The sequence below is a fragment of the Pocillopora verrucosa genome, chromosome 6 (assembly GCF_036669915.1).
Source record: "Pocillopora verrucosa isolate sample1 chromosome 6, ASM3666991v2, whole genome shotgun sequence".
In the NCBI taxonomy this organism is placed as follows: domain Eukaryota; kingdom Metazoa; phylum Cnidaria; class Anthozoa; order Scleractinia; family Pocilloporidae; genus Pocillopora; species Pocillopora verrucosa.
In genome coordinates this window covers 24726175-24786620 of record NC_089317.1, presented here as the reverse complement: position 1 = coordinate 24786620, position 60446 = coordinate 24726175, and the positions used below count along the sequence as shown (strand labels likewise).

Here is a 60446-nt window from a genome sequence, read left to right as displayed (position 1 = left end):
CTGTTTCTTAAATTCTCTGTTTTCCGTGTATGTTCAGAATAGACACGTCTTTTAATGGAGTTGATTGCCGGAGCGGAAAGAAAAGCTTCACGAAGAATGTTTCCATTGCATAAATCTGCCAATTATTTCAGCTCCTCCTAAACCGATCTCTTACTTATTGATGAAACCTATGATGTTGATTTGACGTTATCAACTGAGTTAATAATGTAAATTCGCCACCGAAGAGGATTTCTAGAAGCTCTCTGCGGTGGCTTACTGAATTAACATTATCAACTCAGTTCATAAAACTAATTAAATTATCTCGTTTTCCCCCTTTCTATGCAGCGACACAACTTTTTTCAGAAAGCTACCCTCTTTATTCATATGATGTTAAGCTGGTAATTCAATGGTTTTAGAGAACTGGCCGATGTGAACGGATGGCCGATGTGAATTTTTCTCGCGTAGCGGCGATCGACTGTGTGTAAAGGGTACAAAGGAAAAGCCGGTAATAGAAATATCAGTCAATTATTGATAAAATTATTGTTTGGAGATGAGGAAGGAAGGAAGGCCTAAACGCATCTAGGTGGCCCAAATGAGTTTTATAATTGTTTTCATCTTTGCAGGCACTCTTTAAGATTATTTGATTACCCTTTTTTATTTGTTTCCTGAAAAAACAGGACAAATCCATAGTTTCAAACTTGAATATTGCTCAAAACCTATGACACATATTTTCAAGGAAAAAAGAATTATAGAAGTATGACTTTTTATGCTTTGCTGAAAAAAAATAGATTTTTTTCGGGGAAACATAATTTTATTTGGAGGTATGGACTTGAAAAGCCAAAAATGATTTAAGTGCGTTTCTAAGAGACTGTAGTGTCGCTATGGTAACTCATCGCATTAAGGAAAAGGCATCTCTGTAACTGAAGATGAAAGGAAATTTGTGCTAGGCTATTACCAAAGTAAGACGCGGTAATTCCATTGTTGTATTGTTTCATCAAACATTGGCTGCTAGAAAAGGAAATTTTTCTATGCCTCTCTTAACTAAAACCGAAGTTTGTTGGCATTCAGCGCTCTCAGTAACTTTTTTTTAGAGGAGTAAAAAAGTTATCCTCTGAATGACAACTCTGTTTTTTTACAGAAATTAAAAATATAACAGGAAACCAGGTTCTGGTTTTATAATCTGTTTCAAACATAAAAGTGGTAAAAGGGTATTGATATTTGACCTTATTTGTTCCAGTTTTGTTCCGCTAAATACTATAAATTATAATGTTGCTCCACGTAAATATGATCAGCAGAAGTTTATTCACCTCTTTATTAGGTCAGCTCTTGATCGCAACACGAAGAAAAGAAACGTTTATGTCAAATACTGGATCAGACAAGCACAGATCAGGTACTTTTCTTCCAATTAGATCAGTTACATTGAGATTAATCGATGGGGTTTATTTAATATAGGATTGGAATGATCTGTTATTGATAAAGGTTCGGGGGATGTAAAAAAAAAAAAAAAAAAATTTACTGTTAATAATTCTTGGTCATGACCACTATCAAATCTAAATAAAAAAAAATGAAAGCAATGTATTGGATATCTGCATGACTGCACGACTCTGTACTTCTGAAGTAAGTTAAAAAAAAAAAAAAGACTCGAGCTGCTGTCGTGGGTAAAAGATGTGTGCGTGTTTTTCCCCTTTTTTAAGACTTGATTAACGAATTTATACAACGATAGATATTTTTAAACCAGTGAGTATCTGAAATAATATTGAACGTACACAGTGGTAGACAGTTAAGATTTCATTGTCAAATGCAGTCAGTCAAATCTTGAAGGAAGTGGATCCTAGATTCGAGTATAAGCGCATTGCTTCAGTGTTGTCTTCTTTCCGGCTAAGAATGACTGTTTAGAAACACCATGAGTTGAAAAAAGAGGTAAATTCTATTAAGTGCTCTAGATTCTCTTCATTAGATGTGTGTGGTTGGCTAAACTGGCGAGAAAAAAGATTCAAAACAATCAATCGCTGTTTTAATTTAGTGAAATGCATGCCATTAAGAAAAGTAAGATCAACGAGTTCTTTGATTCGATTCTTGAAATTTTCGTCTTCCGTGAATTTGTTACGAAAAAAAGAACTTTCGTGACGAGGAAAGTTTTAACACCTTAATCTAGTAAAGCAAGTGTCAGAGAGGGAAATGATAAAAATAATCACAACTAAAAGTGATCAGAAATGTTTCAAGCAAACCGAATTGGACCAGAACAAAACATGTTTCCAAAACGGATTGTATAAAACCTTTTTTGTCCTAATTAATGGCTGCAGCTGGCTGATATTTTCAAAAAGTGATAAACAAAAATAGCATGAAGTGTTATCGAAAAAATTGTTTTCGATGATTAACTTAGTTTCCTAATTTCAATTGGTTGTATTGGCTTCAAAATTATGTTTCCACCGGTCACTTTGTATCATGTAAAATCGACCCTTTTAAGTTGCTTCGAAATTATCACTTACGATGGTCTCAAAGATATCCAGTGAAGGTAAGGAAATTCATCAAGGAATTAAGTTATAATATATTAATTTATGTAATTTATTCAACCAAAATAATTTATTAAAAAAAAAACTGGAGAATGTTAATGACAAGACAGTAGCCAATTCATTGTCAATAAACTATGAACCATTATGAAGCGGTGAGCAGGTACTCGTTATCCCTACTTTATGGGGTTTTTTTTGTGACGTTAATAACGTAGAAATCGTATTTTCCCCTTTTCCCGGGATGGGAAGTTAATCCATTGCAAGGTTACCAGTCAGCATTTTGTCAGATTTATCTGAAGTTCACGGGAATCCATTTATAATTCTGGATAGTGAGAAGTACTACCAGAGTTGAGTCTTTTCCGAAAAAATCTCAATGACCCGTCCAGGGCTTCATCTGGGACCTTGTGATCTAGAGTCCATTCCAGAAGCAACTATTCCTATATGTAAGATACATAATACATCAGATTTGTTAGACTTTCTAATGGGCCACACTTACCCAATTTTATCATCCAGGATCTTGTGATCTAGAGTCCATTTCAGTAGCAATCACTCTCCTTCGTAAGATTTATCAGATTTGTGAGACTTTCTGATAAACCACACTCACCAAATTTTTATTGAAACAATTTTAAGGAAACAAGAAAAATGGTGAACATGACTGAAAGTGAACACCGCCAGCCAACTACGACACTTTATTGCTCCAATGTACATGGGACGTACAATGTTGTATTTCTCGTAGCATTCAACATCATTCTGTCCGTCGTTGCATCACTGGGAAACTTCGTTATCCTCGTTGCCCTCCACAAAGAGTCTTCCCTTCATCCGCCATCAAAACTGTTGTATCGTTGCCTTGCCATCACTGATCTCATTGTTGGCTTCGTTTCTCAGCCTCTGTTTGCCACCCAGTTGCTTTTGGATATAAACGAACGGCCACATCTGTGCACCCGCCTTGGCAAGTGGGTGGATGAGATAAGTTTGGTTTTTAGCTTAGTATCTGGCGTGATAGTAACCGCCATAAGTGTGGACAGACTTCTCGCTCTGTTGCTGGGCCTGCGGTACAGACATGTTGTAACACTGATGCGAGTTGGTATAGCTGTAAGCTCTATTTGGCTATTGGGTGTAATTTGTGCATTTATTGATGCCTTCTGGCCTATTTTGGGTTCCATAATTATTGGATATGTCATTACTATAGTCACTCTGACTTGCTTGATAATTTCAGCTTATTGTTACACGAGGATCTTACTTCGTCTCCGCCATAATCAAGCTCAAATACAAGGCCACGTAGAGCAGCCAGCTGGACCCGGAATTCCACTGAATGTAGCCAGATATCGTAGGACTGTTTCTGCAGGGGTCTGGGTCCAGATAACGTTAGTCGCTTGTTATCTTCCCCGATCATTAGTGGGTCTTTTTGGGGCTCTTTTCTCTCTCAGTGCAGTGTCTATAACACTTGGTATAAGATGTACGACATCTCTTGTGTTCTTAAATTCGAGTCTGAACCCGTTCCTATATTGCTGGAAGATGAACGGAATAAGACAAGCAGTGAAGGATTTAATGAAACAGTATTGTTGTAAGTCAGATTAATTGGCGAAGCCACAAAGGTGAAGTTACAGTTTGCTGTCATAAATGGGAATTCAGTTTTCAGCGTTATAAGCCAGTCGACACTGGCTCGTTCGTCAACAGAAAATAATGGTACACAGTAGTCAAACAATAGCCTTCACTTGACAGACCTTACGCCTCTTAAATGCACCCATCCAATTCAGAGCAGAATACTTTGATGAATTTTAAACAGAGAGCTTTGTAACAGAAATTAAAGTTCTGAGTTTGAGCACAGAGAGAAGAGGTGGATAGTGTGTCGACTTACATGGTGTATTGTTTAGGTGATGAAAAAAAAAATTATATCATCATATAATTCAAGCTTTACTTGAAAAGAGGATAAGACTTAAAACTGAATAGAGAATATTAATATTATTTGTTTAGTTTAAACCAGTTGTAGAATAATATATGCAGGACACTAGTGATGGATGCAATAGTCTGTATTCAGTCTACAAATTACTAAGCGAGTAGTGTGCCGGTTAGTATTGATTATATATAAAATAAAACGTTCCCCGAGAATGTGATGTACTTTTTGAGTCATTTGTGCTACCCCAGGTCGTCACTCAGCACACTTCCTTGGTGCACCCTGTTTTGGCTGTCGCATGAAGTTGACTCAACTACCAATCATAAAAAAGGTTTGCACCATTACTAATTAATAAGGAATCGAAGTAAAAACAGGAAACCGGCTTGAAGCGCGGGAAAACGCGAGTGAGCAGGTTGGAAATGGTTTTAGTTTTGCATTTGATTGGTTGAGTTGGTGGCACGAGTTTTTTCGACCAATCACAGAGCGAAGTAAAGCAAGATAACTAACAATATTGTAACTTAGTGAATACTGAAAGATTAGAGAGGAGAAGAGTAGAAAGGAAAAATGCTAATTAATTTGGCAACATGCCCGAAATCATCTTAAAAAGTAAAGATTTGAAAAGTATTTCAGAACGCACTCAAAGACTTTTGAGTGCGTTCAAAGACAAAGTTTTCTGAAAACAGTATCTAGTTTCGAATCGGCTAGATGAAAAGGAAGATGCTTGCATGCAGTATTTTCAATGTAATTAAAGTTCGTTGTGATGTATATTGTTTAGCTTAATTTCAAAACTGGGTTGGTAATTCTAAGGGAAGACTGACAGGTGGCAGCCGCACTGGAGTTGCAGATAAGCTCTGACTAATTCACGTCTAATCTGCTCTCAATTCATCAGCAGCAGGTGAGTAAGTTAAAAGTTACTCAATTTGAGTTGAAAGCAGATTCTAGTGGAGAATAATTGCGCGCTGAATTCACGGTATTCTTACCAAAAGAATGTGAAGATTTACGCTATAAAAGTACCCGAAAATGAAACTTCGGATTTTCTAAACGTTTCAACAATTCTCCATAACATAATTCAGTATTAGCAGTGCTAAATGACAGCTGTTTCATTTTCATCAGCACGATCTTAATTATAAAGGGCATAGACACAAAGCGCGAGGGCACCGTGCTGACAAAATCTGTTTGGTTCTTCCAACAATTTCGATAAAATTTGTTTACGCCAAATTTTCAAATTGTCACTTTAAGGTGTATTGAAAGACGGGAAAATAGTTGTTAACCACAAAGTGTCAATCACATGGATGCTCAAATTTAAAAGTACTAAGATCCGGAGATGCAGCCGAACGAACACTTGGGAGCTGTATTCTGACTAACCTCATTACTGATCATCGTGCGTGTAGCATCCCGAGGTAGGTATCTTTTACCTTCATCGTTTGATTCCCGCGTAAAATGAAACATTTTGGCGGGCCTCTTCCTAGAAGATTCACATTTTAATAGCGAGATCGAATTTCATGATTGACGTTTTTATTCAAATCGTGGCTTGTAAATTGCAAAATCTGTTCTCAGTAATTTATGACCTGCTTCCAGGCAAGAAGACGGCGCCTTTGAAAATAAAAATTAGCTGGGAAAAAAATAACCGGTTGCGTTTGTCTCACGGAAATGAAGTTTTTTCGCAACTTCGCTTACCGTAAAGTCTCCATGGCTCAGTGGTTAGAGCATCGGAGCGCGGAATCCGAAGGTCTAAGTTTCGACTCCATGGGGACTCAGACTTTTTTCTTTGTCCCACGTTCGTGACAAGACCTAAAAAAAAACACCTTTCTCGATACTGAAAAAATTTTCCAGAGCGCCCGGGCCCATACTTCTTTCTTTTCCCTTTTTGATTTTTTCCAAATCTTTTCCAGGAGCCGAATACATTCTTAGAAGAACAAAAGTAAGTAGAGGCAATGTTATTAGGTGAACGTTCGAAGTTGTCCCTCAGTGGAACGTTAATGGATAATTACAGTGCAAAATTTAGGGCTAGAGCGAATGTATTTCTTCTTTATTCCGAGTCTTTGAATGCTCAAGGCCTCAATCTATTTTCTTCACATTGGGCCGCTTTTCATTGTTAATGAGACTTGAGTTTGCAACATGTCACTCGAATCAACAAACTCCTCTTAAAGGGTCTCAATGAGGTGATGACCTTTACGGCTAACGATTAGAATTTTATTGCGAACGGTCAGTTTATTCCCGATTTTAAAAAAGAAAAATTTTTGCGGTTTACGTTTTTTTAACGACTTGCGACCAACTACAGTTTATGGCTAATTATGGCCATTTTATTTCTGACCGAAACTTTTTTTCCGTTACGATTAAAAGAAATTTTTTTACGGTTTACTTTTTTAACGACTTGCGGTTAAATTTTTTTAATTTTAAGGCTTAACGGCTAATTTTTTGGCCGTTTTACGGTTAACCCCATTGAAACCCTCGTCTTTATTTATTTGTGTGGAATTGCTGAAAATTATAGCCACTAATTACAAGATCACACAGCTTATTTTCACGGGCCCACGTTTTGCTTTAACTGAGAAAATGCAATTACAAATTTGAAAATTTTACATACAGTTGAATCGGTAATTATAAATGTGTCAACCCTTAGTCTGGCTACTGTCCTTAATTAAGATTATACAGACTGTCAATTCTCTCATGACTAGAATTTTTCACTGCGTACATTTTAGAACACTCACTTTTTAGCTATTGAACAAGATATTTTTTTTTCTGAATAAAACATACATTTCTCTTTTATGAAAACAGACAGTTGCCAATATCTAATGCCCCATTCACACCAAAGCTTAAACATGTTTAAAAGTTGTTTTGTTAAACACAGTTTAATTTTTTCTTTCTTCATAGAAACTATTTAACCGAATATTTTTGACTTGAATGTAGCACATTGGAAATACAAGTTAGCTAGTACTTGAATCCAAAGGAAAATCAAGTTTTTCAGTTCTCTGTTTATAATTTTCATTCAATGAAAACCAGTTTAACAAAACATGTTTTGCTGGTGTGAATGGGGTATAAGTTATCTTCGGTAACCTAATTACTCAATCTAAATACACGTTTTTAGTTGTGGCGTATTACATTGAGCACTCAGAATTCTTCCCATCGCCGCAGAATGTCACCACCTGCCTTGGATTGATTCCCGGAAATAAATAAAACATTCTTTATGATAATTGTGAAATAAATAAGAAGTCGGGACATGGTCGATGTAAATTCGTTGGTTTTCACCGGAGTGGAACTCCGAGAAGGCAGTATGATACTAAAATTTCAGAAATCAGAACAGACCCCAGTAGTAACCTACGGTAAATGAGGTTGAAGATAACATGAAAACAAGGTGATTACAGTTTATTCAAGAAATGATTATTTACAACTTAAATTGATTTTAATGCATTGAATATCATTCATTCAAACAATCTCCTGGAAAAAGAGAACTTATCTTTCTGACCATCTTCAAGCGAGGCTTTGCGACTATGTAAAAAATGTTTATACTTATCTTTTTCAGTATTTCAAGCTTAATTCACAGAAGTAGAATGGAGATTCCTCGATGGTTTAAGTTTATTTTACTACTCTCCATATTAAGACAAGAATTCGTTTCTGCTGATAACATTTGCCGAACATTCAGTTTCCATATAAGACAGAACCTCGTCGCCGACCACGCCCTAGAGGGTCACGTGTTTAAAGTTGCAACAGTTACCACGATTCCTGAATGTCACATCCTGTGCATAAATGACTGTCGTTGTGTCTCCATGAACTACGAACATAAAACTGCACAAGGAAACTGTCAAATGAATGATGCGAACAGGTACATGAAACCAGCTGCACTGAGATACAAATATGGAGCATTGTATTACGATCTTGTGAGGGAGTACTCCGTGTCTGATGTAAGTGCAAGCTAACTAAAAGAACCTCCCTTACTCCTTGGGGATTTATTTTTTAAAACCTCTTTCATTATTATTTATTGTATTTTCGCGTAAGTTTTGATGGGCCACATCGGAGTTCCAAAAACCTCATTCTCAACCTATTGTCACTGTTAAAGGGCCTTCTCCTTAGAGTGGGTTTCAGCTCCATGAAAATAGACAAAAAAATTTCATAGTAAAGGTAACTAACTAACTATTGTACAGAAAGACAGGCTATGCGTTGATCTCGTGCGATTCTTAATTAAACTTAGAAGTTCTGTTCTTAATCGTCGTGATCTATCAGTATTTAATAGGGATTCTGAATCAAAAAAAATTTAATTGTTCAACGAACGCGGTACAATACTCGTGCGAACCTTATCATTGATATCTCCTTTCTCATTTGTTTTCATCAGAAAGGAAGACCTTTGTCCAGTAAAACTGGCCAGTGTGTTAACAGATGTTGCAAGGACAATCCTTGTCTCCAGGGAGGGACCTGTCAGGAGATTTGTGACCCTGCCACAGTGAGGTACAACTGCACTTGTCCTGCCAATTACACTGGTCAGCGGTGCGAGAAAATAAAGCATCCTCGCAATTGCATGGAAGTTGCAAAGAATGGCCATAACGTGTCTGGAATGTTTGATGTGTACGATGCCCAGAAAAATATTTTTAAAGTCTACTGCGACTTGAACTCTGAGGTTGGGTATGTTTGGACGCTGATACAGTCCTATTCGCTTGCAAACAACGACCAGTTTAAGGGAAGCGGCTTTAGTGTGGACCGCCCTGTAAACGAAGAGGGGAGCACCATAAACTGGAATGCCTATCGCTTATCTTTGGCTCATATGAAGTCAATCGCTGATGTTTCAACCCATCTCAGAGCCACTTGCAACTTTCCAGCCGATGGTCTCGTTCATACTGACTACGCACGCGCAAAACTGGAAGGACATGATCTGTTTGGTGTATGGATAGCCAAGTGTCGCACATATGAACTTATAAACATTCGTAACATTACTTGTCAGGGATGCACAGCAGGTACTTGGCAAGCACCGAACGAGATATGGCACATTAACAGTGCAGTTAGCGCCAAAAGTGCTGGATGCCAATTCAACGGCGAAGCAGGTGCAAGTCCCCATGAACAAAACTTTGGCCTTTACAACGCCGTCAGTCCAAACTTCCGATGTACTTCCAGTCAAAGTTCCACAACACAACACTGGATTGGGAATATTCACATTTACCCCTAACAAACATTGTACGTTTTAATTACAAACTAAAGCCTTCTTATGACCTTCAGCAAAACAGGATGAAACCAAAGAAGAGACACATGGTCTCTCTCTCCGGTCTCATTTTTTTTCACGCTGCCAATACTTTTTATTTCTTAATTTTGCGCTCCTTCGACGGTCAAGGCTGGAAGACAGCCTTTCGTAGCTTAAGTACGGAGGCAGAATTGAAAAAGTCGGGCTCTCTGCCAACATTGATATATTTAACTTGTTTATCTCGATGGCTGTAAAAGGTTATTATACTGATCAAACAAAAAAGCAAAGAGATTTGGATATTGCATAGTTTGAAGCTTTTTAGTTTAACTTGTCATTTCACACGGTCAAATCCAAACAATAAAAAACAAATAAATTTAGAAGGTACTTTGAAATGATCGATTCCGGTCAAAATTTGCTACCAATGCTGTATTCCACCCACCGAAATTACGAGGATAATTAAAACTGAACACCCAGAAAGTTTATCACTGTAGTAAAATCGACGAAAATTAACCTGCTGCAGTGTAACCGGTTGCACATCATCGCAAAACACAGATAACCCCATCCCCAAATGCACTATGAGTTAAAAATTGCTAAAAAAATTTAGGCATGAATAAAACGCACCTGCTGACTAACTATCTACATCACACAAAACCGTACAGATGTCAGAATGCTAGCTATAGGTTGTCAAAAGATTCATCGATACTAATTCCATTCAAAACCGACCGCTGCTAATAGGTTAGAGGTCGTGCCAATACGGGTGCTTTAATGCGGGTTAATTGTAATAGCTAGAAAGGCGAAGCTAGGTCGATAGTGACCAAGATACAGTGCTTTTTAATGCATTCCAGAATATCTTGATAAGCGATACACCGCCTGGTTTACAAGGAGCATTAAGTCAGGATTTATAAGGTAAGTCAGCTTGTAGTTTCACTCGGAGGCAGAAATTCTCAGTAATCATGTGGAAGCTACTAGGTTGTTGACGACGCGAGTGAGGTAATCTGTCACAGAATTGAATGATTCAGTAACTTATGCGATGCAAATGTTTAGGAGTATTGCTTTAAAATGAAGGACTGAAACACAACATTAGAACTTTGAATGTGAAATTTTGCATTTCTTTGTACATCTCTCACGCAAGATTTCTTATCTAAAACTGTCCACTTAAAGCGGGAAAAATGAGGAACGGAAGGGAAGGGTTTGCTAGGCTGTTGCTTGCTGTTGCTAGAAGATGTTTACCAAATAGCATCGGTACTGCCACCCACTAAATGTTTCAGCGGCTGCTTTATTATTAACATTAAATAATTTTCTTTACTAGGAAGGTATAATCGGTCCCAGAAACGAACTTTTTAATGTCATTCTTGCTCAAGCAATATCTTTCATACATTATTGGCATACATCTCACACCGGATCTAGAAACACATTAACATTGTCGTCTTCTTACTAAAAACGCAATTATCATCAGCGCAACGTTTAGGAACATGATATTATTCAAAACGAAGGTTATACATATTTAGAAGTTTTTGAGCGAACAAAAATTAAAAATATGCCAATTTTCAAAGTGGCCGAAGGGGATTTTAAACATCTGCCGTTTCGAGGGTTAGCCCTTTACAAAGATAAACATTAGCAAATAACGCGTTGGAGGGTAATTGTCTGAAAAATCGTAATGTCACACATAGATGTTAAATAAATAAGAATTTCACACCTTTCCCAGGATAATGTTTGACAGTATTACTTGGAAAATTGAAGGAAGGTGGGCGAAATCTACATTAGAACGTTACGTAATTTTGATGAGCGAATGAACAACATTACCTTGCAGGAGGAGAATGTCCAACATCACTGAAAATGGACCCAAAATGGCAGCTGGTGCCCTTTATTGCGAAAATGTGCTTGGATTACATCATAGCATATTTCTTGCTATATTAAACTTCATTTTTTCTATTACTGCATGCCTGGGTAATGTCTTGATACTCATTGCCCTTCAGAAAAAGTCTTCCCTTCATCCGCCATCAAAGCTGATGTTTCGCTGTCTTGCCCTCACTGATCTTTGCGTTGGTGTCATCACTCAGCCAATGTTTGCCGCTGAATTGATTACCGAAGTAAACGAATTGCGACAAATTTGCAACCACATTGGAACAGTAGTAGGCATTTCAGGCATTGTTTTCAGTGGAGTTTCGTTGATGACATTGACAGCAATAAGTGTAGACAGACTTCTTGCTCTGTCTCTGAGCATGCGATACAGACAGGTTGTTAAACTGAGGCGAGTTGGTGGAATCTTGGCTTTTTTTTGGTTCCTCTGTATAAGCGTCCCTCTGATGAAGCAACTTACTGGCCTTCTATTTTTTTCAAACGTAACATCAGCAATAATCTTGTTATGTTTAATGATCTCAGTTTACTGCTACATGAGAATTTATTTTCGCCTTCGAATCAATCGAACCCAAATAGAACATAATGATAATGAAATCGGACAACGGAACAGGGAAGGAATCCCAACATGGAACATTGAAAAATACCAAAAAACTGTTTCAGCTGCAATGTGGGTCCAAATAACATTACTTACATGCTATCTTCCATATGCGATGTTATCTTTTGAAACTCTTTTTCCATATAGTGCCGTATCTTATGTTATTGTCATGAGATACGCAGGATCTCTTGCGCTCTTGAATTCAAGTTTAAACCCGTTTCTCTACTGCTGGAAGATGACAGAAATGAGACAAGCAGTCAAGGACATAATTGATCGGAATCGTTGTAATTATAGGAAGCAAGCCTAAAACGATCTGTACATGTTTACCTCTTGGTATGTCGTGGTCGTCATTATACTTTGTGAGCTATTTCGCTACTGATTCGGCCGCGAGAATTTTATTAGAAGCAAGCAATTACTTGCTTGGGTACAAAGAGAATTCTCAACATCAAAATAGCTATCATTCTCCGAAATTTTTTTAACTGTCTGGCCGTCAGTCTATCTGAGTTTTAAATAAACATTGTCTTGAAACCTCATCTTGTGTCTGTTGTTATTGTGCATATTGTAACGTTCCTCAGGGCTTAGTCTTAAGGAAGACAGATAGAATAAGGGGGCAATAATGAACGCCTAGCAGAACGTGAGTTGATTCAACTCTATTGAAATCAAAAGTGAACAGACTCCTAAAGGCGGGTTGGATTATAGCTACCTTGAGTAACATAATTGTTGACTAAACGATATAGGATATTGTCAAACATATGGTTACTTTAAATGCTCCGGTTAACGCTTTCAAAGATGATAATCAAAACCATAACCATTACAATTTCCTCAAATGTGATTGCTGCATTAGCTGCTTTATTTCTCACTTATCATTTTGAACAGTTGTAATCGGGAAGTTGGCTGTAATCGGACACCTGTAATCGGACAGTTGAAGCAGCCAATCATAGTAAGTCCACTCAGCCAAATCCACCAATCGCAGAATTGATCACAATGACCATAGCAACAACCATCGAAAAACTGAGGAATTTCCAAAACAGATAAATTTTTTTACTTCGGACATTGTCTCTACCGGAGATGTTTGTCCTTAATGTAAGCCTTTTTTTCCGGAAATTGAAGCGGCTATTTTTAATTGGTAACAGGAATTCGTGTCGCCCAATTCTGTCTGTAATCACACTCGTGATCGACAAATCGGACTCCCGCCTCGCTGTCATCCAATTTTGTTAATCACACGTATGATTACAGACCGAATCGGACTCCACTCGATCCTATTACCGTTATCAATCAACTGGTCATTCGCGCGTACATCACGTTGCCTTGGGAAGAGATAGCAAACGGTGAAAGCTCCCACCACGTAATCTAGTAGACATGCTATGAGGTAGCCTTAGGGAGCTTTTGATATGATATATACATATCAGGGGATTTTAAAATCCCCTTATGAGTGAGTAATCACGAAATAGGCTTATAGGGATGAAAGTATAGTCTCTGTTTTTTCCCCTATATATATATATACACATACATGCCTCTTTTAATGAGACAAGAAACGATGTATATATTATATATGTATTTTCAAATTGCAACGTTCTTGAAAACGGGTGTATAGATAGAACAACATCCTTTTTTATTCGGTGTATCGATAAAAACATCATAGATGTTTCAGTCGGTACTAAATAAATAAAAGAAGTTTTCTGATACAAAAGTCATAATAGCAAAACTACGATGTCTTTTAAAAAAAATCTTAATAGTAACTTTTTGTGTTTGTATGAAGCTCAAAACCCAAAATTCGTAATCTCGCCCTTCTTATTTCATTGCATTCAACATAACAAGATTAATGTTCGTGCAAAATGTTTGTTTAGGCAAGAAATCATCATTAGACAAATTAAGGTGGTTTTTCTGTAGGAGGCCTCCACGGCAATTCTATGGTATTTTCAAACACCCTTTATTTAATATTTCTGCTAAATGCCTGATAATTGAAAGCATTGACCCATCATCGAATTGATTTTTAAAATATATCATACAATGCCTTGTTAAGGAATATGGCCTACATATTCTGCACGTCATTGATTCTTCGTTCAAAAGTCAGTACAGGTCTTCTGCATCTTAAATCCTTCACTGTTCCGATTCATATTTCTCCCCTCTAGTTACCAAGAACTTCCCTGTACATTTAAGTCTTATCACGAGTGACATCTGTCAGCTACACACTTGTAGAATGTCTCATTCATAATTACATTGTTTATTGCTCTTGAATCAGATTATTAGACTATTCTGATATGTCTAAAAAAATTGGCGTATAATTTTGCAGTTTTTCGCATAATATAATTCTGATAATTCTACTATTTGTTTACAAGCTCAAGTTGGCTTTTAGAGAAACATTTAACCCTGATTACCACGGAAAGAAGGGATGAATACTTTTTAAATCTGTTTATATCTACAGTTGGTCTATCACCTTTTTTACAGTGTTATGCATACGCATCTCTCCCTACATATCTACCCTCAAATTTATAGATATGCAAAGATTATAATTACATAATTTTGTACCCTCCTTCAGCATTTATTTTCATATCTATGTCTATAAAACAATTCAATTTTAAAAAGATAAATTTTTCTTCACACACCAATTTTAACATTTAAGGTTTCGTCAGTGCTTTGTTCCTGGTAACTTTGATTGCAAATTTTCAGCCCGGTTAGATAAAGGCGGACGGTAAAAAAGTTTCTCAATTAACGCTTCTACTAGAATAAAAGAATTGAATCAAAACGTTACGACTTCGCCGCCCAGAAGCTCAAAGATACATCTCCTTCAGAGTATTATACTAAAGAACAGCTGTGTTTTCCTTCAAATTACATTTACAGCCAGATTGAACCTAGTTTTAACACTACCTTTATTTGTTCATAACAATACGTTTTGGCAGTTATCATAAAGCAAAATAAAAGTTGCTAGTCGTAACAAATCAAGCCTCCCGCCTTTTCATAAATTACTATTCAAGGCTAATTCAATGACTAATCTCAAGAACAAATAAAACCACAGTTGATGCTAACGTGTACAAGCAAAGAGGCAGGAAAGTGCAAAAGAAGGTCCTGTAAATCTAATACTGTCCTCGAATGGAGAAATGTCAAACATAGAAATCTTTCGGTATCGTGTATTTTCCTTTTTTTTTAATCTGTACAAAAAGGTTCCTGTAGACCTTTAACACCTGTTTTTAATTCTTCGTCCACCCACGTAAAGAGGGCGAATTTCGGTTCTTTTGAAATTTTATGCGCATTTATACATCTAGACTAAACGAATGAAATATCTCGCTAGATATGATGCCTAGGTAAGCAACTTTTATTTGCGAAACTTGTAAAGCTTCATTCGGAAGTTTTCTAAGACGAGTACATATAACATTTCAAACACACACCCACATACACATATATAAATTCTATTATTTTTCCTTGAACAATGAATGTACATAGGTTGTTTTCCCGTGCGCTATGATGTCTATGCATAGCAAAATATAGATTTCAAAAACGGAGAGTTGTAACTCGAATTTACGCACTAAGCAATCATCAAACGAAATTTTTTTCTAGCAAGCAGAAGTTAACGTTTAAGTTTCAAATTTACAATGTGAGAACGGTGGAATCGTGTTTTCTGCTATCGGTTTCGAAATATTTGCTCTCGTGGCGACATTTGGTGACCAGTTCGAGTCTTTAGCACAGCAAGTTGACATTAAGATGTGTACCGGCATAAATTGCAGCGGAATAGGTTCCATTTAATTAGAGGCGTTTGGCCCGCCGCTCATCAGTTTTTGATTTCTCAAGTTGCAATTGTCCCAGCACGATTGCCGAGCTTATGAAGCCTATGGAGCAACAGTGAACAATGACCACCAGTAAAACTGATCTTCATGCTCATACCCTTCTTCAAGAAATTTACAATTCTCTACCAAGGTCCTAAAATTTGAAACTCTCTTCCTGTTTCACTCACTCGTTCGTCAAACCTTCTAAGCTTGAAGACGAAAATGTAAGAGTTTTTACTTAAATAATCAGTAAATTGGCTGAGCCGCACATTCGCAGCCCTTTTCCTTTAATTGATTTATTATTGTAAGTGAGGTGGCTCTCCCATAAGCCTGGTGGCTTCCTGGGTCTCCTCGCCTTCTAGTTGTTAATGCTGTGAATAAATTTTTGTATTGTTAAAATAAAGGAAATAAAGATGATGATGATGATGATGATGAGGTAACTTTTGTCGCAAAAGCCGTATTTTCGGTCCACGTAAATGTTGTATTACTTGATCCATTTTCATGCTGATCAAGAAGAAGGTTCAAATTTGGAAGTGGCTTCAATCATTTTCTTTTTAAGCTGAAAAATCTGTAGGGCATACCCCTACGGTTGTCTTTGAGTCGCCTTTACTTCCCAAAGTAGAAATATCTGTAGCTTGGCTCATTCTGTGAGCAGTGGATCGCCTCCTTTCTAGCGCCAAGCCTCCATTACTTGAATGTGTTATGTTGGGTGTCCTTCGTAAGACTCTCCATGCAAGTCTTTTCAATGTGCCTCTCATCTCTCGGTTGGTAAAACAGAATAGACATGGGTTCACAGCCGAGCAACTGTATTGTAGGGACAAAGTGATTGGGTACACAAAAAGTGGTATGTTGCGTGCCCCTATAATAAGCCCCATTACCAGCACCACCATATGAGGGACCCAGCAAAGGAGATACGCACCCACAATGAGAGAAATGCGCTTCGCTGCTCGGAAATTTTTACGGAGTTTTTCAGCGCTTGGACCCATTACTGGAACGATGCGAAAAACCCGCTTCGCCTGGCTCGTGGCGATGCGATAAACAATTGTGTTTGTACTTAACATAATGAACGCAGGAATGAAGAAACTTCCTATGGCCATGAAGAGAGTGTAGCTTTCAACGTTGTCATTGAGGCAGACATTGTTTCGAAGCGCTGCAGGCCGAGCTCTCCAACCCATCATCGGTAACAGAGCGGCAACTAATGAATACGCCCAAACAGCGCCTATTACTCCCGCGGTGGTTTTGGTCGTCGTGAATGCCTCGTATTTGAAGGGAAAGGCAATAGCGAAGTATCTCTCCATACTTACAGTGCAAAGATTCAAAGACACGGCTGAGAGGCTGACTAAGTTCACTGTAGACAAAAATACGCATTGTTCGGCTGACTTGAAGCGGAATGTTCCCTGAATCAAGCCAATGCCTATTGGAATAACCATGGAAACGATCATTAAATCCGCTATTCCAAGACTGACGATGAAATAATTGCACGTCGTTCTCAAACGCCGATTGACGCAAACAGTTGCGATGACGATTCCGTATGCTGTTAGAGATGTGGCGATGATTAAAATATAGAAAAATGTCATCCCGTTTACATAAGGAGTGCTGTAATTGCTTCGCTTTGTTCCCAGATCTGTACAGTTTGAGGTCATCTGCGTGTTGGTTGAGCAATTAATGTTGGACATAATGACGTGTTGTTTGTTTGCTGCTCCTGAAATGAAATCGAAATAAAACATAAAAAAACCTGTCAAATCTTCCGACTTTGAGAAATATTATTGCCTCCACTTTGACAGCTTGAAACACGTATCGTTCAATTACTTAGGTACAAAGAAACTCGATTACCCTCCGATGGCCATCACGATTCGCTTTGATGCTGAATATAAATTGATCTTTTTGCAAGATGGGAGTTAGAGATGGTTCAGAAATATCAGAGGTAAGCTACATAAAAAATGGTTCATGTTCGGTATTCGTACATCGAGGTATGTTTACGGGCAGGAGAGTTTAGAGGGAACGAATAAGAGCTGCTCGAGGTACAGCCCGGACCGACTAACGTTTCGTGGGTGCTCATCAAATTTTCCTAGCAAAACTACAACTGAGCATGAACAAATTAATTTTTCGATCCAGTGGATACAAAGGTCTCTGTGGTTCGTGTTCAAATTTGCCTTTAAAAATGGTTTCTTCGAACAAGTTGTCGATGGAAAATTTGCCGATTTGAATAACCTGAAGAAAGTTTTCGATTTGGCATTTCCGTTCACTTTTTCTGAAGACGGACCTTAAGAAACTTGCAGTTTCATCCTGCGCGACTACCTTAATGTTATTTTGACGAACACTAACATCAGTAGAAGACAAAGCATGCAGGTGTAGGATCTCGCCGTTAACGTGGACGGGAACTTTACGGAAAAAATTCAATTGCATGCGCCACATTTTGTACTCACGACTGTACGTAAGCAGAGATGTAGACCATGATGATTTAATTTAATAAGAATTAGATAGGATAGGAGCGTGATCCATGGACTGTTTTTGAAAACGCAACTGCCATTGTATCGCCCAAAGTTTAAAATTTTTAAAAATTCATGAATTGATAGGAAATGAAAAAACAAATACCTTAACTCCTTGACTTTTCCTTTAGTTCAACTTTTTTTTTCCCAACTATACATAATCTGGTATGTCCCGATTGTATAAGTAAGCCAAATTTAAGAGGAAAACCGAATGATTGCAAGACGAATGCTATTCGCTTTAACCTTCTGTCGAACATAAATTGGTTTAGGATGAATTAACTTTCCTGATTTTCGCCCATACAACTTCGAAATTTATAAACCCCACTGTTTAGAATAATAGATGAATCGTTTTTGAAGGTAGTTGATAAATTAACTATAGGACCAACTTTCCGGGTGGGATCATAATGATACATTGTTAGCTATTGCAGGTGGAAAATGTTGTACAAAAAGACATTATTTTGAATTGGTTGAAAAAATTTTTATCTCATTAAAAGGACATTTGGAATCCTTTTACACCTCGAGTGACACGCCAAAGCCTCCTTACACGTGAAAGTCAGAACTCGAGACAAGCTTAAAGGAAAAAAACAGAGCAGAAGCGCTTATTTGAGACGTTTTTAATATTTGTTTTATTTGGTCTAACGTCTAAGAAATTAACATGAGCTATTTGCCCAAGTTTTTTCATTGGCGGTTGAATGAATAATTTGAAAGACAAATGTCTCGATTTTTTACCAAAGAAAAAAAAACATGTCATGAAAAACAATTATACGCGGCTTGTCAAAGAGCATCTTACCCAACTATTGTTCTCATACAGGAGTTATGTCTAACAACTATATTGTTCCTAATATAAAATCAGCCGTCGCTCAGAAATTTCTCATGTTCGATCCTTCTACAGTGAATTATTTTGGCTTGAATTATTTTTGCTTAAATAATTCAATGTAATATTGTCATAGAGTGTGCTGCTTGACCGCGCGGAAGCATATGACCCTGATTTGGATGGAATTTCTTTGTTCCAACTCTATTGCGATTTTGCAAAACAAGCTTTTTGGTTCCGGCAAATACTATTTTGATTTGTTACACCGAAATCCAAGTTTCTTTCAGCTGTAGTACCATTCGATAACATGGTTCGCGGGGTTCACAGAAACAATGTCAACAAAGCTACCGACAGAAATATTTCGCGAACACAATCTCTTTCTCGAGATGTTGTAAGCGTGTCAGTCACCCTATCGTACTTTACTTTTGTCAATGAATCTTATCTCAGCATCGCTTCGGCCTCTCAAACGTTGTATTAGTCAAATTACCATATTTCTCTCTCGGTTCGGTCAACATTTTCACCTCGTTTTCCATCGACCACCAAAAGCCTGCTTGATTTTGTTTGGCGAAGTAAAGGTTTAAACTCTAAACAAGCTTTGTGGCTGATTAAATTTTTGACAATCAAGTCGAATTACCGGATGAACAAGATCTATAAATAATTTTGGTTTGCTATTTTCCAAAATGCCTCCCGTGAAGAGACGAAGCAAGGTAGAAATAAAATGAAGAATTTCACGATACTGAAACCATTGGAATAACGCTGATAAAAATTCAAAGAAGAAAGGAACGAAACGGTAACTTTCTTTTAGTGCTTCATCACACTTATCTCAGTACTTCGATGCTGGCCGATTAAATTTCCCCTCTTAAAATGCCCGACAACTCAAGAAAATTTAATTTTGAGATGGCTGTGTTGATGAGTCCAGAGTAACCAAAACTACTGAGTTCATTTTAACAGATTTTGTAAAAACACAAATTTTTTTCGTTTTTCAGTATTGTCTAAAGCGGCAAATTTCTCTACGATCTACGTCCGGGTAAACAAGCAATCTCCCACAAGCTCTATGATTTAAAAATTGGTTGGTTTCAATTGTTACGTATAAATCCTTAAAAAGAAACAAAATTTACGATTACCTTGCCAAATCGAACGAATATTCTTGACTTGATGGATGTTCTGGTCAGTATTTCGTGCCACGATTTACTCTATTTACGGAAACGACACAAAACTTCGGACTACCCGTCGAGTACTAATTAACTTTGCGGCCCGTTTTTCCATTTCTTTATTTATATCTTTTCTGACGTCCTTTGTCATTACCGTGTATTTTCTGTTTATCCACGTATAATTAACCAGATGACTGCATATGTTCCTCCCTTATCTCGGTGAGTTCTTGAAGGTGTTTTATCTAGAGGAGTCTCAATCCCTAAACAGTCTCTAAGTAATGAAAACGGAAAGTAAATTATGAAATATTTTTCCAGCGACTCACAATTCACAGCAAGCTCAAAATTGGAAAACGCAATATGTTAATATAGGATAAGAACGGAAACATTTTTTTCACGTGTACGAAACTGAACAAAAAGCACGAAATGATGCTGAAAAACAAAGAGAGGTTTAATCCGCGGAGCAGCAAGTTTCTTAATTTAGTTCTCTCTTGAAATTTACACAAATTAAGGCCCATCAGATCACAATTCCCCTAAGTCCATAAACATTTCTTCGGGCAGATGTTTTGAAAATTTTTTTAAAAATAATTCAGTTTATTACTGGTTATCAGGAAATAGTTGTAAGCCAGCCATCAGCTGGAGATGTGGGGTGGTTTTAATGATCAAAGTTTAACCCTCCCTAAGTGTACGCAGAGATCATTATCTGTAGATCACAAAAAGCTTACGTATTTGCCACTAAAGTAGAATATTTTTTCCTCATTTGTACGATTGAAATCAATTTATCCGGAGCAACTATGACCTCTGGTTGCATTTTTCTTCGCACCAACGTTCTGACTGCATGTTCGTTTTTTCGATAAGCTTTCATCGTTTTTTCAAACGAGGCTTCGTCAAAACAAGAAAAAAGATCAGCCAGTCTATACAAATTTTCGTGGATGAGACAGCGGAGAGGATATGCACTGTTACACTTGCGGTGAAATCTAAAAGAATATGTGATTATCGTATGCCAAAGAAAACCAAAGATACAAATTTGACAAATTGCTCAGAAAACAAATAACTAATTAGTTTTGTCTGTGTAACTTACGTCAAATCCTGGGCAGGATCCCCAAGACTCCTCGAAGTTCGATGAAACTTGTAGAGATTAAATCTCAAAACGTATTCTGTTGAGGTTGGAACGAGATAGGTTCTTTAGTCTTCAAAAATACGCTTAAGTACGAGTGTAAACCTCTGACGAAGGTCTGACCCTCGAAGCGTCCGCTTTAGAACTTTTTACAGTGGCCAATTTACATTATCAACTCAGATGATCAAATAGAATTAAACCTTAATCCAACTTGGTATGCTTTTTTCATTTTTAACGTCCAGGAAAATACGGTCAGAAAAAATAGACAACAGTTATTCACTACTTACGCAGTCAACAAAACAAAGCATATAAAAGGAGTCAAAGGAAACAGAGGTGCTAACGAAGGTGAGACAGGAGATTAGTATGTGGGTCTGGTAACCTTTAGTTAAGCAATGATGATTTCGGGTTAAGTTTCTGTCGGCGTCGTAAGCAATAAGTTCATTAAGAAGCTGTCTTTTTAAACCTCAAATTCAACTTTGGTTATTTTCACAGATTCCTGCAAAACCTTCTAAGTGAGTGTCACCTACTCAAATTACTTTCAGAATACCGTCATTTTGTTTGATATTTTGATCTAATTTGTCTGTTCCGGGGTAGGAACAAATTGGAAATTTTACCTTCAGAAGGATACACTTTTTACTCCAAAAAGAAACCCGTGTACATAACCCAAAATTTATTGCAACACCTTATCCCCCCATAGCAGGAGGCACATGACCTCTTGCCGTTACTAGTTTTTTCTTAACGTCTTTTAATTTATGTAGTAAGATTTCAACTTTTTACACACATACTTTTACACCGTGATATAAAAATGTACAACAAGAACGTACAAAACTGACTCTTCATGACAGAAAAGGTTGAAGGTCCCTGATTACCCAGATTATCTCCGAATTTAACTTTATCTTAAGTCTTATTGACTAGAATACTTCGATATGTCAAGTCATTGCTCAAAAGCCTCATTTAAAATTCTAGAAATTTTTCGATGTAGGAAAATCTCCTTAAACCAAAAGCACACTCAATCAAAGCTGCACAGTTTCAAGCCCTACAGTGTAATAATCATAAATCATAACTTATGGCTTATTCTAAGTTTGGAACACCACCCTAATATTTCATCTCGGTCAGCAAGACTGGTCAGCACGAGATCTCGTTCGTGGCAACCTGCAGAAGAGGTTGAGAGACTGCAGAGGAAAAAGAAGATGAAATATACTTTGGAAACAACTCCTGTCATTTCCCCCAAGCGAAAAAAAAAAACTTCTTTTTTAAATCGTTGAATTTTTTTAATGCAAGATAGCGTTGAGAGTTAAGAATATTTTCCATATTTTTATCATTTCCGACCTTTTTACTACTATTAACATCTTACTTTGTGAAATACAATATGCAATTTTTATCTTGTGAAGAAATAAGCACTGTTAAAACTACTATTAAAGAAACGTTTCATTTTCATTTTTTGTTACCGAGCAAACAATAATTTGAGAGACGACAGTTTCATCTGAGATGCGAATGAGGTACGGTGCCATTGGAATAATATTCTGAAACACTTGCATGCGCACCTCTTTCAGTCCTTTCAGAATAAATGTTTATGTTTAACCAGCAACCATAGAATCTATCAAAGCGTCTTAACAGGTCAACAGCATAGATTTTTGTTTTTATGTGAGCCATATTTAAGGGGTAAATACAACTACTGTACTTACAAATGGGAGGCTGCGTCGAGGCAATGGCACGAAACTGGTTCCTGATTACCTGATGTTTCAAGATCACCGATTTCTTGAATGGTGAGGCGTGTTAGGCGGCCAGATTTGTTGACTTTGACCTGGATTTCAGGACAGATCAAGAACTTCATAGGGTGTAATAGACAAAATAAGAGATATGCATGTAAGTGGCAGTGTATACTCACCAACTAATCAACTGCTACATCGATGAAGCAAAATTTTCCAGCATTAAACAATGTTTAGCGAGCGATTCTTCCGACTTAGTGAATACCACATGCTTTGATTAAATGTAAAGCAGTGACACGCACTTGTTTACTTTATAGGATCATGCAAACAAAGAACAAGAGTTTCTTTGAACAATCTAGCTTCCGCTCTCTATTATTATCATAAATGTTATCGACTCTTCTTTTGTTTTACGGACAGTGGAAAACAAAAGATTTGTAAACTGAAAACGTGGCTGCTTTAACTACTCATTATCGTAAATTTTCAACGAACGCTTGTTGTTGGTCCTTGCGGTGGTTATTTAACCTCGTAAAAATATTGAAAATATTTAAAATCATGAAAATTGAAAGTAAATTTTACCATCCATAAGAACTATTTTACAAAGTTTTGTTAAGTTTTCTTCGAGGGGTACCTTCTCAGCCACGGTTCTGTTCAGCCTGAGGCCTGTCTAATACCGAAATTTACATCGAGCACGCGGAGCGAATATTTTGAATAGCGAAGGGCATTGAATACTAAAACTAAATTAGACACAAAGCAAAATAATATGTTTTATAATCTCCTAGGTTCTTGCTTGAACTCATTTGTTCAGAGCAACAAGATTGCTCAGGGTGGATAAAAACTGCAAACAGGGTTGCTAAAAACTTATGCTTAGAGGTAGACTAAAAGTTCTTGTTACACACTTTTACTATCGAGAGGGTGATCTCAGGGACTGGTTTTTATTAAAAAAATTGCTATATCCTGGAACGATTCTCATCTTTGTGAAAAGAAGAAGGGCAAACGTGCTAAAGCACACACTAATGTACGTACAGAAGAGTTTGGCAGATATTAGGAGCAAAGCGAGTGCTCAAATGTCCTAATTACAGGAGCTAATTAACGACACTTCTCAATATATATTATTAAAATTATTGGTGTTCCTGTAGAGTCAGTAACATCGGGTAACTTGTGAACGTAACTTATCATAGGCAAACAATAGGTAATTTAGTGTTAAAAACTGAGTTGAAAACGTAAATTAGGCTTTTTACTCTTTACGGTGGCCAATTTTTTGTTAACACAAAATTACCTGCTATACTCTCCCACCGACGCAGCACCACAGTTTCTTTAGAAACTTACCCCCTTTATTCATAGGCAAACAATCAGTTTTGTATGCGGGCTCACGCGAGCCAGTAGCTCGTTTTCTTTAGGTGTCTTAGTATTTCTAATGACATCTGGCAGGGCGATGTTTGGAAGTATCACATCTAATTACCAAGAGATCTGCTTAGGTGCCTTAGCTATCGACAACACGAAACTTGTAGAGGAAAATGATATCTTTAAACGTCTGAGACTGCCAGCGAGTGTGTATGGGCCTGGGTCCGTATGTACATAAAGCCACCGACGACTAAAAACTGCATCGTAGTGTACCTAGCCTGGGTCGAGGGTATAAATTGTATGCAAATATTGTGAAGAAAACGATTGAAAATTATGAAATGCGCTATAAAATGAAAGAAATTGTTACCACAGCCGGGCTTGATCATCCTCGGTTGTCCATCAACATAATTAATTGTGTGAGGTTTCCACATCTTATCTGAGATCGACAATAAGTCTGAGATCAGGGGAGTTCTACCTAACACAATTACTTACAGTGTAAGCCAGTGACGGACTGTATCTATTAAATTAAGTGAAATGTTTTATGAAATCCTAAGCTTATGTGCCACTGTGAGATGATAGCTTACGAAATCACCCAAATGAGACACATCTCTCCGATCTTTCCCATCTTAAATGGTTCGCACGAGCAATTCAACGAGAGGTTTTTGACATGCAGTATTGCGCATGCGTCCCACCTTATCTTACATCACCTTATCACCTGCCAGCTTTGACTCAGTTGGTTTTTACTTATCTTTCCCTGCTGGTAAACAAAATAGCAATTACTCACAACAATAGAAAGTTATAAGTCCTGGATAACGTACACGCAGCCTCAAGATCTATATCTGCCACACGGGGAGGTAGAAGTGTAAAGTCTGTTCAAACAGGATTTGTCGTGAATTTTCTTTAACTTTTGGATTTGACATAAGGTGAGTTTGAAGTCTTGATGGCGTGATCACTTGACACAACGGGTGCCTGAAGATATTTTGCCGGTAGGGCACGACAGGGTCCCGTTATAAATGGAAATAAACAGATATTCGTGATTTCAGGATGACTAAAAGGTAAAACAATGAAGAATTTTAAAAGCGCGTTTTAATTTGCCAACGAATTTTTTAATTTGCCAAACCTTTCAATACACAGCATAAATTACATGAACAACCGCATCTATCTACGACTAAGTCAGTAAAATAAAGACCAACCCGGGGAGAGGGGGAGAGGGGGAAGGGGGAGAAAGGGGAGGGGGGAAAGGATTTTGGTTGTGTCACAATTAAATTTACCTGATCCCCCATGCCACTTAGTCTTTGTAACATTCAGTCTTATGCCCCTCCTCCCCGTTCATTGACAGTAAATTGGCAGTTAATTTCTTATGGTCCCCCCTTCATACTCTGTTATTACTCCGTTATCTACTCTGTTATATACTCTTATATACTCCAATGTACTCTTATACGCTGTGGTATACTCCGTTAATACTCTCCTCCCCCTAAAAATCATGTGATCTGCCAAAATCCTCCTCCACCCTCTCAAGGCGAAGAATGATGACTGGTCCCTGACATTATGTAACGAAATTGATAATGATGACTGCCACACAAATGATTGGCATGATTAAGAATTTGCAATTATTGATAACACTAAGTTTGTGTTCTATTTATAATTTGTACTACAGTAATAAGTTTTGGCCTTCCCAGAGAATTATTAGTGAGTTTTGACCCGTGGCACGCGACACGCCCTCCTTCAATCGGAAACATATTGGAGGTATATCAATATTGCTTGAGAAAGATGTTTTTCATCTTGTCACGAGCGTGGAACAAAGAAAAAATTCTGAGTTCCCATGAGGAATGCCCTACCACTGAGCCACAGAGACTCTACAGTGAGCGAGGTCTATTACGAAGTTCATGTAACACGCGTCCTGCATACTGCTAGGATCAGCAATGTCGATTGCGTCATATTTGGTAATAGAATAAGAAAGAAAGAAGGTAAGTTTTGAGCTTGGTAAAGAAATAGAGAAGGATGTTTTTCGTCTTACGGGGACAAAGAAAAAATTCTGTATCGGAGCGCGGAATCCGAAGATCTGAGGTTCGATTCCTCATGAGGACGAAAAAACATCTTTCTCTATTTCGAGCTCAAAACTTACCATCTCTCATCTCTCTATTTACAAACAACATTCCTTATTACGCTTTTTCATTTATTTCACACAAAACAGAACCGGAGATGCTTGGGAGTGGCGTCGTGATTATCACAGTCGTTTGCCTCGTGTGCTGCACATGGTTTCTGTGCATATGGTCCAATGAACTTCGTAAGAAATATCACGTGGATTGAAATTGAGGGCAACTGTATCTTCGAGACCTGTTGACTGCGAAATCATATAAAGTTGCCCTGGAATAACATAATGTTACTGTTGAGGGACATTCAAGTTATCTGACAATGGACGAGAGTCTTCCTAAGGGTCAGTTTTTAAAATTGAATAGGAGAAAATAAATGGTTCATTGGCTGCTTTTTCGGAACAGGGTTTATTGAAAGCAGTCAATTCGCTTCAGGGGAAGTATCCGAAATTGATCTAGCATATTTTAGTTTATTTAATTTCTCTACGTTCCGAAAAAACAACGCATTTTTGTACTCTGAATAAAATGTGGACTGTATTCAGCTTGTCGTGAAAGCAGTTTGCAGCTGGTGCTAGAGCCAGAAAATGAGTGGATAAAACGGTAAAAAGTATCATTATTTCGTTGACAGAAACAATGAAATCTTCCAAACACATTATAATCTCTATTGTTACCCAAGATGACCATATCTTCATTTGAACTTGAATGATCAATTTCTGCTAGGATATATACCTTAAAAAAAAGTCATGTTAAGTGTTGTGGAATGGTCATTTTTCGATGAGGAGGTTTTGCTGAAACTACACGAAAGTGTTCGTGACCAATGAGAATATGATCGGCATGACTAGCAGGCTGCAGTAACAGGGGAGTGGGAAACGTAAATTTACACTTGTAAGATCTATTTCCACCAGCGTACCCTTGGAAGAAATTTATTGTCGATGAGCACATCGGACCGTTTGTAGATCGAAAGATTAGAAAATAATTCAACTTGTCCCTCTTGTAGTAACTCATTTAACCACTTCTTTCTAAATGTAAGTCACCTGGTGTTGATCGATGCACGTAAATATTTCTCTGTTATTGTATTACGATTGAACATGATCGAAAGCCGGGAGGAGATCAGTTTCAGAATGATTCGAACCGATTGAAGACTGGTTTTTGGGGAGTGCATGTATTTTCGGCTTTTTTTTATTTTCAGTCAAACGTGCGGCAAGATAAAAAAGTTGTAATATTTCAGTAGAAACGAAAAGCAAGCCTTGCTCGTTAATAAATCTCTCTCTCTCAAAAATTGTCATAGTTTAAACCAAATTTAAGAGATCCTCGTAGCTATGAACACTACTGAAGTAAGGTCTGAAAAAATTCAGTCAGTAGAGCGCTGCACCGGTATCGCAGAGGTCATGAGTTCAAATCCCGTTCGGGCCTGAATTTTTTTTCAGGTCTTATTTTAACTACTAGTTCAGTTCGTAGCTGCGAGGATCGCTTATATTTGTTTATTCTACCGCAGTGCACGTATATGATTTTCATATATCTACAGTCATTATAAAACCAAATTGTTGTAAGAATAAACACAGCTCGAGACAGTTTAGTGAAATATTGCATAGCGAGATCGAGCGCCCACAGCTTCTCAGTATTTTATTTATCCCTGAAAAAGAGGTCACAAGCTGTCACAAACACTTTTATCTTAGTAGGGCTCAGTCCTCCTCAATGAGGCATGACGAGGCAATATTCAAATTACCAGTATTTATGTAAAGACCTAGCCACCCATCGATATCCTCATGTCACTCCGCCTAGAATTCGAAGAACAGTGTTTCTCAGTACCCGGTGAACATGAAGCTTCAAGTTTTTTCTCTCCTGCTGCTATGCGCGGGTTCGCTTGCAGATCTCTCTGCAGAATATAATAACACCGCATCCTTGGATGGAAACAACTTCAAGATCTACTGGACTCACAATGCTACATCGAACATGATGTATATTGCACTCGAGGTGAAAGCGACGGGTTGGGTAGCATTGGCATTTGCTAAGGAGGAGAGCAGAAACATGGAAGACTACGATACCTGTCTTGGATATGTATCTGGTGAAACGAAAATTTTGAATGTGAGTGCACTTGATATTTGTTCGCCTCAACTTTAAAAACCTTATTGACGTGTTATTGCATCGAAAAACTGAAGATGCAGATTACCAGCTTTACGAATTGAAAACGTCAAATCGGTTAAAATTTCCTGATTTGTGGGGAACGAATGAAATGTTTCGTTTTTGTAAGAATTCGTTCACGCTTGTGTTTTTGTTAGAGGTGTTGTTGTTTTACAGTGTTCGACTGTTTTGTTCCTGTGTTTTCTTCTTTTATCAGCCATGTTGTTTGCGTGATACCGGCAGGTGGTTCAAAACTTATCAGATATTTACTTGGAACGCTTTACCTCTTGTCAATATCACCCAAACGAAAACAAAATCTAGCCAATGAGAACCAGCAATAATCAACATCTTACTGGAAATGATGACTGAAACCGTCATGCACATTATTATCATGATTGTTCAAAGAAAACAGTTCTACCTCATAGTTTGTTTATCTGGACCAATCAGCTCAGGTATATTTCATAGATCATTCTTTGGTGTTGTGTTCCTGTCATGGCAACGTCAAATGATTAAATAAAGAGCCCAATCAGAAATATGGAAATTATGCACTCTCATGTTGTTTTCATGTTGACATGTTTTAACCTTTTTATGTTTTCAAAATAACAATAAAAAATGGAAATATTGGCCCGGTGGTTTTCCCAGGGTTTCCGCTCTTTCTTGAGTTCTGTCACCGACCCTCCATTCCAACATTTTCGAGAACCTTTCAAAAGAAAATGAAACTAGGCTTGGGCAACAGACCGTATCTGTTGAATAAGTCGAATAACATATATTAAAGTTCACACGGCAACCAGGTGGACAATCAGACATAGTTTGAAGCTACACTGGTTTGCAGATTTAATGAATGTAACCGAAGAAGTTACAATTCATAGACCCAACGAATAACTGTAAACATTCTGAAGCTCCGACAATTCGGCATAATAATTGACGTAAGTGCAGTTTTCCTTCAAATCTTAAATTTGAGTGATACATGGTCATTATCCAAATTACAAAGCAGTGAGCTTGAACTGCTGCATCGGTTGAGTAAGTACCTGCGGATTGTAATTACGTATTCGACATTCGGTATAAAAAAAGTCCATCAAAGAGTCGCTTGAAGGAAAGTTTGACGTTTAGTTTTTTAACCCAAATATTAACAACAAATCGGAACGCTGAAATGCAAGCAAAATTTTCACTATCACAGAAAGAAATACCTCCATACAGCAATAAAATGTGTTTCCACCAACCTCAAGCAATCATGGACTTTTTTATGCTTGATATTTTAATTTCCCCGATGCGCTTTCAACATGAAATTTTCGCAATTTTGGTAAAATCGCATTACTGCCTGTGCAGTATCGCGTCAAAGATATCGCGAGCGTTATATTGAGCGAAAACTCATTGACTTGCGCTCACGTGCAGAGGATGGCTCAAAAACAAGGTGGAGAAAAAAAATGTGGAGATGTTTGTACTGTTGGCTTTATCTTCTGGCCTTATTTAGGTACACATATTGTAAATCTCAAAACCCCATTTCTACTTTACTGTATCAGTTTATATTACATGTGAGTTGGTGTGAAAAAAAGATTACTTTTGCAATCATAATATCTAAGTCTTTATACTTCCTAATGTGGCATGATAGAGATAAAGAAGAAGCAAAGAAAAATATCAATTCAGAACCCATTTAATGAACATGAAGCACTGAGTCCTATTTTGTTTTCAAACTTTCAGGACTATTTGACAAACGGTCACAGTACACCTCCCAAGGACAATCAGAATGACTGTATGCTTGACGAGGCCATGCAAAGTGGGGGTACTACTATAATCAAGTACCACAGGAAGGTAGATACTGGTGATTCACAAGATATCGTTATTGAGGTAAATTGTTTTCCATTGCAATTTTATATTGAGGGATTCATCGGTGGCCATCATGACCACCGACTAATTATATTATTGCAGGTGGCATCTGCGGCGTAGCAGCACAAAATCAGCAGAACTATGATGTTCTTACACATATCACTGCTGATATTTAGCTGCTGTAGGGCTGCCACGCGTGATAATTTCGGCTGAGTCATGAGCTTACAAGGGGTATGCAGAAAGGCCTTTTAGAGGCGGGCGAAGGAAGCTTTAGCTTAGCCGAGGCTGTTCTCCTTATGAGATCGCATTTTAAATTTAATTCAAGCATCCCTTTGGTTAAAATGGAAGTATGGCAAGGGTAGTTTGCTAGATATGGTGGTCTTGTGGGATTTACTTTGAACTTTGGATTGTCCACTCTCCTCAGTCAACTGCGTCCCTATCCCTTCTGGAGTTTAAAAGGGATTTTTTTTGAGCCATCAGAGAAACGTAAACAAAATTCCTGCGGCCCATCTAGTGGGAGTTGAAGTATTCTTATTCTCTTAATGTTTTAACTCCCAAGATCTCATTAGTAATTCTCTCTACTGTCTACCTTATAGTTCTTGTGATATTAGTATGGAGAATTTGGTAGTGGATCAACTAATAATCCCCTAATTGATATTTTTCTCTTTTCCCATCACTTGTCTGCTTGATAGTGCACTGATATTGTAAGGAGAGAGTCTTTCTTGGTCACTCATGGGAGGTAAAGGGTTAAGGCTACAAAATCTGAGATAAGTTGACGTTGTGACGCATCATGCCCACGCCCAAAGAGGATCGTTCGCATGCCTCTAGTAGTTGTCATACACTGCAGTGCAATGACACTGGGGCAGAGTGATCCATCGTTAAGTTCAATTTCTGGGATTGCCGTCTCTGCCACAATAGCTGCAATTGTGGCTGGGCGGCAGTGAAAGAGTGCATTTTTAAGTGAAGTTTCTTTTCCACCAGATTAATTTGAATCACACCCTGCCCCATACGAAACTGGTACAGCCTAGAGGAATCCCTAATGATTACCACGAGTGCATTGCCTAATTTCGAATGTTCTTGTTAATCGGACCTTCTTTGTTGATTCAGCTTTACTCAAATTGGAATTAAAATAATTTCCCCTTGGGCAAAGCAACAAGAGCAAACCATAGTTTTCCTATTGAGTTTATTGCCGAATTATTATTGTTGTACTAGTGGTTATAATGACTTTTTCTCTTCTTTTCAGAAAGGTGAAATCGTTGTCGTGTGGGCGTACAAAAATTCTGTAACTTCCCTCTTAAGACATGATGAAAAGGGTTTTAAGACTTTGACCATGATAAACTCCGGTGAATCAGCCAAGCTCAAGAGTTTCTATTGGAAAATGACGGTTGCATCTCTGTCTGTCGTTGTTGCCTTGTTTTTCAAATGAAATGGAATCCAGCCACATTCCCAGCGTGTATTTTTTTGGGACATCTTCTACCTCCCCTCCCCCCCTAAATGTTGGTCTGCAAAATGAGATAAACTCATTGGCAATAATGATTGATAACATTGGAAAGGGAAGAGGGGCAAAAGGACATTGCAGACGTCTCTCTGGAGAAGTGTCTCAACTATTTATATCTGGGAGTGGAGCTTTGCTCTGATAAAGCTTAATTAGCCGTAAGCCTTTGCAACTTATTATATACGTTTGCTGATTTACGCCAAGCAATATGTATGCTATTTGACAAATATTTGTTGTTTGTTACAGTTTGTAATCTTAAGGGAAAATTTCCATCGACTTGCCTAATAAATTTTGTTTACTATGGACTGTGAACTTAAATAAAAAGTGAATACAAGCACATTTCTTGAAGCGGAGGTAAGTTTAATCCTGATCAATGGAAGGGTTATAGCGAAGTAAAGCAATACTGAAACAATTACGGATTCATCTCGATGCTCAGCTCCATATTGAAAAGTGTTCTCGAAAATGAGCAGCCTTCCGGCATTCCAAGCTGAGTCCGTCGGGTGATTTTAAGTCCTACTAAACCCAAAGATTATTTTCTAATTAAATAAATAACCTTGTTTACGTGATGGCAAAGTCGGAAAATTATTGTCCCATCTAGTTTAGTTGTTTTTTTTAAATGAATTTTCAAAGATCCTCTAATTTGAGCACCTTCATGTTAACGACCGGGGGAACCACTCCTGGGGGAAAGGGACGGGTAGGCTCGTGACGTCATCCAGGGAATCGATTCGACATGATTCATTTAGCAGGTTAGTGAGAAAGCAGGCACTGCAACCTAGCAAACAATTGCAGAATAAGGCTCAAAAAGTCTGTTATTGGACTGCAACATTGATAAGAAAAATTAAATCTCTCAGTTACTACGTAAGCTATGATTGGTCAATTTAGCAGGCAGTATTTCACAGCACGACCCACTAAATTCAAAAGTTTGTTTGATTACAATATTTCCTCTCTGTTTGAACCCAGAGATACAATAGATATCTTACTTACTTCGTTTACTCTGTCCTAACTGTAAGTTATGGGATCTCGTTTTTTCACAATTTCCGCTTGGATTTATGACCTGCTCGCTTCGCTTCCCAACAATTGATAATAAGCTGGAAAGGACATTACTCATGAGTCGCGTCATGGCTTATAAGAGGCTATCATGGGCTACCGCGCAGTTATTTAAAAAAAAAACATCTCTGGCCTCTTCCTGCTAATTTCAAGATCAAGATGCTTCAACGAGGTGCCTTCTAGTTCAAAACTGGGGCACAAAAGGGTTTGTAGCATTTTGTAAGGGGGCTGGAATTCGGCGACGAGCGACTAAGGGCTGTTGAAGCTTCGAATTCATAGATGCATAAGTGGGTTAAGATCTATCATTGACGTTTCAATTCCCAAACCACAAATGTGAATCAAGCGTAAAGGTGTTATTATTTTCTTTGGTCGATTCCTTTGACACAAAGCTTTCAGAGATCCATTTTGATGTTAATTATTACACAAAGTTTGCTTTGAACTCTGCCGCTCTCATTTTTTCGTTGTCATAATTTGTTTTCGCATTAGCCAACAATGCTTACAAGGGATAAAACCTACAACTTGACTAAGGGATTGTTGATACATGATTTGTGATAGCCTTGGGTTTTAAAATAGAAGAGACGGCACTCAGAAGAAAACCGTCAGCATGGTTTAAACGTGTGATTCCTGTGTGACCATTATTCAAAAATCTTATGGGCGCCCTTCTCCGAATAAGCGCCCTTCTCTCCTCTTTCACTTTCTTAAATAGCAGGGATGCAAGGAAAATCTATTTCTACTGCTACTTTATTTATAATATTTCAAGCTTCGACTACAGCGTAATCAGTACTAATTAATTGTGTCGTAATAGGCACCCCCTCGATTAAGCGCCCTCGTTCCAATAAATGCCCCTCCTTCTAGCTTAAATTTTAAACAAGCACCCGGGCGCTTACTAGCAGGAATATTGTAAATAAAATAATCGAGCTTTAACCTTCACCATGCTGTTCTTTGTAATAATTTGGACGCGTTCAAACCATGAATGAGAAGGATAGCTAGTTTAGGTCATGTAACCTAGATTACGGTAAACGGATTAGAAAACTGTGCATATGAACACTCCAGACCGATTACCTTACTAACTTATGAAAATTTATCTCATCTGCCCATTCTCAGAATTTTTACCGGGCCAAAAAATTAGCTCCGTGATGATGGCCGAAAACTCCCAGATAAACAAGTAGTAGAATATATAAATTGCTATGGTAACAAGGTCACTCTTGTCCTCATTAATTTATATAATGCAGGCGGTGATAAGAATGATGACCGCTGACATGACTGACTAACTGTGATTTAAGGAAAAAAATAAATAATGAATAAAAAAGAGGCATTAAAATCTGGATTGATGATTAACCAAGATACGAAAATAACGGTGATGAGTTAGAGAGATCTTTTTTTATTTTTACAACTTATTTTCTTTTTACTTTGTGATAGGACTTTTGCTCAAATTCGGTAACTTCGTGAATGGGAACTAATATATAATCTATTTTTGGACAAAATGTTGAAAATGTTTGCAGATTAGTTTTGACGTTTTAAATTAATACATATTCTGTTTCTTTCAGTTTCGTGTACTTCAGTTTCGTCGATTTTGTTTGATGTTCCTCTAGAGAGAAGGTCATAGACTCAACACATTAGAAAACAAATACCATAAACTATCATAACTTTTATTGTTATTGTTATTATAATCATAGTACCACTTATATATGTTTGACCAGAATTATTTGCGATGGTAAGTGCCGCTGTTAATCTTTTTTCCGACCTCACAAGTTAACTTGGACGCGCGAGAGCCTGGGTCAGGCGTGCAATTCTTACTAACCCCACTCATGCCAAGTAAACTCTGCTTTCATTTTTGTCTCAGTCATGAGGAATACCGAAGAGGAAAAATTCCAAATATGACCAAAATAAAAGAATAATATTTTCGCCACAGATATTGGAAAACATTCTTGAAGGAAAGGGATTAGAGAGGTTATGCGAAATGCTGCGGAAATGGCTTTATACGCAACTTCCCCCCGGAAACTCAACCTTGAGCGTGGCGCCTAAGAAGGAAACTTGCGATTGCGGGCTCAAGGGGCCGCACCTCGATCGCCTCTTGTCTTGTTCGCTGGTGTGTTGGCGTAGCATTTTGACTGCGAAGGAATTTTGACTTTGTCTCCGTAATAACCGGTAAGTAGTTGCTATTTTCTGTTACTTTTGTACATTGGAGTATTCTATGTGTATTTTTGTTCGTTTGGGCGCACGAATTGTCGCCATGAATTAAAAAACCGGCCGTCCACGCGCAGAGTGTTACGATTTCGTAATATACATTTACATTTGTAGTTTTTTCTCGTCGTAATTTCTCTTCATTTCGGAATCGGTATTGAATATTTATTCTCTAGATCTGTTTCCCTTGCCTTGTTTAAGCAATGTGACTGTCAGTGGGCTGATTGTGTTCTATTTTCTGGCCTTAAAGTTTCACTTTTCTTATAACGTTCGTTTGCTAATTTCCGCATGTGCTTGTTTCTATACGATGGGTCAAATTCTTCGATCGGTCTTTTCCTGTACCAGCCCAAATACCTGTGCATCACGACGCTGTTTTCGTCTAAAGCAGTAATTGTTGATTTCTATCCATATAGCTCGAGTCTATCGGTTCAAAAGAGATTGTGAATCGTATCATTTCGAACGAAAGATGGTTCTGGCCCGTCGAATTTCCTGGTGACCGAGCACTTGATGTTACTCGCAACTATAGTTTCGTATTGGCAGTGTTTCGGAAAATAAACGCAATTTTACTTGAAGTTTAAAAATACAAAGCGATTCCTGTGTTATACCCGTGATAATAGAAACCTTTTTGAGAAAGAACCTCTAATATAGTTGGTATTTTAATGGCGATCTCAAATAACGCTCCTTTAAATACAGAAATGTTGACGATGCGATTGTCAAGTTAATCCACGAACAGCGGGCGTGTTTTCACACGATTTTCATTTTTCCAGTTCTAGTTCGGATGAAGTACATAATAAACATCCTAAAGTACTTGTTTGGTAGCCATTGATTTCCGCGCACACGTTATTTCATTTGTAAGTATTTGTAGTCAAAGAGAAGAAGACAGCTATAATTTACAGATGCTTCACTGTCATTACGTACCGAAGAACCTCTACACTCTTGTGATTCTAAAAGTCTAGAGCCGTCGATTTTTTTAAACCCCAGTTGCCTTGAAAAGCCAATTGTACCAAAGATAAATCATTTTAACGATATTTTTTATGCAGCTAACAGCTACACTGTGGTACAGGTATGCCTTGATATTCTGCAAAATCACAAATACCTTGACTTTTGCCTAAAGCGTGTTGATTTTTTTATCAAGAAAGTCGATTCGGTAACCAAACTTGCAAGTAATGAAATATCTTCCTAAATCTATACACTCACTGTAATTGTGTGTCAGCTCTGCCCATAAGAAACAAAGCACCCTTCTCTGGCTCTTTAAAGGGACCTTTAGACAAAAGGAGGAAATTACATGAACATGCTTTGATCTTTGGTTCAATACAAGAGAAGTTTCTTATAACACCTTTGTATTGTTAAAGAGTTTTTGTTTTTTGAAGAAATCAGGGATTAGTAGAAACTGAATTGAAGGCAAACCTTCGTGATTGTCCTTAGTTGCTTTCTATATTGACAAATTTGATTAACCAAATAAAATACTGGTAATTTGCAGCAATTAATATTTATGAAATTATTATTTTTTTTTTTGATGTATGGAAACCAATCAATGTGGCAAAGTTTTGGTAAAGGTGGACTTGAACACTTGTTAGGTTGTTTACAGGGCTAAAAACCTCTTTGGTAACCTTTTTTTAGGAATCATGGGGCCTAAAAGAACTATTTAAATACAGTACTTCTCTGAAGTAATTGTAAAGCTTGTTATGTTCAAGCAGATAATGTTACTTGTCTTGATGTTAATACCTGCCAAAAAATAGGGTTACAATCAAGAGTGACACTGGTTGAATGTTTTTAAACTGGTATGGTTAACATATGTATGTGTTTGTGTTTGTATTTGTGTTTTTAGAAAGGGTGTTAATGTTCTAATTTAATTGAAAGTAATGTCATGCAACCACTTGAAAGTGAAATTGGAGGACTGTTTGTGGAGAGGTATATAAGATATTTAAAAAGCTAAAAGTTCTACATTATTGAAAAAAAGCATCACGTAAGTTACATCAGTAAGTTAAAAATCATCTAAAAATTAAAAGAGTTAAAAAGCTTTTTTAAAAAGATATGTTTTTAAATGTCGTTTAAAAATGTCTATGGAACTACTGGATCTTAGTTCAAGTGGGATTGAGTTCCATAGTCTTGGTGCTGCCACAGCAAACGCTCTCTCTCTATATGTTTTCATTCCAGCTTTCGGGGTCACCAGGTGTTGAGAGGACGATCTTAATTTCCGTTCAGAGGTGTGGTACTTAAATAATTCACTGATGTAGGAAGGCACTGTTCCATTGAGAGCTTTGTAGACCAGTAGGAGAATTTTAAAAACTATACGGATTACAATCATCTCCAGAGTATTATTGTTATCCTTTTCAAACTTTGGTGGTATTCCTTTCAGTTGCAGATGTTGCAGAATGTGACATCTGCTTGGCATTGCATTGAACAAGTCTCCTTCATCTTGAAACTAACTCACTACCTTTTCCTAATCATTCTTTGCTTTGTTCATTTATTCTTGAAAAGCTTTGGGTAAATTTCAACCTTTGGGATTACCCAAAACCATGTTTGTGGGCTATCATCAATAACTAGTTGGCTTCACAAGCATTCGTATTAACTGAGCCAGTCATTTTTTACCATTCATAATTCTACATTCCTGATTGAAGACATGATTTTCAGGAAAAGATAGCATTCTTGCGCTTATTTACTCTCTTTGCAAGATCTCCTTGCTAATTTGAGCTAGGTCATAGCCTGCTATCATCTCTTCTGCTAGATGTGTTAATCTTGGCTTTTGTCAGTGGTTAAGACAATTTTCTCTTCATTGGAAACCCCATGACGAATTTTGAAACAGTCACATTGATCTTCATTCCCTGGCCTGATTGAGTCCCCAAAACACAATAAATATTGTTAAAGGAAAGCTTTTAAAGCTGCTTTTGGGTTGTATTTGTTTGTACAAACCTAGTTGGCTCACCAACTAGTTTCTGTGTGCTCAGTTAGCTAGACCATAAGATCTGAAATTGTAAGGTTTGATTCCTTGCGAGGGTCAGAAACTTTTGCGAAGGTTCATGACAAATGAACAATATCTTTCTTCAATTTCCCCCCCTTATAGGAACAACTGCAAGGAAGGATTCAAAAATTGAAAGCATCTGGTGCTTTCCAATGTTCAGATTCAGCCAAAAGTTGTATTTCTGAACTGTGAACCTGCTAAAACTGCCGTGTGAACTGTACCTGTCAGAACGTGCTAAAGAAATGTAAAATCTTCTTGACAGAAAATTGCTTAAAGTGTATGTCAATGTAAGAGAGTGCTAGCTTCAATAAATAACAAATGAAGAATCATGTTTGGTTTAAGTGACTTCCACTAAAGTCATGTTGATAAAGGAAGTTTATTCAGTCATGTCAACCAAATGGTTTTTTTTTTTTTTTTTTTTTGGACAGGGTTTTCTCAAAATGTCTTGGGATAGTTATATTGACAACCTAGTTGCACAGACTAAAGATGCCTCTGGCACTGCTCATGCAGATAAAGCCTGCATCATTGGCATAGATGGGGGAGCACCATGGACCTCAAGTGGCCATGCCTGTGCCTTACAGGTAATACTATGGTAGCTTCTTTGTACATGTTTGTCAAAAAAAGCATTAAAAAATGCATCAAGATTTCAGCTTTCAGCTTTCAGTGGGTATCTCACCACTTGAGAAGAAGTAGACAGTCTAAGAGTAGAAACTGACCTTGATTCAGTGAGATATTAAGAGCAGTGGGCACTTGTTAATTGGAACCCAAACTAAAATTCTCCACTGTTTACCTTCATTTTACCCCTGGCACATGTAATTCAAATGTGGATGAGTTCAAACCTACTGTTAATTGGAATCAGTCTGTGTTCCCCTCCAGTGCCTGTAGTAATTAACAGTTGGAGTTTCTAGGTAAATGCTGTCCTTCAAAATGATACAGTGAGATGATAGTAAAACGCCAGTTAAATTCAAAGTGCATTTGCTGTTTTCATGGTACAATTTATGATATATTGTTTTTACCCAGTGTGTTTGTTGCAAAAAAGGAATGAAAATTCCAAGTTGAGAAATTATTCAGTTTGCTGGTTTTTGTTTATTTGTTTTTTTCTTTTTTAAAATAAAGATCATGAGGTAATGGAGTGTGGGGATAATTGTTTGTTCAGTTTCAAATCTGTCTGCAGCTCAAACTATTATTATTATTATTGTATTATTAACATGTTCAGTCAATATTATTAAACTCTTTATAGAAATTGTATTACCCTGTAGAAATAATTCTTATCATAATACATTTATTCATTCAATTTTATTCTATTTTAACCCTTCAACTCCTAAGATCTTATTAGCAATTCTCCCTACTGTCTGTCATGCAGTTCTTGTGATGTTAGTTTGGAGAATTAGGTATAGGATCAACTAATAATCCCCTTATTGATATTTGTCTTTATTCTTGTTACTTGTCTGCTTGGTACTGCATTGATATTGTAAGGAGAAATTGTATCTTAGTCACTTGTGAGAGTTAAATGGTTAACTCCCATGATCTGACTGTAATTCTTTCTTCTAGCTGCTAATCATTTCCTTGTAAATTAGCTGGGAGAATTTGGTGTTAGATCAAGATGACAACTTTTCCCAAATGAGTTTGAGTATTCTCATTACTTTCTTGCCGGAAAGTGTATGGATATTATAAGGAGAAGTAATATGTTAATCACTTCTCAGAGTTAAAGGGTTAATTCATCTTCTGTTTTTGTGATTGTTTCTCTCCAATATCTAGTGTAATTTGTACAATAAACTAGAGTGTATGTACACATGTGTGTTACTAAATCACTGTGTAGTAGAGAAGAATCATTTTAGGTGCAAGTGGACCCTCTTAAAGGAAATCAATCACCATTTTTCCTTGTTGAATAATTTTTTGTTTGTTTTTTTTCCTCCAGTTACAAGGCAGTGAGGGTGCAAACATAGCAAGATGTTTCAAGGGCAAGGATTTTTCAGCATTTATGTCAGGTGGTATTCATGTGGAGGGCACAAAGTACCAATTCTTGCGTGAAGAAGATGGGAAGTTAGTTCTGGCAAAGAAGAAAGAGCACGGAGCCATCACTTTGCAGGCTTCCAAGACAGCAATTGTCATAGCTCATTGTCCAGAGGGAGGTCAGCAAGGCAATACCAACAAAGGTGTCTCAGTAATTGCAGAATACCTCGAAAGCTTGGGCATGTAACGCAAGGTTAAATTCTGTTAGCACTTTGTAGTTTGTGGTAGAAATCTGGTCTTTGTTTCTTAACCACATTACCCAATTTATTTTTTTTGTTATGTTTTCATTGAGGCCTTGCTGTAGACAAATTGGAGTTTATGAAATCAACTGGTTGCCAATGAAATGTTATGTAGTGTTCTGATGATGATGATGATTGCAATTTAAAGGCCCCCCTTTCAACAGGTTACGAGTTGACAAAATATTACATCGTAATTATTGTTTTGAATAAAGTAGCAAATAAATTAGCATGATTAATTAATGTAGTTGGTTTCAGAAGTGCACCTATTGTAATTTGCAAAAGGGTGCACTACCTAAGTATTTTGTCTCAGGAACTTGCTGTTCAATTCTAATAAATCAAATTCTTTGAGCTTTTCATTGTGTGAAGCACTGGTATCACCACAATTTAACCCTTCACTCCCAAGATCTGATTAGCATTTCTTCCTACTTTCTGTCATAGAATCTTTTGATATTACTTGGTAGAATTCAGTATTGGATTAGCTTAATCCTTATACTCCAAAGATCTGATTGTTAATTCTCTCCTCTAGCTGCTACACATTTCCTTGTAAATTGGTTACGAGATTTTGGTGTTTGGTCAAGGTAATATCTTGTACCTGATAAGTTTAAGTGTTCTCACCACCTGTTTGCTGACTAATGTATGGATAATATAGAGGAGAAGTTATATGTTAATCACTTCTGGCAGTTAAAGGATGAAAGTCCCCCAAGTTATATTCTGCTTTATTCCCATCACTTTTCTTCTTGATATTGTACTGATATTGTGAGGAGAAGTTCTCTCTTTGTTACTTATGAGAGTTTAAGGGTTTAATGCTTGCTAAAATAATAATTGAATGAATGTTTCAACAAACCCATTTAAATTTTCCCTCCCCACCACCACACGCTTGGTTATGTTATTGGAAAATTTATGTTGGATCTGATACCCCTAGTAGGCCTTAACGAAGCTGTGTACAATACTCTGTTTTCTGACTTTTCAACTGGAACAACGAACCGCCTTTAAAAGGACGATGGGAGTTCATTTATGGAACAAAACAGAAATGGAATATTAAAAAGATGTGAGCTGGGTACACCGTATTTCCTTGAATAAGCGCCCTTACTCAAGGCACAATGTTATGCAATTGCACCCCTCGAGTCAGCGTTGCCCATCCCTCACTGTACATTGGGATAAAAGGAAAACATGTTTTTAATGCCAATTCATTTATGACTTTTAAGCTTCAAACAAAGCGGAATCGGTATTAGAGAGGGGTTTCTTTTCTGTTTAAGTCACTTCCAGTTATTTCTATCTCTGCTTACCGTGTTCTTTATGTGCTTTTTCTGTGATTGTAATTTTTGTCCTGTTGCTACGCTCACCCAGCCCCTACTTTCCCGTCTGTGCCTCTACTTGAAGAGACTTCAGTACAAGTGCCGTGCTTTTGAAGCAGGCGTGTGATCGATCGTCGGCTGTACTGTGTCGCCGAAGAGGGCTGAATCGGTTGTAAGGCGTCAGACTTCCAACTTTACACGTAAATTTATTACAAACTCGGCGCTCGAATTACACCTAACGGAATAGATAACCTCTAATGAAACCTCTCTGACAGGTAGAAGCGAATTTGTTTTCGTGATGGTTTCATCAACTGAGTTGATGATGGAAATAATAATTGGCCACAGTAAAGAGTTTCAAAGCTGACGTTTCGAGCGTTAGCCCTTTGTGATTGCAGCGGAAGAGGTGAAAAATTCACAAAATACATCAAATTAATGCTTCCATCTCAAATGTAAGCAGTCGACTATGAATAACATTCAGTTCGTTGGATTCGTCCATATCCAGATTTGAACTAAAGGTAATGCTTTACTAAGGGCTAACAATCCAAAAAATTTAATCAAAAGATCGATTAACATATCATTACCGGAGAGGTCGTATAATCAAAGGCAATTACGCAAGCGTGCTCCTTATTCATAGTGCGCATATTGGTGACGAGTGTTTACACAGTGAAGCGTCAGCTGTGCGGAAGGTAGAGTTGCTTTCGTTTATACCGAGGCACGGATCGCGTTATCAGTGCCTACTCTCGTTTCTCGTACAAATAAAAAAGATGAATTAAGTTTTTTTTCATGGATGCAGAATCAATTATGTCCCATACGGCTGCTACTGATCCGGCATCTCCGCTAGGAACGTTTCCAAGTCCCTAACCACACTGTCGAATGATGGCCTTGCTTCGGGATCCTGATTCCAGCACCTTTCCATGAGTTGCCAGCATTGTTCTGGAAACACGTCCAACCTCTCTGGTGTCTTGTTGTCAACGGCATTCATCATGAGCATAACCAGAGGTAGAAAGTGGCGGTTTATATTCTGTGGTTGGTTGCCCTGACCTTCGCACACTCGCCAGAGCAACATGCCGAACGCGTACACATCAATGGATTTGTCGTACTGTTGTTTTATCATTTCGGGCGCCATGTTGATAGGAGTACCAACCAACGAGTTACAGATGAGACCCTCGGGTTTACAGAGACCCAGATCAGTTAACTTTGCGTTGTTTTTCTCGTCCAACTAAAAGGAGAAAAAAGGAAAAATTTGAATTTGCTTGTCCAAAAATCTAATGTACTAGCTATATGCTGTATAAATTCAGAATTATTATTAATTATTAATATTATCATTACTATTATTATTATTATTATTATTTCTAAGTCCCCTTTTGGTTCAATAATCAGCTCCTCTTATGGAACTCTTCATGAGCACAGCCTTACATAGCTAACACCCACCACAGCCCCATTTATTTCACAATCAACGATAACAGGTAGCGTGACGGTACTCACCAAGACGTTCTGCATTTTAACATCGCGATGGATCAGCTCCTCTCCGTGAAGATACTGCAAGGCTTTGGCAACGTCAAGAGCTATCTCAAGCCTCTTTCTCAAGGAGGGTATACCCGCTAAACCATCATGAAGATCGCATCTCATTCGCTCCGAGACAAGTTGCACAGAAAGGCCACGAGTTGGGTTGGACTCCACTACGGTGCATATAACGGGTAGAATGTTCGGATGGTGGAGGGCTCTTAAACGGAGAAGTTCATTTCAGTAAATAGTTGAAATAAGAAAAGACCAGGGCTTGTATAGCTTTCAAGAATTTCCTTAATCCTCCGAGTGTTCGGATAAACCCCTGTGAACATGGAAAAAAAGAATCCTATATTTGCCCCTAAGAAATGATTTCCCAAAATACGGGCGAATCTGTATCGATAACTCCAAACGAATCCATCGACCAATAATACCGCGCGTTGTTTCGCATCTATGTCAAAACGTTACTTTACCTTACCATTTTTATATTGCACATTACCTGGTATTATGAAGTTCCAGGGTCAAGTCCTTGAGCACCTCCTCTGAAGCGACACCCACCACCTTAACAACACAGGGCCTTCCTTCTGGAGTTTTAATGTTGTCACAGGCGAAGACATTGCCCTGTGCCCCAGACCCAATGAGCTCTCCCTTGGCTGGAAAGCCAAACTTGAACCTGTCCATGACACCATATGCCAGCATCTCAAGAAGTGCAAGATTGGGAGCAAAGCCAAGAAGATTTTCCCTTTGTATATCCTTGATGGTCTCTCCGCGATCGAACAGGTCTTTCACTTTTCTTATTTCACCGGTGAACTCTTCATGGCAGTCACAAAAAAGCTGTTTCAAGCTTTTGACGATTTTCTGAGCCATGTCAGATGGATTTACTTTCGCAAGGGCATTTGAAGCAACATCTGTCTTCCATTTCTTCGAACCAACTTGAACCTCTCCACTGATGGTCTTGATAACTGTTTTGATCGGATTACGAATTGCCTCGTAGAACCACCCGCTTAATTTTATTATGAAACGTAAAGCTGCTCCGTTGCGTTGTGAAAACGTGATTTGAGCTTCGTAAGAAGAAAGAAGGCTTTTGCCAAGAGCGAGTGCTGCCGATGGAATGTCGTTGTCTTTGGCAATTTCTCCTTGAATTTGCTCCATGCCGTCTTTGAGGTGAACAAGGAACAGATCTCTGGAGCGGAACATCATCGTTAACTTTTGCTTGATCTCTCCTTGGAGTTTTTTTACTACCATCTCCTGAATCTGGTCCTGACAGTGAGCCACAGCTTGTTTCTCTTTTACATGGCCATTTGACGGAATGGTAAATTCGGTCAAAACGTACTCAAAATCTCCTGCCTCCTTTAGGATGTCTTCTCTGGCTCCATTTATGGCATCACTGAGAAGTTCTTGTATATCCATGGCCCGCTTTTCGTCCTCAAGGTCGCGGATTATGTTCTCGTGAACTTGCTGTTCCTCGCGCAAAAGTGTTTCCAACGTCTTCAATATTTGCTTCTTTCCCCTTTTCAAAACATTGGCTTTCTGAATGAAGAAATCCAAGCATCTGGATAGAACACGCACGAGGGTTTTGCACACACACTCTACCCTTGCACGTAGAGATTCTTCAGCGAACTCTTTCAGGCTGTTTTGAAATCTCTCAAAGGCTTGAGTGTAATCTGTAAACTCTTCGGAAGAAGCTTCGGGATTTCTCTTCTTCAAAGCGTGGTACTGCTGGATGCGCCAAGCTGACAGCCCATGGAATCGCTCGTTTTGATTCATGGGCAGTTGAGAAGGAAAATGGCCGTTTTTGACAAGCCGCTCGTACACCCGTGTCTTCTTTCTGTTCTGTACTTCGAGCTCTCGCTTTTTCCGCGCCTTCACTGGTGCTGCATGACCTCTTGGTTCATCGTCCTCATCTGATGATTCGGTACGATCTTCCGGTTCCAGTTTGCTAACAACGAAAAATATTGATAAATCGGTCCCTGAGGATGTCATTTCATTCAGGACCTCTCTATCCTGGAAAGGAAACAAATAACAATTGGTAATAATTGATGATAAGACTGTGTAAAGAAAAATCATTATTAACTATAAGATCTCTTTCACGCATAGAAATAGAGAGCGAATAATCTGATCGTTTTATTATAAATCTGCTAATTATTCAAAACTTTATAACAAAACAAGGTCAAATAGTTATTTTATTTTGTTTACAACCCCACAATATTACTAGTAAGACACTCACTTTACTCACGATATAAGGGGAATAGCGTAGCCAATCAGATTGCAGCAATTGGATTTGGCAACCCGAGGCAATCACTGTCGTCCATGCCCGCAGGGTGGAGAATTAGAACCCTTCTTGGGTGGGGTGGAGAATTTGAATCAGCGGAATATACGCGTTCTATAAAATAATTCAAATAGTACGCGCGCTCTGATTGGCCATAAAACCATTTTACATGAGCGTATGTAAACACGGTTTTCGTTCCTCTTTCATTAGTTATTTTATAAAAGAAATGTAAAATAGTTTCTGTGTTTACATAGCCTGATGTAAACACTTGGGAGGTTGGGATACACTCGATAAGCTCGATACGCTTATCTCGTGTTCTCCCAACCTCCCGCGTGTTTACATCAGGCTGTGTAAACACGGAAACCATTTTACATTTCTTCATTAATTTTCAATATGGAGGGGTTTAAAAGTAAAGTGTTCACCTTTGCGAACAAATGGCCTGGAAGTAAGATTTCACATTGTAGAATAATGCTTACGAGCGAAAAACTTAACAGTGGAGAATCTTTGGGAGGGAAAGGGTTATGTACATCTGTTGGCAAAGAAATGAATTGATTTTAGAAACTTTTTATCTTGAATACAATAATCATTTCGTAATAAATGCAACAGCAGGCAAGCCAGAGTAAAAGCTATGCCGATGTTGTGGTAATTACGTCGTTGTCGTTTCACGACATTCTCGTGTTAATTTAAATCACGACTGTTTAATTTCGATGAGAGCAAACTTTTGCTTTTATCAGCTTCGTATTTAAAAACTACTCTGATCGAATTACTGATTCATATCTCAATATTTCAAAGACACAGTCCAAGTGAATCACAAAACATGGCACTTGTATAGTTTCGATCTTGATACAACCCGGAAATACAAATTGTAACCAATCGAGGAATCGATCGTCTTGAAAACAAAAAACCTTACCTGCTTTGTGAAAAGATCATGTCCATCCACCACGTATATAACAAACGCCAGAGGATTTTCCAGCTGCTCTTTTACCAAGTTGTCCAGCGCTTTATTTTCATTTCTTCCAGGGGAGTCAATGATGGTTACACCACATTTCAAGAACTCGATATTTAAACCGGTCTCCACGATCGCTCCCACTTTACTAGGGTCACCACGATCCTTCGGTTTGAGCTCGATCTTCTTTCGAGGGATTCTGTTTCCATCCTTGCCTATCATCTTTATCTCTTCTAAGGTTTTACCATGTGTGTTAACCAGGCGACAGTAAGGCTCCTCGGCGTGGCAAACGCGAACAATTCTTGCGGTGCTCGGTTGGTCTGATGTAGGAAGCGCTTTATAACCTAGGAGCTCGTTGATTATGGAGCTTTTCCCGCAGTTGGTTTGCCCTACAAAAATGAGTGCCGGCTCCTGATCAAACAAATCGGTAACTTCCTTCTTCTCCTTAGCTGTGTAAAGCAGCTCAGCAAGGGCGTTATCGAACTCTAGATGAACATCCGCCATTGCCACTGTTTGAGCCATTACTCGAACTTCGTCTGGAAAAGCTTGCACGGGTGAGGTTGAGTAGCGAAGTTCTTCTACAATTTCTGCAGTACCTTTATCGGAAAGCTTTCGAACGATTTCATCGAAGTATTTAACCGTGTCATGGTGAACTTTTTTCAGCACAGCCTTGCTTTTCTTGAAATCCTCGAACACGTCTTGAAGCGCCATGGCTGGAAGACTCCACGAGATTGAACTGCATTGTATCAGATGTCTAAGTTTATTGTTTGTTCAATTCCTTTCGTGGAAAAAGAGGAAGTCAATAGTCATCGATCACCTTGGATGAAATTTTAAAAATCTGGTACGGACTCGTGTATGATAGAATACTGGAGCACGCAGTCCGCAGTGTCTTGCTATACCAATCCTCATCGTTACATCATGTTATAACTAATGTGATATGATTTAAAAAACTCTTAATTTTCCTTAAGAAGATTTCCTTATTAAGTTCGAATGCTACTCGTTCGATCTTACTAAGGGTCTCCAGGTTGATAAACAGCGCAAACGATTCAAAACGAAAATGACAGACCTGTCAAAATAATCTGAGGAATTCTTGGCTATACAAAATTTATAGTCAACGGTCTATTACAGTTACAGTTAGCTTGAAGGCTCTTGCTCTTTTCATCTTGTCTTGGGCAGCTGCGAGGGCAGACGGTATTGGTTGAATTAAAAGAAAAGTGAGATAAATTCTGCTAATGAATCCCTGCTCTGACTGGTAAAATCGATGTAAAAGAAAAACAAAAAACGAAAACAGAAACAAAACAAACCAAGTTGCTGATGATAGCAAAGTTGTGTACATGTCTGAATTGATCAAAGAAAAATTTATAATGAAGCGGAAGCTCAATGAAAAAAGAAATCCGTACCAGAAAATTCCGAGTCCACTCCAATCTTCGATTGCATGTTTAGATGTCACGCGACATGTCATCATAGTCCAGTTTTTCCGAGAATCTGAATGAACCAGGAATCAAAGTGAATTCTTGAAATAAGCGTGGTTTGTTGTGCTCGTCTGTACAGGATCAAGTCCCTTTGTAAATCTTAGTGCTGAATGAGATCCAACCTGACCGTCATTGTGAACAAATGGCTTCCTGCGAGGGTGAGAAAATTGAAAAAAATGTTGATTGAAGTAGTTCATGTTTACAGCATTACGAAAGTCTGCAGTCTGGCCTTTCTATTGACATGCACAAGGAAATACTTGCAACTGGTTGCGGAACGAGAGCCCAAACTAAGTAATACTTACGCTTTGTAGGGAGTTAAACGAAGCCTAGCTTCATTAAGATGGAGAGTACGACCGACATTTTAGTAAGAAAGGGAAATAGAACCATCGATACGAACTATAAACTGTCACTGATCATGCAGACGAAAACCAAAAGTCAACAGTCTCTCCTCATTTCGTTTATGTGTTATTAAAAGTTATGTTTCCATTACGAGAATCGTTCCCTTAATTAAGGCATTACATTCTTTGGAATAGTTGTCGATCGGCTCTAATTATCGTCACAACGCGATTTCCCATAGAAATTTATGTTTCTTACTCGCTGCAAGCTCACAGTAACACTAGTTTCAGTTTGTAGGAACATTCTAAAATCTGTTACTAGAGATTCCTGAACATCTCATTTTCTTTTCATTTCAAGCTCAGTGTGAAGTCTGTATTAAATATAAAACTGTTTGAATCAATGACACCCAATTTTGATCCACAAAACCAGACAGCAAACAATGTTTGGGACAAAAACAGCCTTGCCATTTAATTAATATTTTCACAAATACGAAACTCTTGCATGATGATATCCATAAGATAATGATAAAATAACACTCAGATATGCTATTTAACAAAAAGGCTGGCTGATAGAAACACTGGACAGATACAAAGACCAGCAAAAATGAAATACTGGAAAGGGATGGAAGGGTCAAAAAGAAATATCTTCTTGGAATACATATGAGGTTTTCTATATATTTGCTAACTAGCTAAGAAATCAAGCAACTGATATAAATTGCTAAGTAATCTTTTAAATACCTATCATGATATCAGTGTACTTTTACTTGCAATATAGGGAAACTAACTGACAGGAAAAGTCTGCTTCGATGTTAAATTACTTGTACTCAATGATGATGCGAGACTGCATATTTCTGTACCAATTTATGATGTTTGTAATTATTTAGAAGCCCATAACCCAATAATGGGTGATGTTTCCCATATGCAAGATTGTTTTGTTAAAGGATATTGGTCTTAAATTTGCCATTCTTTTATTTCCATTTGCTTTTGCTGTTTTGTGAAGATTCAGAAATTAATTGTGAAAAATTGCATAGGTTGTAGAAAACTATCAGTTCAACTCTTGGTACATAAATGATTTTTAGAAAATTTACTCACAGCTCTTCATGGGAGGGGGTAGGGGCAACTTAACCCCTTTTTTGTGCTGAGCTTGCTCACAGTGGCATTCTCAAAACCCTTAATACCCCCAGATTCTCTCCAATTTATGATACAACCATTAACCTCTTTAACTGTCTGTCTCAGAATGTATTAATTTTGTAAGGGGGAAGTACACTCTGGTAGCACTTAGGAGTGAGAAAATTTTAATTTTCTTGTCATTTACATTTTTCACTGGAGTTTAGTGAAGTGGCTGGCTTGTTCTTGTCTTTTTGTATGAATATCAACTTTATAATAACTAACCCTTTCACTCCCAATGCTCCATACTTTCTGGCACATAACTATTATGATGCTAAATGAATAAAGGGGTAAGTTTCTAAAGAAACTGTGGTGCTGCATTGGTGGGAGAGTGTAGCAGGTAATTTAATGTTAACAACTGAGTTGAAAATGTAAATTGGCTACTGTAAAGAGTGAAAAAGCTGACCTTTTGAGCATTAGCCCTTCATCAGAGTAATTGATGCTGGTTTGGAGAATTTGATATTGGATCAGCTAATAATCATCTAATTGATATTTTAATCTATATTCTTGTCACTTCTCTGCTTGGTATCATACATGTAAGGAGAAATTCTCTCTTGGTCACTCGTTGAAGTTATAGGATTAACACAAAATACTGTTGGTAGCATTTCAATCAGTAGCTCTTACAATTCAATCTGTCAAGTTTAAAACTAAATTTTGGGTACCAAGAAAATGAAAGCTTATAATTTACACTTTTCCTTTAGTTGGCCAAGATAATTGATTGAAAGTAACATCTTCTCCATTGTAAATCCAGGTATTTCTGGCAATGATGGCACAGAAACAGAAGAGTTTCCTGTCCCATCATTTGAAGAACAGTTTAAAGACTTGACCTCTCTCATCTCCTTCTTTGAGGAGTGCTCAAAGCAAACATGTGAGTTTATTGACAATATGAAAGAGAAGTTCTCTGACAGCTTGAAAACAGATCTTATGACTGACAAAGAGAGGCAGTGTCTGCAATCATATGCTTCCAAGAAATCTACTCTTCTTGTTGTTGGCCAAACAAATAGTGGAAAGAGCTCCTTTGTAAATGAACTTCTTGGTGGGTCATTCATGCCAACTTCTGAAGTACCATGCACATCTCGCATTGTCCGTCTTAAATATAGTGAGAAAAACTATATCCAGGTTTGTGATGCACCTTTCTGTTTGAAACTTTTTAAGAAAGAGAGGCTGATAATTTGATCAAATACCAGCAGTTTCTCTTTTCTTTTTTTTTTGGGGGGTGGAGGGGGAGGGATTGAAGCCCCTTTCCGCCTTCCCCTTTGCTTCTCAGGAGTGGCTTAATTTCATAGCTCAGTTGGTAGTAGTGCATCCACCTATATCTTAGAGAAACAGGTTCAAATCCTTTCGAAAGCCCAAATTTAAAGGTGGGGGGTGCTTACCGTAATTTCCGGTCGATTACCCGCACGGCCGATTACCCGCACCGGCCGATTATTGCATACGGCGAAAAAAAAAGTCAACGGATTACCCGCACCGGTGGATAACCCGCACGTTGTTATTCAACTTTTTCGGTGGCGAAAACGTGACATTAAGGCGATACATTTCAGTCTTTCGATTCAGACATGTGCACAATTCTGTGTCAATATTAGCTTATACTTTATTGATTGATTATTGCTGCTGCTCTATTACCGATTTCATCGGCAAGAGTTATTACTCTAAGCTTATAATCAAACGTAAAACTGTGACGTGGGCGTTTCACAGCAGGCATTTTAACTTAATTGGTGACTCGTGGATACACTTATCGCGAATGATCGAGGTTTATAATTCTTATTCAGTCAGTTACCTTTTTATAGCATGTAGGAGCGTAATGAGCAATATCCATTGTTCATTTGTCGTTAAAATACTTTTTCAGCGCGAAATTAGTTAAGTTTCGCACCTATTATTTTCAACATTCTGGTGATGCATTTGGGATTTAAAATTACTGTCGGCAATTTCTCAAAAAAATCGATATCTCCTGTTCTACTGGGCCTAACAAGTCCCTTAAAACGGGAAAATTCTCTTTAGCTCAAGCTAGTGAAAACTGGGAATTTGTTACTGATGCGCCGGATATCCTTGGATTATTTTTGTCACCATCAAGGTTTTGTTTTCACGCGTGCCGATAAAAATTTGTTTGTCACGCAACTAATTATGCGTGAAATAAACTCGAGTTGGCATCATGTTTTCGTGCCGCTTTGTGGCACTTTTGATACAATAAAATTCATTTGAGAGGTGGAAACGCAGGTAGGTGAGAAATTTTTTCAATTCAACTTCCAGAAGAATTTAAAATTGTCACATAACCCGCACCTCCCTATTACCCGCAGTGGCGCGGATTTAATGCAAAATCAACAGATTACCCGCGGGTAATCGACCGGAAATTACGGTACCCCCCCCAATTTTTGCTAAGGGAAGGGGATGCATAGCCCTACTACTCTGCCACCTGTCCTTCCTCAGATGATATTTGTAGGTTTTCCAGTTTCCTTCTTCTGCAAAAACCAACATTCTGATGAGAGTTCTATGTACCCGAAACCAAATTATTTTTCATCATAACCATTAGAAGAGTGAATCAGTAGTTGGAAAATTGTCTTTAAATGTGCTAAAGATTCAGTTGAAGATGTGTGCACTTTGAAAACAAAGTGGTCATAACATAAACCAAACATGTAAAACCAAAAAGCTGGATTTACAAACAGCTGTTGTTATGGTTATCACCAAACCTCATTCTATTACACAGTCCCAGAATTTGATTTTGGGGGCAGTTTTTGAATTATTCAAACAGATGGTCAAAAGATGGGAAAAAGAGGAAAGAAATTTTGTTACAAAACTAATCAGTGGCCAAACTCAAAATGGTTAAAGCAGGAGACAAATTTAAAGCACATTTGAGGACATTTTCAAAGACTTTAAATTGGGTCATTGTTTAGAATCCAAAAATGTATTTTTTGTCATGAATCGATCTAAACATCATAATCTAAGGTATAAATATTTTATTTTTCTTGAACATTCTTCTTTGGTGCCAGTTTTGTCATGAAAATAGTGGGAAAAGATCCAACTTGTGCCATGAGCTCCTTCTTGTAATGACTAAATTGGACAAGCACATTGCAATAAACATTTTTATCACCTCTCCCCTTTTTTTTTTTTTTCAAAATAATAGTACTGAAAATTTTACCATTCATATTAAGGTATTGGATAAATCCAAAACTAATGAAGGAGAGAAGATTTTCTTCGATAAAAAGAAGGTACCGAAAGAGGAAATAGAGTTGGGTGACAGTCAGAGAGGAGATCAATCCTGGGTCAATGCCATGGTGGAAGTGGGCCTAAACAATTCTCTCCTCCAAAATGGACACCTGGAAGTTATTGATGCACCTGGGATGAGTGAAAATGAAGCTCTGGACAAGATTGTTGAGGAATGTATCCACGGCATTCTTCAAGTCATTATCTACGTCATAGATGGGAACTCCTCTCTAAGGTTGCAGGTCAGTATAGTCTTACGTTCATGTGGGTTTTGAATGTGAAATTATTAGTCCTATTTCACAGTCTTGGCTACATTTCAATCCCATTCTCATGTCGTTGCTTGTGATTTCCATTACTAGTAACCCAAATCCCATTTTCCTGGTGAAGGATGGTGTAATGAACGCACCGATAAATTCTCTAAACTATTATTGCACAACCAGCGGTATCTAAAATACGTATAGAAATGATTTAACAATAATTTACAATGATGGAAAACAAGGTAAATGAAAATTAAACAAAGGAAGGGCAGTAAGAAACGACACTCAAGAAAAAATTCTGAGTACTAATTAATTGGCGCGAAAACGATTTAAATATGGTTATATCGCGCAGAGGTTGGGGACCAGCAAAGCGCTGAACGACGTTGTAACAGAAGACAAATCCCATGCACCGTTTTACGTCTACTTACCCTTTGTATAACTGTCATTATCGTTGGCACCTTTTCCCTTAAGGGCTTTTGCATTACAGGAATGAGCACAAATTTGGGAAGGTGTGCTACCTGCACAAAACAAATTATCTGACGTCAAAGGTTAGTTTTGTATAGGCTTAGGGTGGGGAGGTTTGACTAGAAAATGTTGGCGATCTTCATCTCTGCTACTTGCTCAGCTTAATAGAGCAAGCAAATCGGTTCATTTTTCCCCTTGGTATAGCTATCCATATGGGTAGATGAGTGGATGACTTAATTTTCAGAGAGCCACTCTAGACTGCGTACAAAAAATAATAATAGTTATAAAATTGACTGCAACTCTTTTTACGGGGTGTTGTTTTTATGAATCCATCTAAACAGTTTTCGTGTTTGAATCACAGGAAAGGGGTTTTCTTCTTAACCTGAAGGAGAAAGTTGGTAACTTGCCCATTTTCTACCTGTGCAACAAAGTTGATAAGAATACGACAGCCCTGGAGTTTGACAAGGACTCTGACTCAGAAGAAGATAAAGACCCACCTAATGAGGAAGAAAAAGAGGTGCTCGCTTATCGGGCTCTCTCTCAATGCCACATGGTGCCTGGCGACATAGAACCTACACAATGTCCTTTCTTTCACGGTTTGTCCACTAAGGAGGTCAGAAACGCTCGACTGAAAAAGTCTTCAAACCAGTATACTAAGCAGTTTGATGACCTCAAGTTTAAGCTGCTGAAATTTGTTGCCGCTGGAGTGACCAGCCATCTACGATCTGCAGCAGAATTGCTCTGTCAGATCCAGAAGAGAGTGTTTGATTTCTTCTTGAATTGTGACTTCAAACAAGAAACGATTCATGCTCAAGATGAGTTATTTAATAAGCTTGAGCTGAAAGAACGCGATTATGTGGTAAAAATGCGTGGCTATGTCCTTCAGAATCTCTATAAGCTTTCCAAGATTGTAAAAGATGGTGTCAAGTGCAACAGACTTAAGATCGTAACTGACGCTGCCCAAATGCAGTTTGATTCAATCAAAATTGGAGATGTTGTCGGGCGAAATGAAGTGGTAGAACAGTGCCGCAGACAGATTAAGGACCTGGTGTTGTACAAGGCTACGAATATATCGCTGATAAGAATTCAACACACTATCTCCGTTATCACCGACGATCTACGCACATCTCTCGAAGGCTCGCTCAGTGAGGTCGGCAAAAAAGACGACCAATTAGCTACGCTTGTAAGGAGGCAACTGCAGTACAGTTTCCTACAACATTTTGAGACGCAAGACGTTTGTCCTCATTTTGATTATGCTTTGATGAAAAGTGGAGTGAGGCTTATGGACAACGCGAAGAAAGCTGTCATTGATGTGTGGTCTGCCATTAGCGGAAGGGGGACGTACCTTAACGAAAATTGGAAGCGAAGTATCGCCGAAGATGTGCTAGACAACGTCGATTGCGATGCCATCGCACGTAGAATTTGTGATAGGATGCTAGAGGATCTGGAAAACGGGCACGAATTGTTCCAATTGAACCTGGTTCACATGAAACAATTTTGCCAAGCAGCCCTAGAACTGTCTGATGTTCAGAAAAAATTCGCCGCAGCACAATCCCCACATTTTTCCAGACTGATGAGTGAGGCCAGTGCTCTTTCCCAGACGCTCGCTTTCGATGTTCCTTTGAGAGCAGTAGTTGGGGCTCAAATAGGAAGGAACGGCAACCGAGGCAAGGTTTTCGAGGACAAAACCGACAGGGAACGAGTTGTGAAACAGCTCACTGTTGCAGTTCACCCCAGTGAAATGCGAGATGAACATTTGCTAGGCATTACAAGAACCCTAGGAAGGTCAGATTATTAGATGGTTTTTGGTCACAACCTTGGCCCATATTATGAGAAATATTTTTTCTAAATTTTTACGTAATGTGTCTCTCATAAGTAGCCACCATTAATGTATGACTGGTGGTCATTTTATGTAAAAGCAATTTTGCGTTTGACCGCAAGAAGTCGCTCTCGAAATGGGAAAGGAAAGATTCTCAATTTTACCTTGAACTGTTCAAAAGAAAGAACATACTTCCTTTGTCTCCCACGTTTCTTAGAAGCAAAATTGAAATTTTAACTTATATATCGATTGGAATATTACAGAGCATTATGGTGCATTTTATCGAGACACGAGATATATCCTCATTAAAACTGTATCTTTTTGGTTTTTAATGCCCGCAGGATACAAGATGATATTTCCACAATCCTACGACCTATTTCGTTGAGATTGGACGGAAGTAATAGGGTCTCTGTTCTGTTTCCAAAAATGGCCACCAACTTGTTCGAAAGTCTTCAGAGTGATCCAATCCTTTTGCCTCAAGGTCTGAGAATAACGCTGCAAATGGCTGATGCCGTGGAGAACTGCTGGGATAGACACATTTACCATGTTGATCTCAGGATCACAAACATATTGGTAACTACGCTTTTGAATTACATTACGATATTAAATCCCTTTAACTTCTCTGTTTCACTGACGAGAGTATACTGGCCGATTAGGTGTCTCAGGATCTTCTTCTTAAGGCTATGATTAAGTTCTTGGACTTATCGTTCGGCCCAGTATAGAAAAATGAGGACAAATTAATCTTATGACTGATTATTTTTTAATTCAAAGGAATTACAGATCTTTAGGCAAGGTAGCTTGGCTTATCATTGCAGCAGCAAAGGCCAGTGGCCCCCCCTCTCGATGAATGGTGTATATCGCAATCAGGGGACCTTTTTTTTATTCGCTTCCCTTTTTACTCGTATACAGACAATGAATATGAAAGAGTCTCAAGCAAAATGAGAAGTAATGGAATAAGCTCTGCTTTGAGCCACGTTGACTATGTTTTTTTTTCTTTCTCCTCTTTTTTTCTTTTGGAAAACAGCTTGACTTCCACGGGAATGCAAAACTGAACGTTTCTAAGCCAAGGGATGACACGATTCCGTATCCTGACAACCAGGCGTCTTTCCATGTTCCTGCTCAGAATCCCTCTGTAAGCGCATCTGACCTTGTTTCGTTGAACACTCTGCAGGACCATTGTGTCTACAGTCTTGCAGTCTTGCTTTTGCTGCTTGTGGAGGAGAAGTACTGCAGACCACCCTATGCCCAGACGGTAAAAGTGGATGAGGTGTATACTGCCGTAGCCCGAGGAGAAGATTGTGCGTACGTCTGCGGAATAAACGATCCAGAGGGTCGGTCTTCTAGCGAAAGGAAAAAGGCTCGCGAAATTGTCCTTTCTATTTTTTACTTTCAGCGGGAGCATAAGGAGCATCTGCTCTCAATGATGGATTCTTTCAAATCGAAAGTCACTGAGGTGGTTTCTAGTTGTGAAATCCCCCAACAATTTGAGACTACACTTTGAAAAAGTCAACTTTTCTTCTTTGTCAAGGGGTTAGGCAATTTTTGGATGGAAAAAAAACCAGAATTTACGGCTGCCTTCGAGGGAGACCTTAAAACTCCAATTCCATTTCCACCTAGAAAGCAATTTATATAAGCCAAATTTGAAAAGAAAAGTTTTTATTACATTGTATAATCCATTAGCATTCGATTCAACTTGTGCTTGTTTCATTTTGCGTTGTTATTTATGTCTTTTTGTCTTGCATTTAAGGCAACCATAGATGATGATGGAGTATTTATACCTTAGATGTACTTTCAGAGCTGTTTTAAGGCACGAAAAATTGGTGCTACTATGTTACCCGAAGAAAACTTATATCAGCATAGGGTGAAGTTAGAAAATGAACTCGGGTTCTCGCGTTTTTTAGTGAAAATCATAGCGCGTTAAAAGCTTGCTAGGATTTTGCAATAACGGATTCTGCAAACACGTGATGTCGTCATGACAGAGTTTGTTCTTCTAGTCGTTTTATTGAACGGTGATTGCGTTTTACGGATTTTAGTTCATCTTGCTTTTGTTGATATGACAAATGTGGTACCAATGAATATACTCAACCTGTACAGTATGACCTGCAAAAGACACCGCCTCTTTTCATCTACTTCGACTACCAAGGTATTTTTATCACAGGCAACTGTTACCAGCTTCTCGAAAAATAACTTTTTGAGAATTACAGGAGTTCGGAGATATGTTAAGCATTAAAACAAATTTATTTCCTTTATACTTCGCAGATAGCTGTAGCTCGGTAGAGAACGAGGTTCGATAAGTTGGTTTTTCGATTATTAACACCTCAACCAAATATTACTAGGAAGTTCATTAGCTTTACTGCTACTGTGGTAACTGGTTCTATTGAGGAAATGACAACATTTTAACTGTGAGCGTCTTTTTCGTTCCAGAAGATTACAACACTGTTAAAACCATATCACAGTACTGTGTAGTGTTGAAAAAACAAAACAAAAAGACCAAAAAAAAACTAACAAACAAAAACAAAACCAACAGAAAAATAGGAAACAAGGGAAACGAAAACATAAACGAAAGAAGAGAAGATCTGTTGATGTAGCTGCTGTATTTTGGTAGTAATTAGATCTAGAATGTAAATGCTTAGTAAAATTAAGCTAAAAATAGTGCTTTTAATCCTATCACCAAGAGGGATATAGTTGCAAAGGTGTCTGCCTTTTTTGTGCGAGAGGGAAAATAATAAATTGTTATTTGTTTCCTGTCAGCATTTGATGTGTGTATACTTGCTATTAATAATTTCTTTGTAAGCTTTCCATGGAATTAATAGTCGTAACTTACATGCGAGCGCTATATTTAGAAAGGGGGTAAGTTTCTAAAGAAACTGTTGTGCTGCGTCGGTGAGGGTATTACGATATAATTTGGTTTAATTAACTAAGTCGATAATGTAACTTGGCCACCGTAAAGAGTTTCCCAGCCCATCATTTTAGAGCTTCCTAGTCGCTCTGATAAAGGGCTAACGCCCGCATCGTCAGCTTAGAAACTCGGCTCTACAGTGGCCAATCTACATTGTCAACTCAGTTTATAAAACCAAATTATCTCGCTATAATTATAGCCTGAAAAGTGTCCTGTAGGTTTTAAGATGAACGAAGTGAGCTGTTTTCCCGTCGATGACACAACGTATATGACTTTTTCCAGCACCAAGTATGGTCGCCAAGGGAGAGTAGATTTTACTCAACTTCGAGTCTGGCGTTTTGATCCTGCAAATCATTATGATAAGGGTCCAATAATATACCACGGAATGTACAATATTCATAATAGAGCATTGATTGATTGGAACTATCAAACCATTTTATTGCTTAATCAATTTTGCGCATTGCAATCAAACGACAATGTTTCGATTCAATACATGTAATTTAGCTCGAATACCAATAACTTTTACACGGTCAAATATATTAACGTGTCCCTGTACGATTCTCTCGACCCAAAGAAACGTGATCTAAAGCTGAAATTAAACGTTCATTTTTGTCTAGTGCAGGGAAAATTGAGAAAACTTAAACACTTGAAAAGGATAAAAAATTAAAAAACTCGTCTATCAAGCTAGAAATGTTGTAATAAAGGCATCTCGATCACTGAATATGAAACTGCATGACAACGTTAGGATACATCGCCACAAAACACAAAGACCAATACTGTTAACTGCCAAGCTAACTAGTAAAAAAACCCTTACTGTATTTTTTTCGATTCAACCCTCTAGTAGAAATATATCCAGCCATTTTCAATAAAATGTTACTTCTATTGAATTCGACCTCCTTTTCCCTGCAACAATTATTTGTCTATATATTTTTTTTCTCCTCTCCCGCCATCATTATTCTACCAAAACATTTCTAACCTATTCTGAACTTATATGGAATCAAAATGTAAAATAACATGTCAACATTACTCGATGGGGGTATGGCTATGTTCAGAAATACCAAACCCATGCCCCCACGGATTTGGTGGCAGCTGCAATTTATAAGGCATGTATTATGCCACATGCTATAGTTCCATCACAACTAGCTCTTTCCTAAGACTTCTTACATCATTTTTCATCATTAATCTATCTGCTGGATGAGTAATTCCTAAACTTTTTAAACATCTTTCATGGTATGCCCTTATTCGATAAAATTCTGGAACAAGGAAAACAATATTTGTTCAACGACGGTCGCTAGGCATCAAAGTGTCTGGGCAAGAACACCTTATCAGGTTCAATTCATAGATGACGTTTTCCATTTCAATGCTTTCTCTGTTTTTCCAGCACATCATCATCAAATTCCAGCATGCATCGCTCACCTGAGGCAGTCTTTTCGGAAGGACTCCATTCTCAACCGCTCCTTGCATTGCCTCAGTAGTTTTCAAGTTTTGGTAAACTTCAGGTCTTGTTGTCCCACTTCCCTCAAAGAGCACCCACAGTAACATTCCAAATGCGTAGATGTCGTACGAATGATAACTGAGGTGGCTTTCTCGGTGATAGTGGTACATTTCTGGTGAGATGTGGAACGGTGAACCAAGAGTGGTCATGTTGTAAGGACTTTCAGGTTTAGCGAGGTTGATCTTGGCTTTTCCATCTTTCATAAGCTAAAGGAAAATAACTGTTGTGAGGTTTCCTTTTACAATAGAAGCTTTAGCATCCCGGAATTGGAGCCATGCGTCATAAAGTATACACGTATTCACGTTAATGCAGGGAAATTAATGTTACTTTATGTTGACTAATTAAAGAAGTGAAGTCTGTAAGTGAGCCAAGTGGCTCATCCAGTCGGACACTATGTCGGTTTCCATAGCATGAAGAGACTAGGAGTATTACAGCCACCGCCCCCCCCCCCCCAAACATTTCATCAGGCTTCCCTGACAATTCGCCAGTACCCTTTTATACTCCTGGGTGAGAAATAATTCATTGCATAAAATTCAAATTATGAGTGACAATGTCAGTAAATTGATAAAGTTCCATGATTTACTCGGGTTAGCTCTTACTGTATTTATACTGTCTCTTGAGGAGAACACTTTTTTCTTGAATATTTTCCAACGATTCGTTATCTTTTATATAAATTCTTGTTATTTCAGAATCGAAAAATTTCAGATTTTCTCAGAATTCAGGGGTAGCCAGAAACTATAAAATATATTTTGTTGACATATTCTTGAGACTAAACACGATTCTTAAAACTAGAGAGCGACCCATTCGATGGGGTCATCTTTCACATTTTGTGAGAAGCCTGTATGGCGTATAGACTGCTGTGATTATTTGAATTTTTCTTACATCTCCAGCAAAGACCATAATTTAAAACCAAATCCCAGATTGCACACATAGAGAACCCCTACCAGAATATTTCCAGGTTTCAGATCCT

The 60446-nt window shown here is 38.0% G+C and overlaps 9 protein-coding genes across 15 annotated transcripts in view; 6 read left to right on the top strand and 3 right to left on the bottom strand.

Annotated features, from left to right (window-relative positions):
- Nucleotides 1-3140: 3140 nt before the first annotated feature.
- On the top strand, nucleotides 3141-4067 carry LOC131770256 (melanocyte-stimulating hormone receptor-like). Its single transcript, XM_059086291.1, has one exon. It carries the CDS (start codon nucleotides 3141-3143, stop codon nucleotides 4065-4067), a length of 927 nt encoding a protein of 308 aa, XP_058942274.1.
- A 3559-nt stretch (nucleotides 4068-7626) lies between these two features.
- On the top strand, nucleotides 7627-9833 carry LOC131790560 (uncharacterized). The gene is made up of 3 exons (XM_059107812.2): nucleotides 7627-7735; nucleotides 7904-8282; nucleotides 8711-9833. Exons 1-3 carry the CDS (start codon nucleotides 7725-7727, stop codon nucleotides 9533-9535), a joined length of 1215 nt encoding a protein of 404 aa, XP_058963795.2. The 5' UTR covers nucleotides 7627-7724; the 3' UTR covers nucleotides 9536-9833.
- A 528-nt stretch (nucleotides 9834-10361) lies between these two features.
- Nucleotides 10362-12463, top strand: LOC136281997 (melanocortin receptor 5-like). The gene is made up of 2 exons (XM_066169034.1): nucleotides 10362-10453; nucleotides 11358-12463. Exon 2 carries the CDS (start codon nucleotides 11365-11367, stop codon nucleotides 12307-12309), a length of 945 nt encoding a protein of 314 aa, XP_066025131.1. The 5' UTR covers nucleotides 10362-10453; nucleotides 11358-11364; the 3' UTR covers nucleotides 12310-12463.
- A 2930-nt stretch (nucleotides 12464-15393) lies between these two features.
- On the bottom strand, nucleotides 15394-36406 carry LOC131787832 (alpha-1A adrenergic receptor-like). Of its 5 annotated transcripts, none has more exons than XM_059107254.2 (5): nucleotides 36340-36406; nucleotides 23014-23132; nucleotides 21293-21368; nucleotides 20369-20485; nucleotides 15394-17465 (listed from the first exon to the last, which is right to left on the bottom strand). In XM_059107254.2, exon 5 carries the CDS (start codon nucleotides 17437-17439, stop codon nucleotides 16318-16320), a length of 1122 nt encoding a protein of 373 aa, XP_058963237.2. In that variant the 5' UTR covers nucleotides 17440-17465; nucleotides 20369-20485; nucleotides 21293-21368; nucleotides 23014-23132; nucleotides 36340-36406; the 3' UTR covers nucleotides 15394-16317. The 5 variants fall into 5 exon arrangements, with proteins under 5 accessions (XP_058963237.2, XP_066024455.1, XP_066024456.1 ...); XM_066168358.1 differs by lacking the exon at nucleotides 36340-36406 and adding an exon at nucleotides 23217-24993; XM_066168359.1 differs by lacking the exon at nucleotides 36340-36406 and adding an exon at nucleotides 24364-24993.
- LOC131792310 (DBH-like monooxygenase protein 1) lies at nucleotides 28200-32214 on the top strand. Its single transcript, XM_059110034.2, has 3 exons — nucleotides 28200-28556; nucleotides 30291-30437; nucleotides 31660-32214. Exons 1-3 carry the CDS (start codon nucleotides 28290-28292, stop codon nucleotides 31840-31842), a joined length of 597 nt encoding a protein of 198 aa, XP_058966017.1. The 5' UTR covers nucleotides 28200-28289; the 3' UTR covers nucleotides 31843-32214.
- Nucleotides 34999-40712, top strand: LOC131793281 (profilin). 3 transcript variants are annotated; one of them, XM_059111019.2, is made up of 4 exons: nucleotides 34999-35106; nucleotides 37300-37349; nucleotides 38533-38685; nucleotides 40023-40712. In XM_059111019.2, the coding sequence occupies exons 3-4, from the start codon at nucleotides 38545-38547 to the stop codon at nucleotides 40302-40304; spliced, it is 423 nt and encodes a 140-aa protein (XP_058967002.2). In that variant the 5' UTR covers nucleotides 34999-35106; nucleotides 37300-37349; nucleotides 38533-38544; the 3' UTR covers nucleotides 40305-40712. The 3 variants fall into 3 exon arrangements, with proteins under 3 accessions (XP_058967002.2, XP_058967719.2, XP_066024458.1); XM_059111736.2 differs by lacking the exon at nucleotides 37300-37349 and having other exon boundaries at nucleotides 35001-35106; XM_066168361.1 differs by lacking the exons at nucleotides 34999-35106; nucleotides 37300-37349 and adding an exon at nucleotides 35928-35993.
- Nucleotides 40713-41841: 1129 nt separating this feature from the next.
- On the bottom strand, nucleotides 41842-47107 carry LOC131779342 (dual serine/threonine and tyrosine protein kinase). Its single transcript, XM_059095921.2, has 4 exons — nucleotides 46334-47107; nucleotides 43654-45158; nucleotides 43137-43374; nucleotides 41842-42870 (listed from the first exon to the last, which is right to left on the bottom strand). The coding sequence occupies exons 1-4, from the start codon at nucleotides 47078-47080 to the stop codon at nucleotides 42469-42471; spliced, it is 2892 nt and encodes a 963-aa protein (XP_058951904.2). The 5' UTR covers nucleotides 47081-47107; the 3' UTR covers nucleotides 41842-42468.
- A 751-nt stretch (nucleotides 47108-47858) lies between these two features.
- LOC131779436 (dual serine/threonine and tyrosine protein kinase) lies at nucleotides 47859-57602 on the top strand. Its single transcript, XM_059096097.2, has 6 exons — nucleotides 47859-47999; nucleotides 50095-50462; nucleotides 52490-52783; nucleotides 53625-55048; nucleotides 55424-55655; nucleotides 56107-57602. Exons 1-6 carry the CDS (start codon nucleotides 47984-47986, stop codon nucleotides 56581-56583), a joined length of 2811 nt encoding a protein of 936 aa, XP_058952080.2. The 5' UTR covers nucleotides 47859-47983; the 3' UTR covers nucleotides 56584-57602.
- Nucleotides 57603-58417: 815 nt separating this feature from the next.
- LOC131779155 (dual serine/threonine and tyrosine protein kinase) overlaps nucleotides 58418-60446 on the bottom strand; it is a 6662-nt gene continuing 4633 nt past the window's right edge. Inside the window, exons 4-5 of the mRNA XM_059095706.2 lie at nucleotides 60421-60446; nucleotides 58418-59682 (exon numbers count right to left, since the gene is read on the bottom strand). The exon at nucleotides 60421-60446 is cut by the window's right edge and continues 218 nt beyond it. Of these exons, the coding sequence (XP_058951689.2) occupies nucleotides 59260-59682; nucleotides 60421-60446 (449 nt within the window). The 3' untranslated portion in view covers nucleotides 58418-59259. The remainder of the gene's footprint in view (nucleotides 59683-60420) is intronic.

Coding starts and splice junctions, on each gene's coding strand:
- LOC131793281 (XM_059111019.2), top strand. CDS start 38,545: ATGTCTTGGGATAGTTATATTGACAACCTAGTTGCACAGACTAAAGAT. Junction 38,686..40,022: donor GCCATGCCTGTGCCTTACAG/GTAATACTATGG, acceptor TTTTTCCTCCAG/TTACAAGGCAGTGAGGGTGC.
- LOC131770256 (XM_059086291.1), top strand. CDS start 3,141: ATGACTGAAAGTGAACACCGCCAGCCAACTACGACACTTTATTGCTCC.
- LOC131792310 (XM_059110034.2), top strand. CDS start 28,290: ATGAAGCTTCAAGTTTTTTCTCTCCTGCTGCTATGCGCGGGTTCGCTT. Junction 28,557..30,290: donor GTGAAACGAAAATTTTGAAT/GTGAGTGCACTT, acceptor TCAAACTTTCAG/GACTATTTGACAAACGGTCA. Junction 30,438..31,659: donor CACAAGATATCGTTATTGAG/GTAAATTGTTTT, acceptor TCTTCTTTTCAG/AAAGGTGAAATCGTTGTCGT.
- LOC131787832 (XM_059107254.2), bottom strand. CDS start 17,439: ATGTCCAACATTAATTGCTCAACCAACACGCAGATGACCTCAAACTGT.
- LOC136281997 (XM_066169034.1), top strand. CDS start 11,365: ATGTCCAACATCACTGAAAATGGACCCAAAATGGCAGCTGGTGCCCTT.
- LOC131779342 (XM_059095921.2), bottom strand. CDS start 47,080: ATGGCGCTTCAAGACGTGTTCGAGGATTTCAAGAAAAGCAAGGCTGTG. Junction 45,159..46,333: donor ATGATCTTTTCACAAAGCAG/GTAAGGTTTTTT, acceptor TTTCCTTTCCAG/GATAGAGAGGTCCTGAATGA. Junction 42,871..43,136: donor TTAAAATGCAGAACGTCTTG/GTGAGTACCGTC, acceptor TTCTCCTTTTAG/TTGGACGAGAAAAACAACGC.
- LOC131790560 (XM_059107812.2), top strand. Junction 8,283..8,710: donor GGGAGTACTCCGTGTCTGAT/GTAAGTGCAAGC, acceptor TGTTTTCATCAG/AAAGGAAGACCTTTGTCCAG.
- LOC131779436 (XM_059096097.2), top strand. Junction 50,463..52,489: donor GTGAGAAAAACTATATCCAG/GTTTGTGATGCA, acceptor ATTCATATTAAG/GTATTGGATAAATCCAAAAC. Junction 52,784..53,624: donor ACTCCTCTCTAAGGTTGCAG/GTCAGTATAGTC, acceptor TTTGAATCACAG/GAAAGGGGTTTTCTTCTTAA.